We start from the raw sequence: 72089 nt of genomic DNA, 5'->3' as shown, positions 1-72089 counted from the left end.
AAAACGCTCATCCAGATGCAGCGCTCCTAGTGGCCGGGGACTTTAATGCAGGGAAACTTAAATCCGTTCTACCTAATTTCTACCAGCATGTTAAATGTGCAACCAGAGGGAAAAAAACTCTAGACCACCTTTACTCCACACACAGAGACGCATACAAAGCTCTCCCTCGCCCTCCATTTGGCAAATCTGACCATAACTCTATCCTCCTGATTCCTGCTTATAAGCTAAAACTGAAGCAGGAAGCACCAGTGATTCGGTTAATAAAAAAGTGGTCAGATGACGCAGATGCTAAGCTACAGGACTGTTTTGCTAGCACAGACTGGAACATGTTCCGGGATTCTTCAGACAGCATTGAGGAGTACACCACATCAGTCACTGGCTTCATCAATAAGTGCATCGATGATGTCGTCCCCACAGTGACCGTACGTACATACCCCCAACCAGAAGCCATGGATTACAGGAAACATCCGCACTGAGCTAAAGGGTAGAGCTGCCGCTTTCAAGGAACGGGACTCTAACCCGGACGCTTATAAGAAATCCCGCTATGACCTCCGACGAACCATCAAACAGGCAAAGAGTCAATACAGGTCTAAGATTGAATCATACTACACTGGCTCTGACGCTCGTCGGATGTGGCAGGGCTTGAAAACTATTACAGACTACAAAGGGAAGCACAGCCGCGAGCTGCCCAGTGACACAAGCCTACCAGACGAGCTAAACCACTTCTATGCTCGCTTCGAGGCAAGCAACACTGAAGCATGCATGAGAGCACCAGCTGTTCCGGATGACTATGTGATCACGCTCTCCGTAGCCGATGTGAGTAAGACTTTTAAGCAGGTCAACATTCACAAGGCCGCAGGGCCAGACGGATTACCAGGATGTGTACTCCGAGCATGTGCTGACCAACTGGCAAGTGTCTTCACTGACATTTTCAACATGTCCCTGACTGAGTCTGTAATACCAACATGTTTCAAGCAGACCACCATAGTCCCCGTGCCCAAGAACTCTAAGATAACCTGCCTAAATGACTACCGACCCGTAGCACTGACGTCTGTAGCCATGAAGTGCTTTGAAAGACTGGTCATGGCTCACATCAACAGCATAATCCCAGAAACCCTAGACCCACTCCAATTTGCATACCGCCCCAACAGATCCACAGATGATGCAATCTCTATCGCACTCCACACTGCCCTTTCCCACCTGGACAAGAGGAACACCTACGTGAGAATGCTATTCATTGACTACAGCTCAGCATTCAACACCATAGTGCCCTCTAAGCTCATCACTAAGCTAAGGATCCTGGGACTAAACACCTCCCTCTGCAACTGGATCCTGGACTTCCTGACGGGCCGCCCCCAGGTGGTAAGGGTAGGTAACAACACATCTGCCACACTGATCCTCAACACTGGGGCCCCTCAGGGGTGCGTGCTCAGTCCCCTCCTGTACTCTCTGTTCAACCATGACTGCATGGCCAGGCACGACTCCAACACCATCATTAAGTTTGCCGACGACACAACAGTGGTAGGCCTGATCACCGACAACGATGAGACAGCCTATAGGGAGGAGGTCAGAGATCTGGCCGTGTGGTGCCAGGACAACAACCTCTCCCTCAACGTGACCAAGACAAAGGAGATGATTGTGGACTACAGGAAAAAAAAGAGGACTGAGCACGCCCCCATTCTCATCGACGGGGCTGTAGTGGAACAGGTTGAGAGCTTCAAGTTCCTTGGTGTCCACATCACCAACGAACTATCATGGTCCAAACACACAAAGACAGTCGTGAAGAGGGCACGACAAAGCCTATTCCCCCTCAGGAGACTAAAAAGATTTGGCATGGGTCCTCAGATCCTCCAAAAATTCTACAGCTGCACCATCGAGAGCATCCTGACTGGTTGCATCACCGCCTGGTATGGCAACTGCTTGGCCTCTGACCGCAAGGCACTACAGAGGGTAGTGCGTACGGCCCAGTACATCACTGGGGCAAAGCTTCCTGCCATCCAGGATCTCTATACCAGGCGGTGTCAGAGGAAGGCCCTCAAAATTGTCAAAGACTCCAGCCACCCTAGTCATAGACTGTTCTCTCTGCTACCGCACGGCAAGCGGTACCGGAGTGCCAAGTCTAGGTCCAAAAGACTTCTCAACAGCTTCTACCCCCAAGCCATAAGACTCCTGAACAGCTAATCATGGCTACCCAGACTATTTGCACTGCCCCCCACCCCATCTTTTTACGCTGCTGCTACTCTGTTAAGTATTTATGCATAGTCACTTTAACTCTACCCACATGTACATATGACCTCAACTACCTCAACTAGCTGGTGCCCCCGCACATTGACTCTGCAACGGTACCCCCCTGCATATATAGCCTCCCTACTGTCACTTTATTTTACTTCTGCTCTTTTTTTCTCAACACTTTTTTTGTTGTTGTTTTATTCTTACTTTTTTTTTTTTGTTTGTTTAAAATAAATGCACTGTTGGTTAAGGGCTGTAAGTAAGCATTTCACTGTAATGTCTGCACCTGTTGTATTCGGCGCATGTGACCAATACAATTTGATTTGATTTGATTTGATTTGTATGGCATTGAAGCTCGTTTGGAGGTTTGTTAACACAGTGTCCAATGAAGGGCCAGATGTATACAAAATGGTGTCGTCTGCGTAGAGGTGGATCTGAGAGTCACCAGCAGCAAGAGCGACATCATTGATATACACAGAGAAAAGAGTTGGCCCAAGAATTGAACCCTGTGGCACCCCCCATTGAGACTGCCATAGGTCCAGACAACAGGCCCTCCGATTTAACACATTGAACTCTATCTGAGAAGTAGTTGGTGAACCAGGCGAGTCAGTCATTTGAGAAACCAAGGCTATTTAGTCTGCCAATAAGAATGCAGTGGTTGACAGAGTCGAAAGCCTTGGCCAGGTCGATGAAGACGGCTGCACAGTACTGTCTATTATTGATCGTGGTTATAATATCGTTTAGGACCTTGAGCGTGGCTGAGGTGCACCCATGACCAGCTCGGAAACCGGATTGCATAGCGGAGAAGGTACGGTGGGATTCGAAATGGTCGGTGATCTGTTTGTTAACTTTCAAAAACTTTCGAAAGGCAGGGTGTAGACTAAGAAGAACTCTCCAGTGGGTGTACCTGTCACGATCGCCAATGAAGTATGACCAAAGCGCAGCGTTGGGAGTGAACATGATGATTTTAATTTTGAAACACACGACAAAACAAAACACGATCCGTGACGTCCTCAGTTACACCGACTGAATAAAGAACAAAAACCCACCACCACAAGGTGAACACAGACATTTAAATATGGCTCCCAATCAGAGATAACGAGCCGACAGCTGACACTCGTTACCTCCGATTGGGAGTCACTGACCAAACATAGAACGCGAACACCTAGACACTACCCACAGTACACAACACACGGAAATCTACACACCCTGACTAAACACAAAAAGTCCTAGAACCAGAGTGTGACAGTACCCCCCCCCAAAGGCGCGGACTGCGACCGCGCCTAACTACAAGCAAACAGGGGAGGGCTGGGTGGGCATTCCTCCTCGGCGGCGGCTCCGGCTCCGGGCTTCCTCCCCACTTCCTCTCCAACCCCCCAAAGTACCCCTGGTCCTGCCTAGCCCCGCTGGCCGGAACCGGACTGACGACACGCGCCCCTGGCTTGGTGCGTGGATCCCGGCTGGACGGCTCTGGCGGATCCTGGCTGGACGGCTCATGGCTGGCTGACGGATCTGGCTGCTCATGGCTGGCTGACGGATCTGGCTGCTCATGGATGGCTGACGGATCTGGCTGCTCATGGCTGGCTGACGGATCTGGCTGCTCATGGCTGGCGGAAGGATCTGGCTGCTCATGGCTGGCGGAAGGCTCTGGCTGATCCTGTCTGGCGGAAGGCTCTGGCTGATCCTGTCTGGCGGACGGCTCTGGCTGGACAGGGCTGACGACGCACCCCGTAGGCTCGGGGCGTTGAGCAGGGACAGGCAGAACCGCACTGGGGACACACACCCCTGGCCCTACACGGGGATCAGGAACGGGCCGGACCGGACTGGAAACACCCCCCAGTACCTCTCGCCGTGCCTCCACACTTTCCATCCCCTTCGTAACCAGTGGCCCCCTTAAACTGGCGGCCATATCTGCCAACCTCTTGCACTCCTCCGGGCCGTACACCTTCTGCCCCGACGTCGTGAGCCCCCCCCTAAAAATTTTCTGGGGTCTCTCCTCTCGGTGGACCAGGCCTCCATAGTCCTCTCCCAACCTTCGCTCTTCTGGCTCCACCACCCGTTATCCAACTGCTGCTTGGTCTCGTTGTGGTGGGTTTTTCTGTCACGATCGCCAATGAAGTATGACCAAAGCGCAGCGTTGGGAGTGAACATGATGATTTTAATTTTGAAACACACGACAAAACAAAACACGATCCGTGACGTCCTCAGTTACACCGACTGAATAAAGAACAAAAACCCACCACCACAAGGTGAACACAGACATTTAAATATGGCTCCCAATCAGAGATAACGAGCCGACAGCTGACACTCGTTACCTCCGATTGGGAGTCACTGACCAAACATAGAACGCGAACACCTAGACACTACCCACAGTACACAACACACGGAAATCTACACACCCTGACTAAACACAAAAAGTCCTAGAACCAGAGTGTGACAGTACCAAAGCATTCAAATGCCATTTTCTCAAAAGTGAGGTTACAAGTTTATCAACTTTTGAAGCATAATTACTTTCCCATTGTTCCTCAACTGTAGTGTATGATATACCATTTTCTAGCTCTGAGTCTCTACTTTTATCCAATGTAAAAAACACAATTTCAAATCTTGCTACATAAGACCGAATCGAGCCGGTCGGTTACATATTTTGATGATAGCTGAGTAATGTAGCTAGTGTCTATGCTAAATTGTCATAAATTCCTCTTCTCTCCCACACATCCCATAAGGTCTCAGACTCCAGGATGGGAAAATGCTTATCAAGAAAGAAACGGATGAAGACACAGAAGGGGAATTTTAAATAGTTAATCTATTATCAATTTATATTCTGACTTGTAATGTTAAAAATGAGGGAAAAAGATACCCTGTTTCATCTGAATTAGCTAGGCTACTTACTACCAATGATAGGCAATAGATTTGAGTCACTGCAATTGAAATTGTTGAAGCACCTCTGGCAGCGATTACAGCGATTACAGCCTCAAGTCTTCTTGGGTATGACGCTACCAGCTTGGCACACCTGTATTTGGGGAGTTTCTCCCAATCTTCTCTGTCAGATTGGATGTAGAGACCTGAAAATAGCTGTGCAGCGACGCTCGATGTTCAAGTCTGGGCTCTGGTTGGGCCACTCAATGACATTCAGAGACTTGTCCCGGAGCCAATCCTGCATTGTCTTGGCTGTGTGCTTAGGATTGTTGTCCTGTTGGAAGGTGAACCTTTGCCCCAGTCTGAGGTCCTGAGCACTCTGGAGCAGGTTTTCATCAAGGATCTCTCGGTACTTTGCTCCATTCATCTTTCCCTCGATCCTGACTAGTCTACCAGCCCCTGCCGCTGAAAAACATCCCCACAGCATGATGCTGCCACCCCTATGCTTCACTGTGTGGTATTGGCTAGGTGATGAGCGGTGCCTTTCCTCCAGACGTGACCCTTGGCATTCAGGCCAAAGAGTTCAATCTTGTTTTCATCAGAACAGACAATCTTCTTTCTCTGAGAGTCCTTTAGGTGCCTTTTGGCAAACTACAAGCGGGCTGTCATGTGCCTTTTACTGAGGAGTGGCTTCTGTCTGGCCACTCTACCATAAAGGCCTGATTGGTGGAGTGCTGCAGAGATGGTTGTCCTTCTGGAAGGTTCTCCCATCTCCACAGAGGAACTCTGGAGCTCTGTCAGAGTGACCATCCACAGATTGCTCAGTTTGGCTGGGTGGCCAGCTCTCCGAAGATGTCTTGGTGGTTCCAAACTTCTTCCATTTAAGAATGATGGAGGCCACTGTGTTCTTTGGGACCTTCAATGCTGCAGAATTTTTTTTGTACCCTTCCCCAGATCTGTGCCTCAAACAATTCTATCTCAGAGCTCTACGGACAATTCCTTCGACCTCATGGCTTGGTTTTTGCTCTGACATGCATTGTCAATTGTGGGACCTTATATGGACAGGTGTGTGCCTTTCCAAATCATGTCCAATCAATTGAATTTACAACAGGTGGACTCCAATTAAGTTATAGAAACATCTCAAGGAGGATCAATGGAAACAGGATGCATCTGAGCTCAATTTCGAGTCTCATAGCAAAGGGTCTGAATACTCGTAAATAAGGTATTTCAAAAAAGGGCTTCGCTTTGTCATTATGGGGTATTGTGTGTAGATTGATGAGGATAAAATGTATTTAATCGATTTTAGAATAAGGCTGTAACGTAACAAAATGTGGAGAAAGTGAAGGGGTCTGAATACTTTCCGAATGCACTGTAGATGTCCACTTCCCTTATGAAAAAAGATTGCAGAGAGAGTGCAGTATAACTGCAGTATGCTGCAAATACTGTGTCCAAAATAACACTGTTATTTTTTACTGCAGTAATTTTGCAGTGTAACTGCAGTTAGAGTGCAGTTCAACTGCAGTAAACTGCAGTTATTCTGCAATTACTGTGTCCAAAATACCACAGTCACTGCACTTTTACTGCAGTTTAAAAACTGCAATATTTTTTAAAAAGTGTTGGGCCATTCACTAGGGTTCTTGAAGTGAAAACTCTATGGCGACGGAAATTTTGCCATTTTTAACTCTACCTAGGTATTCTCCCTACCTAACAAAGCTAACTATTCACTTTTTGGAAAGTGATTTCTCTCTCCTTTCCTTGCCGTTTTTGACTTCTGACACCATGTCATGAATGCACACATGAGACAGTCATGTCAGATTCGAGTTCTTTACTGAACATTACTTGTTACGTTACATTACGTTGCATTCCAAGTACCGCCCACTGCGAGTTATATCCAATGAATGGCATTCATTACAATGACATTAGTGATTGTCAAAATTTGTGAATGTCTAAATCAATATTTTTGCCATTTAAACAGCGTGTCCACCCTATCGACAAGGGGAGATGCTTTCTGAAAAGGGCGCTTTTTCTTGGTGTCTGTCTTCAATGTAAAAAGCTTTTTGACTTCCACACAAAATAAATTCTCCCTTTACAAAAAAACAGATTGCAGTCAGAGTGCAGCATAACTGCAGTACACAGCAGTGTAACTGCAATTAAAGTGCAGTATAACTGCAGTATGCTGCAATTACTGCACCCAAAATACCACAGTCGACTGCAGTTACTGCACTCTTTACTTATTTTAGGTTTAAGGACGTGTTATGGAAGCATTTAGCTGCCGAAACTCAATTGGAAATGCAAATGGCCATATTAAGAATCAATATCATGTTTGCAATTCCTTTCCCTAAATGGGTATTCATTTTTTGTGACAAAATTCAAATTGTAATGCAAAAACATATATTGCATTATCATTTTCATGCAATTTGAATACGAAATAGCAAAGTGTGTTTGATATTTCATTTCCATGGTACTATCCAGTACAACACTGACACATAAAAAAATCTAATGGAAATGCTTACAGGGGAATTTCACCCTGGCTCTGCCATGGCATACAGTCATTACTATATTAACAACATTAAGTTTTTATCATAAATGTCACAATTATCCAAACCAAAAGCTAGAACATGTTCATTTCACTGGTAGAATAGGGAAATTTCGACTCCCCGTGCATTCGTCTGCACATAGTGAACCAAAAGAATCCTGATACGCCCGCTAGGTACAGGGGGCATACCCCAAACTTGTTTACTTCAAACGACCAACACACAGTCAGAACTTCTCGAGGCAAGATATTCTTGAAAACGTTTGTTTTTCACTGTTTGTCATCATGCCCGTGTGGTGTTCTGTGCTAATTACAAACAAGCGCAAAAATACGTTATCTTTCACCATTCTACCTACAAGAGATTCACGCCAATTCTGCCAGTGGTTGCGGCTATCAAGAATGATGCTGTGACCAAAGATTATCAGATGGATTTTCAGGCTGAACTGATGGGGAATCAATCCATTTCGATGACAGCTGTGAAGTGATGCGATGCCCAATTTTATTTCCCCTTCACAACAAAACAGAAGATTCTCAAATTAGAGGTAACCTAACCTTAACTAGCTTGCTAGCCTAGCTGGGTAAGTTAGCTAGCTAGATAACGTTATGGTCCTGTATTGAACTCTGAAAGCCATCAGCTAAATCATGTAGCGTGGAACCCCGTATTATCGGCATATTCAACAGCGTTTAAGAAATATATTACCTTCAACAGTGTTATCTTGTGATCAAGCCATCAATGTTATGTGATTATTGGTGTCGTAAAAATGTTAGCTAATGGATTAGTAATTAGCATGTTTGACATTTCAGTGGAAATACTACTTTTATCAGCTTTTTGATAAGCGGTTTAGCAAATAAATATGTCCCGTATTATCGGCATACGGTCCCCAGTTATTGGCCACCTTACTATTTTGTTCAATTACAAGATATATCTGTTTAATTTTGTTCAGAAAAGAGACACCAACCATGTATCCGAAATGTTTACTAGATAGTTGAATTGTTGGCTAGCCTTCTGGTAAAAAATAATGACTTGCCTGTCAACTTTTCATTGCGTAGCCCGGTGCACCCTCCTGTGGACTTAAAAATGTGTTCTTCACCAACATATTACATTTACATTTTAGTCATTTAGCAGACGCTCTTATCCAGAGCGACTTACAGTTAGTGAGTGCATACATTTTTCATACTGGCCCCCCGTGGGAATATTCAGTGTTGTAACCAAATAATGTCTCATAATTTGTTTTTCAGATTAATCTTATGTTTTGAGAAAGTAGATAACAGTTGAATACTAAAATATAAATGAGTATGAATAATTTACATCAAATAAAACTTTAATTTCAGTAATGTGCATTGACATAAACAATGAAAACACTGTTGGAGTTTGTGTTGCAGAGATGCACTTGGAAAGTAAAGGAAGAAATACACAAGATGGGTTGAATAAATATATATTATATTTTAGACGTCTTTTTTGTACAAATAAATAATTTCATATGAACACAAACAAAACAAACAATTAAATCTCGACCGCCATCCCTATATTGTCACAAAAATCACAATAAAAATCCAGCTCCACCGCTACCTCTGTATCCCACTGCACACACCTGCAGTGGAACCAGTGCTGGCAGAAGTCACAGCACACCCATGGCACCTCGGATCTACACTCTTGAGGGGAGCTTGCAGGCGGATCATGCTCCCCGCAGCGAGCACAGCAGGTGGTGTCTTCTTTTATAAAATAATAATAATAATAAAAATTGATTAACATGGTTTTGCAAAATGTAGAAGTTCTTCAACAACAATAGTAATTGATACAACTGAGAGAGAGAAAAACAGATTATGAAGTACAGTGGCTTGCGAAAGTATTCACCCACCTTGGCATTTTTCCTATTTTGTTGACTAACAACCTGGAATTAAAATTGATTTTTTGTGGGTTTGTATCATTTGATTAACACAACATGCCTACCACTTTGAAGATGCAACATATTTTTTATTGTGAAACAAACAAGAAATAAGACAAAAAAACTGAAAACCTGAGCGTGCCTAACTATTCACCACCCCCAAAGTCAATACTTTGTATAGCCACCTTTTGCAGCAATTACAGCTGCAGGTCTCTTGGGGTATGTCTCTATAAGCCTGGATTTTTGCCCATTCTTCAAGGCAAAACTGCTCCAGCTCCTTCAAGTTGGATGGGTTCCGCTGGTGTACAGCAATCTTTAAGTCATACCACAGATTCTCAATTGGATTGAGGTCTGGGCTTTGACTAGGCCATTCCAAGACATTTAAATGTTTCCCCTTAAACCACTCGAGTGTTGCTTTAGCAGTATGCTTAGGGTCATTGTCCTGCTGGAAGGGGAACCTCCGTCCCACTCTCAAATCTCTGGAAGACCTGTATTTAGCGTCATCCATCATTCCTTCAATTCTGACCAGTTTCCCAGTCCCTGCCGATGAAAAACATCCCCACAGCATGATGCTGCCACCACCATGCTTCACTGTGGGGATGGTGTTCTCAGATGAGAGGTGTTGGGTTTGCGCCAGACATAGCGTTTTCCTTGATGGCCAAAAAGCTCAATTTTAGTCTAATCTGACCAGAGTACCTTCTTCCATATGTTTGGGGAGTCTCCGACATGCCTTTTGGCGAACACCAAACCTGTTTGCTTATTATTTTCTTTAAGCAAAGGCTTTTTTCTGGCCACTCTTCCGTAAAGCCCAGCTCTGTGGAGTGTACGGCTTAAAGTGGTCCTATGGACAGATACTCCAATCTCTGCTGTGGAGCTTTGCAGCTCCTTCGGGGTTATCTTTGGTCTCTTTGTTGCCTCTCTGATTAATTCCCTCCTTGCCTGGTCCGTGAGTTTTGGTGTGCGGCCCTCTCTTGGCAGGTTTGTTGTGGTGCCATATTCTTTCAATTTTTTAATAATGGATTTAATGGTGTTCCGTGGGATGTTCAAAGTTTCGGATATTTTTTTATAACCTAACCCTGATCTGTACTTCTCCACTTTATCCCTGACCTGTGTGGAGAGCTCCTTGGTTTTCATGGTGCCGCTTGCTTGGTGGTGCACCTTGCTTAGAGGTGTTGCAGACTCTGGGGCCTTTCAGAACAGGTGTATATATACTGAGATCATGTGACACTTAGATTGCACACAGGTGGACTTTATTTAACTAATTATCTGACTTCTGAAGGTAATTGGTTGCACCAGATATTTTTTAGGTGCTTCATAGCAAAAGGGGTGAATACATATGCACGCACCACTTTTCCTTTATTTATTTTTTTGAATTTTTTGAAACAAGTTATTTTTTTCATTTCACTTCACCAATTTTGCTATTTTGTGTATGTATATTTTCCAGTCCATTTAAATGTTGAGCTCGAGGTGATTTAGTCCTCCAACCGCTAGAGAGTGTCTGAAGTTAGGGGTTGTCTGAAAATTAGCTAGCTATCTTTTATGGTATACACACTGTCAATCAATTTCACCTATGCCATGGTAGTCACTGCTAGACTGGTACCTTTGTTTGTTTGATCTTTGACTGATGTTAGCTAACGTAAACTAGCTAATGTTACCAAATAAGAGTCTGAATTTGGTAGCCATCTATTCCAACCTTGTCTGGATAACACTCCGTTACTAAAAATAGAATTGTCGATATAACTAACTCTCTGTTTGTGTATTGGTAGCAATGCTGAATGTGTATAAATCGTCTATGGTTGGTTAGTTGGTTCTCAGCCAGTCTCTGCTAGCTAGCAATCTTGCTGCCAATTTAGTGATGCTAGTTAGCTAACAGCAAGCTGACAATATTGAAATGTCTATGTTAGGTGTGCTTAGCTAGCCAGTCTAATAGAGATCAATACAATTAGTGGGGTGGTTAAAATTAGTGGGGTGGTTAAATTGTGTATTGTTGTGTATTTTATTGTAGCTGGTACATCATCTGATTCCATCAACATGCACTTCCAACCCCTAGCTCTGCACAAGGTGAAGGTAAGTTGGACAAAATATTTACAAGCTGACGGCTACGATAGTTCAATTTACAGTGTAGTGTATGGTTTGTGTTATGGGGTTACAGGTGGTTAGAGGTAGCCTGAGAACCACAGAGAACTTTCCAGACCATGTAATCAATTTAGTCTACTCCTCTTCTCTTTCTGTAAAACTCAGGTTATCTGTAGTCATTCCACAGTGCCCAACTGAAAAATACCCCAAAGCTGGGGCATTTTAGGTACACAAGCCTGAAGGAGCGGACACACCTTGCAGTTATGGAGCACAACAAGATTGTGGGACAGAAACCAGCAAGGGACACTGAAAGGTATAAAATCAAAACTACAACAGTAATGACACAACCACCTCATTCTTTCTGCAGATTCTCAAAACACAATACAAAGACATGTAAACAAAATTCCCCTGCAAAGTGCTACTATTGACAAGAATGATCTGTCAAAGTCAATGGTCTGGGGAGGTTTAAAGACAGTACTTTGAGATGAGGAAGGGGTTTTTGGTTGTGCTTAGACAGTAAATGTATTATTGTGTATGAGAGCGATTGAGATGCCATTTCTCCTCAATCTTCCATACACTACAATTCATACAGTGTAAGAACTGCCTTCCTAATACTTTTCACACCTTCTTTAGCCCTCCAGCCCATTCAACATGATATTTCCTCTCAAAAGCAGCTCCCAATGTCCCCTCATTGTCCCTAAACAATACGCTAGCCGGTTCCATTCGGTTGATACATTTACCAACAAAGCCGTGTTGCCCTACGTCCCTTCCACAAAAAGTGTAAAATGCTAAGACCACAACCATGTCTTTCCAGGAGACGTGCAGTATCAGCAAATCTTCTGCAAAATAACCAAACAGTTGGTGGTTAAGAAGCCCTACACCCCTTTCAGCAGTCTTATCCAGCTGGCCGTTCACCGCAGACAGGGCAAGACCATCACCATAAGCACAAAGAGCCTCAGCTTCCACAGCCCACCATTGCCAGTGTACCAAACCCAGATAAAAGACTATGACTGTGTTTACACAGGCAGCCCAATTCTGATATTTTTTTCACAAATTGGTCTTTTGATCAATCGGATCAGTTATGAAAAAGATCTGATGTGATTAAGACCAATTAGTGGAAAAAAATATCAGAATTGGGCTGCCTGTGTAAACGCAGCAAGTGTGGCTCAACATAATTTCCTCTTGTTTGGTCTTGCCAAGATGAAAGGAAATAGGAATTATCCATAATCACACGGACCCATTTAGGAAAAGGAATTGCAAACATGATATCGATTTATCATTTGCGGTCACCTGCCAGTCTCACCTGCCAGTCACCTGCCAGTCACCTGCCTGTCTATCTATCCCTTTCATTATTTCCTTTCCTTCTTTCCTTTCTTAATTTCTTCATTTTATTTTACTCCATATCTTAATTATTTTCCTATTTATCTTGCTTTTCCTTATTTCTTATCCTAAATCTGTTTCCTCACTAGGGTTGAATATTTTCCCGGTATTTTAAAAATGTTCCATCCCGAGAATAAATCACTTTTCTCCCGGGTAACCCGGTATTTCCGCCAAAACCGGAAGTGTCATTCAAAAGCGTGATACAGCATATAATAGGCCTATGTCTGGATTTGATTAGAGCTTTGATCGAAAATTCAAGCCTAATGCAACCTGAGCCTGATTAAATACATTTTATGAGCCCTACATTAAAGACATTTAATGAGCCCAAGCCCAAAAAAGCTTAAATGATTGTGCTGTTATCCAATACATAGGTTATATGAAATATAGGCAACTGCACATTACGCACCACAGAAAAACATAAAAGCACATACAGTAGATGTCACTATGCTCGCTTGGGTAAATAAATGAAACAAGCTCCAGTAGGCTAATCTGTTTGAGTGTGAACTGTATTACTGTATTGTATTGTATGATACTGTATTATATGGACTGGAATTATGCACCTCGTTCAAACCATGATAAAGCAGGGAGAGAATATGCGATTCTGGTGCAGCACATGCAGCCTACAAAGTTACAAGAATAGGCTAGAGAATTTGATAAAACATTGTTCATAATATTTCCCCTAATGTTATTAGCTTACCTCCTCTTTCTCTCTATAGTGTTGCTTCATTCCTTCCTAGGTTTCAAAAGTTAAATGACATGCTTGAATAACATAGGACTAGAATGAGATGCAGATGGCTTTCACTTCTCTTCAAGAGGATTGAATGGTTATGGGTCTAAATAAATAACTGCTATAGCCTACCACCATCGCGCGTTCGCTCTTCTTTCAAACTACTCATGAGTTCTATTGGCTGCTGTATTCAACATTCAGCAAACAAGAGTTTGCGTCCCTCTTCGAATAGTCTATTGGTATAAGAAATCCCCAAAATAATAATGTCCAGCAAGCTATTCTAGTCTAGCTTTTCCTGCATGGGACTCCAAGAGCTAAGCAGCCTTTTTTTAAAGAGAGAGGCCAGCGGAGCACAGGTGCATGCGTGTTGCGCAAGAGACAGAGCCTATCAGTTAGAAGCTTATTATGCATAACCCATCATTCATTAACCTCTTAAGGATCGAACCCTTTTTTTCAATTTTCTCCTAAAATTACATATCCAAATCTAACTGCCTGTAGCTCAGGACTTGAAGCAAGGATATGCATATTCTTGATACCATTTGAAAGGAAACACTTTGAAGTTTGTGGAAATGTGAAATTAATGTAGGAGAATATAACACATTAGATCTGGTAAAAGAAAATACAAACAAAAAAATTGTTTTGTTCCATCTTTGAAACGCCCGAGTGGCGCAGTGGTCTAAGGCACTGCATCGCAGTGCTAGCTGTGCCACTAGAGATCCTGGTTCGAATCCAGGCTCTGTCATAGCTGGCTGCAACCGGGAGACCCATGGGGTGGTGCACAATTCGTCCAGGGTAGGGGAGGGAATGGCCGGCAGGGATGTAGCTCAGTTGGTAGAGCACGGTGTTTGCAACGCCAGGGTTGTGGGTTCGATTCCCACGAGGGGGTATGATTTTTATTAATTTTTTATAATGTATGCACTAACTGTAAGTCGCTCTGGATAAGAGCGTCTGCTAAATGACTAAAATGTAAAGAACACAATATAATATTGCAGTTTAGGCGTAATTTAGGTCTTTAGCAGTGTGTGTGCAAAGTTTCAGATTGATCCAGTGAAGGATTTCAATACTGGACTATTTTGTATCAAGTCTGCCCAAATGTGCCGGATTGGTCAATTGATACATTTTCAAGTACATAACTATAGAGAACATACAAAAATTATATGGTAATACAAAATGTAAGTTTACACACTCCCAGGAATGTCATACATGATGGATCATTAGCTTATACACTAACTTTCACACATCTAGATGGCCGGGCGGGGTGGGTGTGGAGCCAGAGACAGCAGGGGTTCAAAACCCAGTTCCTACATTTGAATATAAAAATTGATTTTATCAAACAAAACTATGCTACATTTTAGCTTTGGGACCCTTAGGATGACAAATCAGAGCAAGATTACATTATTTACCTTCAGAGGTGGATGTGTCAAACCAGTTGCAGTGATACGTTTTTTGTTGTTGTGCACTCTCCTCAAACAATAGCATTGTATTTTTTCACTGTAATAGCTACTGTAGATTGGACAGTGCAGTTAGATTAACAAGAATTTAAGCTTTCTGCCCATATAAGACATGTCTATGTCCTGGAAAGTTTGCTGTTACTTACAGCAGTCATGCTAATCACATTAGCGCACGTTAGCTCAACCATCCCGTATACGGGACACCGATCCCGTAGAGGTTAACTAAATATAAGGCCAATACTGCATTGAATTTGTTACCTCAAAGAGGTAGGCTAGGACATCTATATATAGACCTATATATCAATCTTGAACAGGATGATCTATTTTGGATGCAATTTGAATGGAATTGATGGAGCGAGAAAGACTGTGAGTGTGTGCTCGCTCTTGCACTGAATTAAAGCAACAATATAGAAGTGTTTTAAAACTCTGCAGCTGCAATTTTAAAAAATATAAAATGTACAATAACAAAATGTGACCCCTGAAAGCCAGATGGAAATGTGTAATTCAGTCTTTATATTAATGCAGCATAGGCTATGCAGCAGCAAATGTAGGTCTACCTGTCACAATACAAAATGATGAGATGATAGGTCTACATACAGAGATGGGCTGTTGGTCCCCACCCTGAGTGTTGATGATTCATCATGCAGTGACCAGAGGGATGGCCGTAGAGAATCCAGATTTAGACATTGCATATAATTTACCAGTTCCATTTCAGGTCATTCTGTTCATATAAATAATTTATTATAATTGACCGGTTTCTCGCAGTTATTTATCCCGGGAAAAGGGAGTGGTTTTGGGCGGTAAATCTCGGTAACCGGATTCCCGCCATTCAACCCTATTCCTCACTTAATTTTCTCCTTTCCTTTCCTCACTTCCTTTTAAAACAATAAAATCCATCTACTCAGTGTTTTGAATTCCTACATGTGAAGTGTCTCTTTCCTTGGTACCTTCAGTCCTTTTCTTTGCCCGACCGTGTGTCTGTTTTTTCTATGGGAGCAATATTTCTATGAATTCACTGCCGGTGACTGTTACCATCTCACAGGCGTTTCATAAACCCCGTTTATACCTGGTTCTAACACGCGTCCGTTGTCCTGATCTTGTCCACATTCAGATTGTGCCTGAATTTGGCGACACATGTAGACAATCAAAAGACGCAATGTGATCTGAATGTTTCTTCACAGACTTACATGCGGTCTGTGAGGAAACGTTCCCCTCCTAACTGGGAATGTGCTTCCAGTTCACAGATCAGCCCAACATGAAATTGCCTCTCAAACATGTACTATTTAGATAACAGCTCCCATAGGGTGGTAGTTGGTCTGACACAGATTGCCTATCCTGTCAGACAGAGGGCAGATTTTCCTTTACAAGACACTCAAGCCTATACAAAAAGCAATATAATTGCATCTCTGTCAGTCACTGTGTCCTGACCAGGTTCAACAACAATGTATGGAAAATAATGAAGTTCCACAATTACAACTTTAATAAGGGAGTGTTAGGCTATGGTTCAACCCAGCACTCAGAGAAACAAACACGACAAAGGGAGTGGAAGAAACAAAAATATTTAATAAAAGTTAAAATTGTCTTAGTCCAAAAACAACTGAAGTAAAGGAACAGAGTGGGCTAGTCGGCTCCGGAGGAAGGAGAGGCTGAGGCAGGCAGGCAGGCAGGCAGGCAGGCAGGCAGGCAGGCAGGCAGGCAGGCAGGCAGGCCGACAGGCAGGAAGGCAGGCAGGTTGGGAGGTATGTCCGAAACGCTCTGGTAAGAACAACGATCTGGCGCCGGTGGAGAGCCATGCCCCGGAATTAGTAGTGCAGGTTGATTAGAGAATAGGATGCAGCTGCGTAGGCAGGAATCACTGGAAACAACCCGCAGCTGCACAGGAGAGGCAGATCCTGAGCACGCCCCCTGATCCACTCCAGACACACCCACATAAAGGGGACAAACACACATACAGATACAACAGACACAGAGGGGACAAAACAAGGAGGAAGGGAAACAGAAAAGGGAGAGACAAGCTGCCCACATAACAGTACCACCCCTCAATGGTCGCCACCTGGCGACCCACCAGGCCTGTCAGGGTTGTCGTGATGGAAGTCCGTGATCAACTGAGGATCCAACACAAAACGCTTAGGGACCCAAGACCTCTCCTCTGGTCCATAACCTTCCCAATCGACTAGGTATTGGAGACCCCTACCCCGCCTCCGAGAGTCCAGTAGCCTACTGACGGTGTAGGCCGGATGGTCGTCAATGAGACGAACAGGTGGAGGTGGAACAGCCGGCGGACACAAAAGGCTGGAGGACACAGGTTTCAGTTGGGAGACGTGGAAAGTAGGGTGTATCTTCATGGCTGAAGGCAACTTCAAACGAACCGCAGCGGGGTTAATGATGGACTCCACCACAAACGGACCCAGGTACCGAGGAGACAGCTTGCGTGATTTGGTACGAAGAGGTACGTTCTTAGACGACAGCCAAACCTCTTGACCAGGATGAAACACAGGTGCGGGAGTCCTGCTCCTATCCGCTGTCATCTTGTTCCTGTCGGTGGTCCGAAGCAACGCTTCCCGAGCGTCGCGCCACACTCTCTGGCAGCGGCGGAGGTTCTCCTGAACCGAAGGAACAGCCAATTCCTTCTCCTGAGCAGGAAACAGAGGGGGTTGATAACCCATGGTAACCTCGAAGGGTGAAAGACCAGTGGCAGAGGTGGTGAGGGAGTTGTGGGCGTACTCTATCCAAGGCAGATGTTTGGCCCAGGATGATGGATGTTGAGCAGCCACACAACGAAGGGTTGCTTCGAGGTCTTGATTGGCTCTTTCTGTTTGACCGTTGGTCTGGGGATGAAACCCTGAGGACAGACTAACGGAAGCACCCAAAGCAGAACAGAAAACCTTCCAAACACGGGAAGTAAACTGTGGGCCTCTATCAGATACGATGTCCACAGGTATTCCATGGGGACGGAATACATGTTGGACTAGGAGGTCCGCTGTCTCACTGGCAGACGGTAATTTTGGTAATGCTATATAGTGAACAGATTTAGAGAATCTGTCCACAATGGTAAGTATAGTATCATTACCTTCAGACTTGGGTAGGCCGGTGACAAAATCCATGGCTATGTGGGACCAGGGACGGCTGGGAACTGGGAGGGGTAGCAGCAGCCCCGAAGGGGGACTGATGGGAGGCTTTGCCCCGAGCACAGGTTGAACAGGCTGCCACAAAAGCCCGAACGTCAGTTTCCATTGAAGGCCACCAAAAATGTCTCCTAAGTAGCGTCAACGTGCGTCTCATCCCAGGGTGACCAGCAAAACGGGAGGTGTGAATCCACTGCAACACCTGAGACCGGACCGTCTCGGGAACAAAGAGTAGGTTGGGAGGTCCATCACCCGGTCCCGGGTCCGTGGCAAGTGCAGTCTTCACAAGAGACTCGATCTCCCACTGAACAGCCGCCACGACGCATGAGGAAGGCAGGACTGCCTCAGGCTCGCTGGTCTCCGAAGGGTCAGCAAACTGGCGGGACAAAGCATCTGGTTTAACATTTCTTGACCCCGGTCTGTATGTAAGAATAAAGTTAAACCTACTAAAAAACAGGGCCCATCTGGCTTGGCGTGAGTTGAGTCTCTTAGTGGCTTGGATGTAAGCCAAGTTCTTGTGGTCTGTCCAGACCACAAACGGCAGTTCAGCTCCATCCAGCCAGTGCCGCCATTCTTCCAGTGCTAGCTTGACCGCCAGCAGTTCTCGGTTTCCAACGTCGTAATTCCGTTCTGTGGGTGACAATTTTTTGGAGAAAAAAGCACAGGGGTGAAGCTTTTGGTCAGTGGGGGAGCGCTGGGAGAGGACGGCTCCCACACCTGAGTCCGACGCGTCCACCTCCACAACAAACTGCAGAGAGGTATTGGGGTGTATCAACACAGGGGAGGTGGAAAACAGTTCCTTCAAAACCCCTACCGCCTGCTCCGCCTCAGGGGACCACAGAAAAGGGACTTTTGGGGATGTGAGTCTAGTAAGGGGTGCCACCACTTTACTAAAACCCTTAATGAACCTACGGTAGAAGTTAGCAAAGCCCAAAATCGTTGAAGTTGCTTACGGGTGGTGGGTATGGGCCATTCCGTCACTGCCCGGATCTTCTCGGGGTCCGCCTTCACCTGCCCGCTCTCAATGATGAAACCAAGGAACGATGTAGACTGTTTGTGGAACTCACACTTCTCTGCTTTGACATACAGCTTGTTTTCCAAGAGCCGTTGAAGGACTTGACGGACGTGTGACTCATGCTCCTCGGGTGACTTGGAAAAAACAAGAATATCATCCAGGTATACAAAGACAAAACGGTTCAAAAATCCCTAAGAACATCGTTCACCATGGCTTGGAAAACAGCAGGGGCGTTTGAGAGCCCAAAGGGCATGACCAAATACTCAAAATGTCCCAGTGGAGTGTTGAAAGCGGTTTTCCACTCATCTCCCTTACGGATCCGGACAAGGTGATAAGCGTTCCTGAGGTCGAGCTTGGAGAAAACTGTGGCGCCATGCAGAGGTTCAAAAGCAGAGTTGATGAGTGGAAGGGGATACTTGTTTTTAACAGTTATGTTGTTTAAACCCCTGAAATCGATACAGGGGCGTAACGACTTGTCCTTCTTTCCACGAAAAAGAAACCTGCACCCAAAGGAGACGACGAGGGACGGATTATGCCCGAGACCAGAGAATCACCAATGTACTGCTCCATTGCCTCTCTTTCCGGTCGGGACAGATTGTATAAGCGACTAGAGGGCAAGGGAGCACCAGGAAGCAGTTCAATAGGGCAATCATAAGGCCTATGTGGTGGTAGAGACAGAGCCTTGTCCTTACTGAAAACCTCCGCTAAGTCATGGTATTCTTTGGGGACAGATGACAGATCAAGAGGAGCTGAGGGATGAGTTGGGTTACACTTAGTGGGGGAACCGCTGACCTAAGGCACTCTGAATGGCAGTTAGTGCTCCAACTGAGAATGGTGTGACGTGTCCAATCAATTTGTGGGTTGTGAAGAGCCAACCAGGGGAAGCCAAGGATTAGGGAGGTAGCTGAGCCAGACATAACTCTTAGCTGAATGCTTTCACAATGATTGCCAGAAATCACTAGGGAAACGGGGGTGGTTTGATGAGTTATCTCCGCGAGGAGGCGCCCATCAAGGGCTGTGACCCGAATGGGGGTAGGTAGTGGCTCCATGGGGATACGAGCTTGTGTAACGAACTGGTGGCTAATAAAGTTGTCTTCTGCACCTGAGTCTATGAGAGCTGAGAGTGGCAGGGAATGACTCTGGAAACGTAAGGTTACAGGTACTTGTAATCGGGGAATGATGGGTTCAGGATCTAACTCTGGGCTCGCAAGTAGACCCACCGTTACGAGCGAGCCTTGTCTTTTGGCCGCTTAGGGCATGTAGCCAGAATGTGTGTGGCGTCTCCACAGTACAGGCACTCACCCGCCTGGAGGCGCCGTTGCCGTTCTGCTGGAGGTAGTCGAGCTCGACCCACTTGCATAGGTTCCTCTGTGCTCGGGATGGAATCAGGAATAAGAAGCTGCCGGCTCCGGGAGGCGAGACTCGAGTGGTTGAAGGCTGGGGAACTCGTCCTCCCTAGATGCGGCCGACCGCCTCTCTCCCGACGCCTCTCCCGCAACCGGTTGTCTAGCTTAATGGACAGGGAAACGAGAGAATGTAAATCATGTGGCTCGTCACGAGCAGCCAGTTCATCCTTAATGGCTTCATTCAAACCGTTTAGAAATGCTCCTTGAAGTGCCACATTGTTCCACTTGGAGTCCGCTGCCAAAGTCCAGAACTCAATAGAGTACTCAGCCACACTGTTAGAACCCTGCCTCAAATTAAAAGTATCTTGGAGGAATTACCCACATGGTCAGGATGGTCAAAAACAGTCTTCAATTTAGCAGAAAAATCAGCGAAAGTCAATCCAGTCAAAGTTTGATTTGAGCACACAGCCTCAGCCCAAACCAGAGCTCTCCCTCTTAACAGCCCCAGAACATAATGTACCTTAGAGGAATCAGTAGAAAATGACAGTGGTCTCTGCCGAAAAATCAAGTCACACTGAAGCAAAAATCCCCGGCACTTGTCCAATTCTCCATTGAACGGTTCAGGCGACGTGACAGGGGGTTCCCGATGGAACGAAGCCTGCATCATGTCCGAGGAACCAACTTGGGGTGCATCAAACTGGGGGTCAGAGAGAGATGGAGAACTGATAACCGACAATTTAGAGACTTGTGTAGTTAACTGAGTCACCTGGTTCAGCAGTTGATGATTATTTTCCAAAAGAGTCCGAATCAGTTGGTCATGCTGTCCTAGCAACGTTTCTTGAGCCTGGATAGCTTGTTGGAAGCTGTCTTCGTTTGCCCCGTGCTGTCTCTCTGTTGGGTCCATGGCCAGATCGTTCTGTTAGGCTATGGTTCAACCCAGCACTCAGAGAAACAAACACGACAAAGGGAGTGGAAGAAACAAAAATATTTAATAAAAGTTAAAATTGTCTTAGTCCAAAAACAACTGAAGTAAAGGAACAGAGTGGGCTAGTCGGCTCCGGAGGAAGGAGAGGCTGAGGCAGGCAGGCAGGCAGGCAGGCAGGCAGGCAGGCAGGCAGGCAGGCCGACAGGCAGGAAGGCAGGCAGGTTGGGAGGTATGTCCGAAACGCTCTGGTAAGAACAACGATCTGGCGCCGGTGGAGAGCCATGCCCCGGAATTAGTAGTGCAGGTTGATTAGAGAATAGGATGCAGCTGCGTAGGCAGGAATCACTGGAAACAACCCGCAGCTGCACAGGAGAGGCAGATCCTGAGCACGCCCCCTGATCCACTCCAGACACACCCACATAAAGGGGACAAACACACATACAGATACAACAGACACAGAGGGGACAAAACAAGGAGGAAGGGAAACAGAAAAGGGAGAGACAAGCTGCCCACATAACAGGGAGATCCCTTGTGATCCCATTTAAGTATTTTATATATCCTCATTGTTATTGTCTTGATAACTCCTAACTCCTCTGGGCAGTTATAGTAAGTCTAGCATGCATTTTCGGCATTTGTAGTCTACATTATAAAAATACCTTGCATTAACTATATATCTTCAAAATAAGATGACGGTAGTAACTCCAACTATTTGGGAAAATAACAAGATTCTCTTTATTTTGTTTTTTTGTTTTGCAAACAATGGCTAACTAAACACCACTTAATTGTAATTTAAATATATCAACATTAAAAAGAGTAGAGTAGAGAGGGGTACATTATTATTCCCTAGGGGCAATTCATTTTGCAGCAAGTAATAAAAACAACATGAACACATGACCAAAAAAATGTATATATAAGAAAGAAAACAGTATATACAGCTGTATACAGTACTACTACAAGTTATTGACAAAGATGATAGCATCTGTAGTGAAGGACCGGATAGACCTGTTAGTTTTAAACTTGGGGCGCCTGTATCTGTGATCTGAGGAAAGTATCATAAATTCAATAAATAAGACTGCTGGGAGTCTCTCAGAATGGATTGCGCCTTGTGTATAAATTGTGTTGATATTATGTTATGCCCAATAGAAATGAATGGTGACATTCTGCACTGTCGCCTCATATAAAACAATTGATTCCAAATCCATAATGCTGGAGTATAGAGCCAAATTAAATGTCTTTGCTGTCCAAATAAACATTAAACAAAAATAATGGGCATACTGTATTAAAAATAAAGAGGCTACGTTACACAAAAATCTGATTCTATCAGTTTATTTACACAGGTGCAAATGTTTGCAATGGCTAGTATTTTGGGACATGTAGTTAAAGTTATGCTCATTTTCAGAATTGTTTATTTTAATATAACGTTTTTTTTTTTTAATCTAGTTTAGCTGATTTCCGACTTACCTTGGGTGCTGTCGTTTTACTCAAACCGTTAGCTGGTTATTTATCAACGTCCAGAATCTCCTGGCAAGCATTTTTTGAGCATGTAGCAACTACACTGTAGTTGAACATGCATATAATTCTGATGTCAGGAAAGGTGTGTATATCAAACAGATAACCAACCACAAACCACGGTTAATATTATAGCAGGGTTTTGTTTATTACATTTTTGAGCTGCACAAAACGTCTGTCATATCATTGAGAGAATAAAAAGCATGTCAGTCAATTGTATAGCCATCCAATGGATACAGTTTTCCCGTTAAACCCCATTCATATATACAACTAAAAGAGGGTAAAAGGCCAAAAACAGCAGCTCGAAATGTGTTACTTAAGCAAGAAAAACAAAAATGTACAACGTATAGGCCTACAAATAATGATACTGGTTATACACTTGGGAATGGGGTATACAGTGCCTTGCAAAAGTATTCAGATCCCTCGGATTTATTCACATTTATTTTTTGTGTAAAAATCTTTTTGTCAACAATCTACTCAAACTACTCTGTAATGTCAAAGTGGAATATTTTATTTTTATTTTTAAGATGAATAAAAATGAGAACTAGTATTCAGCCCCTTTGTTTAGGCAAACCTAAATTAGTTCAGGAGTAAAATTTGGCTTAACAAATAACATAATAAAGTTACATGGACTCCCTCTGTGTGAAATAATAGGGGTTGGCATGATTTTTGGATGACTAACCCTTCCGCTGTCCCCCATACATACAACATCTGTAAGGTCCCTCAGTCAAGTATTGAATTTCAAGCACAGAATCAACTTCAAAGACCAGGGAGCTTTTCAAAAGCTTAATAAAGAAGGGCAGTGATTGCTAGATGGGTAACAATAACAAATCAGACATTGAATATATCTTTAAGCATGGTCAAATTAATAATTATGCTGTGGATTATGTATTAAACCACCTAGACACATCAAAGATACAGTCGTCCTTCTGAACTGAGCTGCAGGACAGGAATGAAACTGCTCAGGGATGTTACCATGAGGCCATTGGTGATTTTAAAACCGTTCCAGAGTTCAATGGCTGTGATGGGAGAAAACTGAGGATGGATCAACAACATTGTAATGACTCCATAATAATGACTTCAATGACAGAGTCAAAATAATACAAATATACAGAATAAAGTAATACTGAAAAAAAAGACTGAAGAAAAAAACCACAGCAAAGGAATACACTTTTTGGCCTAAATGCAAAGCCTTATGTTTGGGTCAAATCCAACACATCACTGAGTAACTGCCTCCTTATTTTCAAGCATGGTGGTGGCTGCATCATGTTATGGGTATGCTTGACATCGGCAAATACTGGGGAGTTTTTCAGGATAAAAAGAAATGGGATGGTGCTAATCACAGGCAAAATCCTAGAGGAAAACCTGCTTCAGTCTGCTTTACACCAGACACTGGGAGAGGAATTCACCATTCAGCAGGACAATAACCTACAACACAAGGACAAATCTACACTGGAGTTACCTACCAAGAAGACAGTGAATGTTCGTTAGTGGCCAAGTTACAGTTTTGACTTACACTACCGTTCAAAAGTTTGGGGTCACTTAGACATTTCCTTGTTTTCGAAAGAAAATCAAATTTTTTGTCCATTAAAATAACATCAAATTGATCAGAAATACAGTGTAGACATTGTTAATGTTGTAAATGGCTATTGTAGCTGGAAATGGCTGATTTTTAATGGAATATCTACATAGGCATACTGAGACCCATTATTAGCAACCATCAGTCCTGTGTTCCAATGGCACGTTGTGTTTGCTAATCCAAGTTTATCATTTTAAAAGGCTAATTGATCATTAGAAAACCCTTTTGCAATTATGTTAGCACAGCTGAAAACTGTTGTGCTGATTAAAGAAGCAATAAAACTGGCCTTCTTGAGACTAGTTGAGTATCTGGAGCATCAGCAATTGTGATTTCGATTACAGGCTCAAAATGGCCAGAAACAAATAACTTTCTTCTGAAACTCGTCAGTCTATTTTGTTCTGAGAAATGAAGACTATTCCATGCGAGAAATTGCCAAGAAACTGAAGATCTCATACAACGCTGTGTACTACTCCCCTCACAGAACAGCACAAACTGTCTCTAACCAGAATAGTAAGAGGAGTGGGAGGCCCCGGTGCACAACTCACAGGTCCTCAACTGGCAGCTTCATTAAATAGTACCCGCAAAACACCAGTCTCAACGTCAACAGTGAAGAGGCGACTCCGGGATGCTGACCTTCTAGCCAGAGTTGCAAAGAAAAAGCCATATCTCAGACTGGCCAATAAAAATAAAAGATTAAAATGGGCAGTCTGAGATATGGCTTTTTCTTTTTTTTCAGATGTGAATAGAGAATACACAGCAGAAGTGGGGAGCGAACCAGGATATGAGAGGTTGTAGGGTCTCTTAGGTTTAATTGTTACTTTGACAATTGTTTAGACCTAGAAACCAGATAATTTAAAGCTATTTCATAATAAATGGATAGACTAATCTGATTCAAAAACAGAGGATCCAATGGCCTGTCACAGCTTAATTTGCCAACGTTGAGTTTGAAGTGAATGAAAGCATAATTTCGAAGCACAGCAGCATTCCCTTCCATCTATATACACACAGTATTGACATATTTGATAACATAAATACATAGAGTAAGTGTTCAGACTGACCAAAGTGCTAAGAGACATTTGAATTGTGGCTCAAATCCAAAAGAGTCCCTACTCCGGGTACACGTACATTCCCAAAAGGCCACCTCTGAAACGACCTGGGAATATTGGTAAACTTGAGAAAAGTTGTTAGACTATTTAGTGGGAATCAGAATCCTTATTACAAAGACATGATTGACAGTCTCAGGTAGAGACAAGTGTATTTTACTGATGATAATATTATTTTGTAGTGATTCTGAGGATCCAGGGCATGGACTCACTGGACTTGGACTTACTAGGCATAAAACATTCAACACACATACACACACACGTACACGTACACACACACACACACACACACACAACAGGGTACATTGAAAAAAAGACAGACTCATAAACAAGGGCATATGACAAGAAGGGGATACATTCAAACTAAAAACTAATGTGTGTACAGTGTTTGTTTACATTTACTTTGTTTACAAACATTGGCATAAAACAAGCTTATATTTTGGGTTCTGATGGGGTACGACAGTTGAACTAAGCTCATGAGGCATTTATAAGTTATATTCTTCAAGAATCAAGAATCAATGGGTACATATAATTCATTTATAAATCTAAAAATGGATGTAGCAACTGCTGATTGCACCTACCAATTTGAAGGGAAATCCCACAATCCTCCTTGTTATCGACAATAAGGATCCTAACAACTATCCAGACATTAACAGGAAGATAAGACTGTGTGCGTAGTTTGCGTACATATTTTACATTAAAAAAGAATCCTATCCTGAAGCCTTGATTTTCATATATTTACATTCCAACACCTTCCAAAAAGCCAGTCCCGCCACTTCCTATGCTTCCCTACCCTAATCCACAGTAATTTTTTGTCTCTCCACCCCACCCCCGTCTCCCCAATAACCAGAGTGACGCCTCCACTCTTGGAGGTCTCATCTGATCTCCAGGGCCTTGCCCTCCAGGACCATCTTGATCTCTTTGGCATCCAGCGTCTCGTATTGCAGCAGGGCGGTGGCCAGGTTCTTGTGCTCCTTGGCGTGGGACTTGAGGAGCGCCCTGGCCCGCTCGTACGAATCCTGAGGACCACACAAACCACCAGAAGAGTCAGGAAATTATTTTTACACAGGCAGGGGCATTGTCTCACGTCAGTGGTCTGCACTGATCTGTCTGATAGCTCCCAAACACTCATGGGATAGCTCAAAATAAGTTTGGCTACAATATGCTGTCCTAACATTCTAAAATGTTACCAAGGTGACATCGTCCACTGAACCCCCTTTCATCCTAAAAAGAGTCAGAGTAAAAAAAAACGATATACTTGTAGCTAATATTTAAGCGATAAGGCACAAGAGGCCGTGCTATGTGATTAATACAGTCACAGATAAATGGTGTTGTTCGGCCCGACACGAAATTATGGGCCAGTCAACCCATTTACCTGTGACTGTATTCATCACATAGCGCACTCTTGCATGCCTTATCACTTTTATAGAACAGTTAACAACATATTAAAATAACAATGAATTACATATTTTAATTTATTTTGATAAGTAAATTCCTACAATTTCATTCTTCCACCAATTTCATTCTACCACCAGTCCGGTTAAAAATCTGTTTGTTCTTTTGGTCATGTTGCCACAGATGCGACCAGTCGTTAATTCTGTTGTTATGCAAAAGGTCTGGTCGTCCGTTGTAACAAAAATGTTTCCTATGCAGGCTGACTAACGTTTGTGTCACTTGCTAGCTAGGAATGTCCACCAGAGCTGTTGCCAGAGAATGTAATGTTCATTTCTCTACCATAAGCCGCCCCCAACGTCATTTTAGAGAATTTGGCAGTACGTCCAACTGGCCTAACAACCGCAGACCACGTGTATGGCGTTGTGTGGGCGAGTGGTTTGCTGTGAAAAGAGTGCCCCATGGTGGCGGTGGGGTTATGGTATTGGCAGGCATAAGCTACGGACAACGAACACAATTGCATTTTATCGATGGCAATTTGAATGCAAAGAAATACCGTGACGAGATCCTGAGGCCCATTGTGAGGCCCGTTTTTTAAAAAGGTATCTGTGACCAACAGATACATATCTGTATTCCCAGTCATGTGAAATCCATAGATTAGGGCCTAATGAATTTATTTCAATTGACTGATTTCCTCATATGAACTGTAACTCAGTAAAATCTTTGAAATTATTGCATGTTGCGTTTATATTTTTTTCAGTATAAATTTACCTAAGGTGTTTTGTGGTTGTAGAATCAGTATTTATGAATTTCTAATTGTGTACAAAAAATTTCTAGCTAGCTAGTTTTCAGGTTAAGCCGGTGTCTGTTCTGCCGTGATTAGCCTCTGCAGAGTCCCCAACAAGCGGATGTTTCGGTTTTCAGGTCAAATGGAAAGAGAGCCTGTGACGTGACTTCCGGTTTTGGACATTAACAAGGCGACACTCAATCCTAACTCCTCCTTCACATTTACTGGATTGATTGAACAGTTTTTTTTTCTTCTCATTTTTTTTCTTCTTATCAAGACCAGTATGTAGGAGATCTAGTTTCAGGCATTTCTTTAACCCCTGCTATGTTAGGTTAGCTGTGATTAGTGCGCAGAGTTCTTCAGCACAGCTGATTGCTCTAGCTGCGACGTTATCGCGTTGGCCAAATGTTACAAAGTACTAGCGAGGCACAGTGCCAGCTGTCAGATTCCAATACATGCTGATTTCTGAGAACAGTCCCATAACATTATCAACAAGCTGGGAAACTAGCTACCGTAATGGCCATTCAAACAAGCTAGCACTAGGCTGCTAGCTGGAGCACGTTTGCTCATCTGATCGAGCATGGTTTGCTGTAGTAGCCAGTGCATCATAGCTACGGAGAGCGGAGTGATTTTCAGAAGTAGGAACTAGTGTTAGGCGGATGAGCAACATCTCAATTGTTAGAGATGAGTTCCACTATCGACGGCTCATGGCAACTGCGTGTCGCGTTAGAATGAAGCCTGTAGCTCAGTTGGTAGAGCATGGCACTTGCAACGCCAGGGTTGTGGGTTCGTTTCCCACGGGGGGCCAGTATGAAAATGTATGCACTCACTAACTGTAATTCGCTCTGGATAAGAGCGTCTGCTAAATGACGTAAATGTAAAATGTAATGGACCCGGGGTTGAGTGAAAGGGCTTCAAATCAAATCAAATGTTATTTGTCACATGCGCCGAATACAACAGGTGTAGACCTTACCGTGAAATGCTTACTTACAAGCCCTTAACCAACAATGCAGTTTTAAGAAAAATAAGAGTTAAGAAAATATTTACTAAATAAACAAAAGTAAAAAAATAAGTAACACAATGAAATAACAATAACGAGGCTATATACAGGGGGTACCGGTACCGAGTCAATGTGCGGGGGTACAGGTTAGTCGAGGTAAGTGAGGTAATATGTACATGTAGGTAGGGGTAAAGTGACTATGCATAGATAATAAACAGCGAGTAGCAGCAGTGTAAAAGAGGGAGGGGGGGACAATGCAAATAGTCCGGGTAGCCATTTGATTAACTGTTCAGCAGTCTTATGGCTTGGGGGTAGAAGCTGTAAAGGAGCCTTTTGGACCTAGACTTGGCGCTCCGGTACCACTTGCTGTGCGGTAGCAGAGAGAACAGTCTATGACTAGGGTGGCTGGATTCTTTGACCATTTTTAGGGCCTTCCTCTGACACTGCCTGGTATAGAGGTCCTGGATGGTAGGAAGCTTGGCCCCAGTGATGTACTGGGCCGTACGCACTACCCTCTGTAGCGCCTTGTGGTCGGATGCCGAGCAGTTGCCGTACCAGGCGGTGGTGGAGCTATAGAAAGTTTTGATATGTTACAGTGCAATTAAGGGCTTAGACACACCTGTAAATTGTGTCTGTTATTTCCGTAAACTGTATAACTCTGAATGAGCTAGGTTGAGAAATGGGGAACATAAAAACCACAAGACAAAGAGCACCATGTCAGGGCCTTGGGAGGACGATGGAGGTGGAAACGTACCTTTAAAAGTATCCTGACTTCATGTTCGATGGCAGCCTGTGTCTCCGGGCTCTGCTTGGTTTGGTCAGCGTAGGTCATGACACCCAGCTACAACACAGGTGAGAGAGTGTGAGTGAGTGAGAGAGATAGAGAAATATATACTGTCACAATATATACAGTGCATTCAGAAAGACACCTAGAATCTTTCCACATTTTGTTACGTTACAGCATTATTCGAAAATTGATTAAATTGTTTTTCCCCTCATCAATCTACACACAATACCCCATAATGACAAAGCAAGAACAGGTTTTTAGAATTCTTTGCAAATGTATAAAAAAATTATAAATAAAAAGATCACATTTACATAAGTACTCAGACCATTTACTCAGTACTTTGTTGAATCACCTTTGGCAGCGATTACAGCCTCGAGTCTTCTTGGGTATGTATGGTATACCTGTATTTGGGGAGCTTCTCCCATTCTTCTCTGCAAATCCTCTCAAGCTCTGTCAGGTTGGATGGGTCACTGCACAGCTATTTTCAGGTCTCTCCAGAGATGTTCGATTGGGTTCAAGTCCAGGCTCTGGCTATGCCACTCAAGGACATTCAGAGACTTGTCCTGAAGCAACTCCTGCGTTGTCTTGTCTGTGTGCTCAGGGTCGTTGTCATGTTGGAAGGTGAGGTCCTCAGCACTCTGGAGCAGGTTTTCATCAAGGATCTCTCTGTACTTTGCTCCGGTCAACTTTCCCTCGATCCTGACTTTTCTCCCAGTCCCTGCCGCTGAAAAACATCCCCACAGCATGATTCTGCCACCACCATGCTTCACCGTAGGGATGGTGCCAGGTTTCCTCCATACGTGATGCTTGGCATTCAGGCCAAAGAGTCCATCTTGGTTTCATCAGACCAGAGAATCTTGTCTCATGGTCTGAGAGTCTTTAGGTGCCTTTTGGCAAACTCCAAGGGGCTGTCATGTGCCTTTTACTGAGGAGTGGCTTCCGTCTGGCCACTCTGCCATAAAGACCTAATTGGTGGAGTGCTGCAGAGATGGTTGTCCTTCTGGAAGGTTCTCCCATCTTCACAGAGGAACTCTAGAGCTCTGTCAGAGTGACCATCAGGTTCTTGGTCACCTCCCTGACCAAGGCCCTTCTCCCCCGATTGCTCCGTTTGGCCGGGAGGCCAGCTCTAGGAAGAGTCTTGGTGGTTCCAAACGTGTGTGTGCCTTTCAAAATCATGTCCAATCAATTTAATTTACCACAGGTGGACTCCAATCAAGTTGTAGAAAATCTCAAGGATGATCAATGGAAACAGGATGCACCTGAGCTCAATTAAGAGTCTCATAGCAAAGGTTCTGAATACTTATGTAAATAAGGTATTTCAGTTTTTTATTTTTAATACATTTGTCATTATGGGGTATTGTGTGTGGATTGATGAGGAAATGTTTTTATTTAATTCATTTTAGAATAAGGCTGTAACGTAACAAAATGTGGAAAAGGGGAAGGGGTCTGAATACTTCCCGAATGCACTGTATGTAGTGCTGCAACATAGGGTGGTTCCCATTCATGCCAATGAAGCTCATTGAATTTAATTGAGAAACAGAACAAGATCTCTGTAAAGGTTCCACACTAGGTCATAGGTCTTGAAGGGCATACAATACAAACAGCAGGAGTTTGCTCATGCAGTATAAGACATTAATTAATTTCCTCTTTCCTGACCAAACATAACTTACCCTCTCACACATTCCAAATCTGGTCACCATCATTTTTGCAATTTTGGTGGCAGCATCAAAGTCACTTGATGCCCCTAAAAAAGAAAAAAGATGAACATGTATTTAATATATCGTTTGTTTAGTCTTGGACTCTTGGAAGATTATTAACGGGCTAAAAGATACCATTGGCTCAGTGAATCAGAGCATGGTGCTGGCAACAGTAAGGAAGTGGGTTCGATTCCTGCATGGGTCACATATACTGAAAATATGTGTCACTGTCAATGTTCGACAATTCTGTAAGTCACTTTGGATAAAAGTGTCAGCTATATGACTATATCATAAATCCCCCAAACTTGAATATGATTTATTTTACATTTGGAAGCCAGGATTACCCCCTCCCCCGAGATGCACAATCCCGTTTTCGGGAATATGCTTTTGCACTACAGTACTGTGCTTGGTGTATACTGTAACTCTGTACTCTAATTGCCCTCCTGCTCCTACACTAACTCTACATCCCCCTACATACCAGTGGTAATGAACTCATTGCCAAATATGATCTCCTCTGCCACGCGGCCTCCCATGCTGACATCCATCTGGGCCAGCAACTGAGCACGCGTCTCGCTCCAGCGGTCATCCTCCGGGAGCATAGACACCTGGGATGGACAGTGGGGGAAGAGGAGTGAGGCCTGGCAGCAAACGGAAACAACCATTTCACACTTGACGATTCTAAAAACATAAAAAACTATGATTTTAATTTGCAAGACAAAAAACTGGAGGAATTAAGGGACTCTTCATAATATTGAAATTATGCATTATTCTATTGGCATGCTCAGCAGAACAGATTCCTGAAAAATACTTGGTTTTATTTCGGCGTCATAGCGTTCATATAAGAAACCAGTATAAAATTCCACTTTTTTCATATTCTAATAGTCTAACCATGTTGTGTTCCCTACCCATCTTGTTTCCTATATGTTAAAATGTCCCTATTTCTAGTCCTACTTACATGACCCAGGGAAGGCCCTCTGGGCATGATGGTGGCCTTATTGATAGGCATGGCGTCCTTGGTGTAGTACGCCACGATAGCGTGGCCAGACTCGTGGTAGGCCGTGATCTCCTTGTTCTTCTGGTCTATCTCCACACTCTTCCTCTCTGGGCCTGTGGGAGGGAAGAGATGGATAGAGATAATCACTTGATTTCCTGCTCGGTCCCTGAATCCCAAATATACCCCTAGGAAGATCTGAGAGGATTGTATAGGTGTTAGTAGTCCCGTCTTGTTCACTCGACTATTGGAAGTCTGGGCGTAATTCAGGTTTGGATTTCTAGTTTGAATGGGAGCGGTCAGAGAGTCGGTGTCATTCAGCGCTCACTTTTGATTGGCTCTGAGTAGAAATGCTTTTTCCCCTTGTGTTCAGTTGTAGTTCTTTTCTTCTTTGTCCGTGTCTCGGTTTAAGTAGCCTATGCGGAATTCGCTTTGTATCTTACAGAGTGTCACGCCCTGGCTCTGGGGACTCTCGTATGTTGAGCCAGGGTGTTAGGTTCTAGTTTTGTGTTTCTATGTTGGCCAGGGTGGCTCCCAATCAGAGACGGCTGTTGCTCGTTGTCTCTGATTGGGAGCCATACTTAGGTAGCTGTAAGGCATTCGTTTCGTGTGGTTTCTTGTTCCTTTTGATTTGTGTTTTGTATCGAAGGACTTCACGTTTCATTTGTTGTTTTGTTCGCTGTGGTGTACAATAAAATAAATATGTACGCATCTCACGCTGCGCCTTGGCCCGCTTCTTTTCAAGACGATCGTGACAGAAGAAACCACCACGACTGGGTCAAGCAGCGTGATGAGGAGTAAGGTTGGAATTACGAGAAATGGAGAGAGAATTGGACGAGAACCATGGAGGCCTGGTCCACGGGGGAGAGACAAGCCCAGAACATTTTTAGGGGGGGGCTCACGCCGTGGACGACGGGGCAGCAGGAGTACGGGATAGAGTGGTTCAGAGGGTTGGCAGAGGAGGCCGCCAGGTTAAGGGAGTTACTGGACACCAGGGGGAAGGAGTATGTAGAGGCACGGCGAGAGGTACTGGGGTGTGTTGCCAGTCCGGTCCGGCCCGTTCCTGATCCCCGCTTAGGGCCAGTGGCGTGTGTTCCCAGTACGGTTCGGCCTGTTCCTGCCTCTCGCACCGAACCTGTGGTGCGCGTCGCCAGCCCAGTCCGGCCTGTTCCTGTCCCTCGCGCCAAGCCTGTGGTGCGCGTCACCAGCCCGGTTCGGCCTGTTCCTGCTCCCCGCACCAAGCCTATGGTGCGCTTCATCAGCCCGGTCCGGCCTGTTCCTGCTCCCCGCACCAAGCAAGTGGTGCGCTTCATCGGCCCGGTTCGGCCCGTCCCTGCTCCCCGCACCAAGTCAATGGTGCGCGTCGTCAGCCCGGTCCGGCCTGTTCCTGCGCCCCGCACCAAGCAAGTGGTGCGCTTCATCAGCCCAGTTCGGCCTGTCCCTGCTCCCCGCACCAAGCCAATGGTGCGCTTCGTCAACCCGGTTCGGCCCGTCCCTGCTCCCCGCACCAAGTCAATGGTGTGCGTCGTCAGCCCGGTCCGGCCTGTTCCTGCTCCCGCACCAAGCAAGTGGTGCGCTTCATCGGCCGGTTCGGCCCGTCCCTGCTCCCCGCACCAAGCCAATGGTGCGCGTCGTCAGCCCGGTCCGGCCCGTCCCTGCTCCCCGCACCAAGCCTGTGGTGCGCGTCGTCAGTCCGGCACAGCCCGTGCCTGTTCCACTGGTGCCTGGTCCGGCACCGGTCAGCTGCTCCACTCCGGAGCTAGAGCATTCCGCTCCACCAGTGTTCAGTCCAGCTCCGGCCAGCAGGGCCAGACCGGATCAGGGGCGCTTTGGGGGGTTAGAGAGGGAGTGGGAGTCATGCCCGGAGCCGGATCCACCACCGAGGCGGAGTGCCCACCCGGTCCCTCCCCCTGTTGTGTTTGGTTGGCGCGGCCGGAGTCCGGGGGGTACTGTCACGCCCTGGCTCTGGGGACTCTCGTATGTTGAGCCAGGGTGTTAGGTTCTAGTTTTGTGTTTCTATGTTGGCCAGGGTGGCTCCCAATCAGAGACGGCTGTTGCTCGTTGTCTCTGATTGGGAGCCATACTTAGGTAGCTGTAAGGCATTCGTTTCGTGTGGTTTCTTGTTCCTTTTGATTTGTGTTTTGTATCGAAGGACTTCACGTTTCGTTTGTTGTTTTGTTCGCTGTGGTGTACAATAAAATAAATATGTACGCATCTCACGCTGCGCCTTGGCCCGCTTCTTTTCAAGACGATCGTGACACAGAGTTTTTTCTACATAGACAAGTCTTGGACGTGCCGCCTAACTGTTTTTTTGGGCGCCTATGTCAAACAGTAAAAAAATATATAATAATAATAATAATAATAATAAATAAAAAATGGGATGAAAAAACGTTTTCAGTGTAAACTTTGGATGACTAAAATGAGATATAAAGTATGTAGAAAAGATATTGGACACACTTACAGTGCATTTGGAAAATATTCAGACCCCCTTGGCTTTTTCCACATTTTGTTACGTTACAGCCTTATTCTAGAATGGATTAAATTGTTTTTTCCCCCTCGTCAATATACCCCATAATGACAAAGCAAAAACAGGTTTTTAGAAAATTGTGCAAATTTATACAAAATACAAAACTGAAATATTACATTTACATAAGTATTCAGACCCTTTACTCAGTACATTGTTGAAGCACCTTTGGCAGCGATTACAGCCAAGAGTCTTAATAATAATAATATGATAATATGCCATTTAGCAGACGCTTTTATCCAAAGCGACTTACAGTCATGTGTGCATACATTTTTGTGTATGGGTGGTCCCGGGGATCGAACCCACTACCTTGGCGTTACAAGCGCCGTGCTCTACCAGCTGAGCTACAGAGGACCACTTCTTATATATGATGCTAGAAGCTGGCACACCTGTATTTGGGGAGTTTTTCCCATTCTTCTCTGCAGATCCTCTCAAGCTCTGTCAAGTTGGATGGGGAGCATCGCTGCACTGCTATTTTCAGATCTCTCCAGAGATGTTCGATCGGGTTCAAGTCCGGGCTCTGGCTGGGCCACTCAAGGACATTCAGAGACTTGTCACGAAGCCAATCGTGCATTGTCTTGGCTGTGTGCTTAGGGTTGTTGTCCTGAACCTTGTTTCTCATGGTCTGAGAGTCCTTTAGGTGCCTTTTGGCAAACTCCAAGTGGGCTGTCATGTGCCTTTAACTGAGGAGTGGCTTCCGTCTGGGGACTCTACCATAAAGGCCTGATTGATGGAGTGCTGCAGAGATGGTTGTCCTTCTGGAAGGTTTTCCCATCTCCACAGAGGAACTCTGGAACTCCTTCAAAGTGACATACATTTACATTTACATTATAGTCATTTAGCAGACGTTCTTATCCAGAGCGACTTACAGTTAGTGAGTGCATACATTTTTTTAAAAATTTTCATACTGGCCCCCCGTGACCATCGGTTTCTTGATCACCTCCCTGACCAAGGCCCTTCTCCCCCGATTACTTAGTTTGGCTGGACGGCCAGGTCTAGGAAGAGTCTTGGTGGTTCCAAACTTCTTCCATTTAAGAATGATTGAGGCCACTGTGTTCTTTGTGACCTTCAATGCTGCAGGAATGTTTTGGAACCCTTCCCCAGATCTGTGCCTTGACACAATCCTGTCTCGGAGCTCTACAGACAATTCCTTTGACCTCATGGCTTGGTTTTTGCTCTGACATGCACTGACAACTGAGGGACCTTATATAGACAGGTGTGTGCCTTTCCAAATCATGTCCAATCAATTGTATTTACCACAGGTTGACACCAATAAAGTTGTAGAAACATCTCAATGATGATCAATGGAAACTGGATTTACCTGAGCTCAATTTCGAGTCTCATAGCAAAGGGTTTGAATACTTATGTAAATAAGGTATTTTTTTATTTTTTTTTATTTATAAAATTTGCAAAAATGTATAAAAACCATTTTTTTCTTTGTCATTATGGGGTATTGTGTGTAGCTTGAGTAGGAATAGTAAAGGGGTCTGAATACTTTCCGAATTCACTGTATATATTTCTAAATAAGATCATCTTTGAGAACTAACAATCACCAAAATAAAAGCTAGACAGTAGCTATGTTTCCATCCAATTGGTGACCGATTTTCATGCGAATATTCTCAAATCTACATAAAGAAAATATGCGAATTTTCCTACCAGTGATGTGTTTCCACCAAACGGACTTGTTGCGGATAAAAATCAGTGCGTGATGACGACGTGCACACAAAATGTACTTTTTAGGTTAAGTTTTAATGCACCGAATAAAAATCTAACATTCAATGTGTTTCCATCGCATTTTCAACTCTAACAATCGTTTTGTCACAGAAACTGTTGTGTTGAATAGCAAAATGTGCCTACTCTGGTCTTGGCATGTGCACTCTAGCCAACAGCTCACAGATACAGTGTGGGTAGTCTGTACAGATAGGCTAGTTTACATGATGAGATTATTATGGATATTTTTATTTGTCAAATGGCAGTCAAGCATCGATCATCATTTCACTAGAATCAGACCCTCTATATTTATTGGAAAGGAGCATCAAGATCACTGTGCACTTTCACCACCCTGTGAAGTTCATCATAAGTTATTTCATCTGTAGCCTAATAAACTGCATGGTTTCCCGAGTTGTAGTGGGAGGACCACACAGCGTATCATCGCGTGACTCCAAGTTTACGTCGATATGATGGTTATTATATCAATATTTGTGCATAAAGGCGTTTCCATCGCCATTTCTTGCATTCATTATTTTACAGACACAAAAAGATCCTACCATGTCGAACAAACAAATGATCTGTCTGCATTTACAAAATTGTACCGAAATGTCTTGTTTCCACCTCGAGATGAATTCACCTTTCAGTAGGACAATAACGTAAAACACAAGGCCAAATATACACTGGAGTTGCTTATCAAGAAGAAAGTGAATGTTCCTGAGAGGCCTATTTACGGTTTTGATATAAATCTACTTGAACATCTATGGCAAGACCTGAAAATGGTTGTCTAGCAATGATCAACAACCAATTTGACAGCGCTTGAAGAATTTTGAAAATAATAAATGGATAAATGTTGCACAATCCAGGTGTGGAAAGCTCTTAAGAGACTTACCCAGAAAGACTCACAGCTGTAATCGCTGCCAAAGGTGCTTCTACAAAGTATTGACTCAGGGGTGTGAATACTTATGTAAATGAGATATTTCTGTATTTCATTTTCAATACATTTGCAAACATTTCTAAAAACATGTTTTCACTTAGTCATTATAGGGTATTGCGTGTAGATGGGTGGAAAAAATCAATTTAATCCATTTTGAATTCAGGCTGTAACACAACAAAATGTGGAATAAGTCAAGGTGTATGAATACTTTCTGAAGGTACTGTATATAGTGCATATATATAGTCTTGTGAGTGTGCATAGAGTCAGTGCAAGATAGGGTCAATGCAAATAGTCTGTGTAACCATTTAATTAACTATTTAGCAGTCTTGTGGCTATTTAGCAGTCTTTTGGCATGGGGTTAGAAGCTGTCTCAGAGCCTGCTGGTCCGAGAACCGATGCTCCGGTACCGTTTGCCGGACGGTAGCAGAGCGAACAGTCTATGGCTTGGGTGGTTGAAGTCTTATGCAATTTATTCGGGCCTTCCTCTGAGAAGCCTGGGTTTCCGAGGCTAAGGTGTAAGCAATATGGTGCCAATTCCACGGCCTATCAAAGAGTAAGATGGGCTACCACCATATTGATGACACTTGTCTAATCCTCTCAGATCTAAACAAGTGCATAGGGGTAGGGGCAGATTTGTGATTAAGGGGTGTTTTCTATTTTCTCCCTATTCCTACACCAGTGCTCACCCATGAGGATCTTGTCCTTGGCAAACTCCAGCTCTTTGAGGGTCACCATTTCTTTGCCGTCCACCGCCGCCTTCAGAGCCGCCTGGTTCACCAGGTTCTCCAGGTCGGCCCCGGAGAAGCCCACTGTGCCCCTGGCGATGATCCCAGCCTTGATGTCTGCATGAGGAAGCCAGGTCGTTAGCAGGAACAGTGACAGCTAAGCTAGGTCAACTACAGTGTCTTACTAGCATGTTACCACTGCAGATTCTCATATAGCCATCTATTAGCATGTAGCCATAGTCTATTTAGCATGTATCCGTTATAATAATAATAATATAATAATATGCCATTTAGCAGACGCTTTTATCCAAAGCGACTTACAGTCATGCGTGCATACATTTTTTTTGTGTATGGGTGGTCCCGGGGATCGAACCCACTACCTTGGCGTTACAAGCGCCGTGCTCTACCAGTTGAGCTACAGAATCTGCATGTTGCCAGTGCAGATTCTTATATAACAATTGTATTTTAGTATGTAGCCTTTAGCATGTAGCCATATTCTATTAGCATGTATTTTTTAGCATGTCACCGTAGTCTATTTTAAAATGTAGCCATTAGCAAGTAGCCATAGTCTGTTAGCATGTTACCACTACAGATTCTCATATAGCCATAGTCTATTTGCATGTACAGTATCCATTAGCATTTAGCAAAGCAGATTCACTTATGTGTGAACCTAGTGTTCATTAGCAATAGACTCAAGCTATGGCCAACACATATCACACATGTATGTTGCTCACGTACCAGGGTCTACTTTGATCTTCCTTAAGTACCAGTTGAGGATTTCTGTGCGCCCTTTCACGTCTGGCTTGGGGACAGTGACCTGCATGTCAAAACGTCCCGGCCTAATCAGAGCGCTAGGGAGGGAAGGGGGCGATAGTTAGGAGGGAGAGCTTCACTCCGTCTAGGTTTGTTTTAACATGGCAAGTCATTCTGTACTCATGTAAACTAATGCAACACAGGCACTGTGAAAAATAGACATTTCATTGTGAAACATTATGAGATGAACAAAGCTTAACATACTTATCCAAAGCCTCAGGGAAGTTGGTCGCTCCGATGATGATGACCCCTTCGTTTGGTTTGAATCTGCGGGTGACAAACGTGAAAAGGTTAAGGAAAGTCAGGTTTCTCCCCACATAAAGTAACAGTGGTGCTACACCACGGTAGTGTTCAGTACGGCACACCAGTGCAAATCATTTTGCAACAAAGAATCTGTGTTCTTATTGGACAAATTCAGGTAGAAGCTCTCTATTTCACTCCGTTTCAAAATAATATATATATATATATATATATAGTGTCATTGAACACAACCCAGAAGAACACATTGAAAACATACCCGTCCATCTCAGCCAGTAGCTGGTTGATGGTCTGTCTGGAGTAAGGGTGCATGGGAGACTCGATTCTCTTCCCTCCGACGCTGTCCAACTCGTCAATGAAAACCACGCATGGGGCGTTGGCTTTAGCTTCCCCTGCAGACAAGTCATGTATAGAGAGATTGGGTTGTCTAGGGCAGGGGTCTCAAACGTATGGTTGATAAATTATGACACAATATCATCTAGCATGTTAACATTGTTGCAACCAGGTTTGGGTAAACAAAAAAACAAAAAAACAGGTTAAAGTACAACATTAGGTTCAGGGTTGGAAGCCAGGAATAGGGCGAGACTTGAAGATGAGATGGGACTCACTGAAGAGGTTCCTGATGCGACTGGCTCCAACCCCCACAAACATCTCATCAAATTCCGAACCGGTGGCGTAATAGAAGGGGACGTCGGCCTCTCCAGCTACGGCTCTGGCCAACAGAGTCTTCCCAGTGCCAGGAGGGCCAACCAGCAAGATCCCTACAGAGAGAGAGAGCGCACAAGCAATAAACAACTGTAAAATATGAATATTGTATTACTGTATATTATCAGACGTTTTTTTTTAATGAATGTTGAAAGAAGAACAACAGATTGAAATCCAATGTGAGATAAAGTAAATTAAAAGTGGTGACAAAGATGGCAACATTTTCGTCTTCCATCAGAGGAAGATCTGGCTGCCTGCCTAAACAACTTCTTGAATTCAGCATTGTTCAGTTAGTCTAAACCCAGGTCGTGTTCATCAGGACACGGAACAATTTTTTTTTTTTTTATGTTTTGTAACGGAAAACAAATGTGAGCGTTTCTTATTGGACAAATCCAGGTAGTGTTTCCTGTTAAATGTGTTCTTGTTTGGTGCCTAATGAACACAACCCTGATCAACTAAAGACCATAAAATGTATGCAAGGATGACTGACTGTAAGTCGCTTTGGATAAAAGAGTCTGCTAAATGGAATATTTGATATATTATTATTATAAAACAGCTTGACGGTCTGCTGCACCTTTCGGCAGTTTCCCTCCGAGGACGGTGAACTTTTCTGGGCTCCGGAGGAACTCCACCACCTCCTGCAGCTCGTTCTTGGCCTCGTCCACCCCCTTGACGTGCTCAAACGTCACGTTCTTCATTTGGACAGGGTCCACCGCCGAGTCCAGGCCTGATGTGGTTCGGAATCGCACTGTCCAGAATGGTTAGAATAAGGATCGAAATCACACTGCTCGGATGCAAACACATTCTTAGCTATGGTTAGATTTTTTTTGTTTGCCAACAAATCACTATTTTTTAGAAGCATTCAGTAAAGTAAATTGATGGAAACGATTAGTAACAATATCACAACATCAAGTTCTCGATTACTCATCATCAAATTTGTTGAGCATTCTTTTTGTGTGTAAATTCTGAATGCATCGGCAAAAGGTTAAAAGGCTCAATCTGGGAGGCTGTTCAATTGTCATTTGAATAAATGATATAGGCTACCCATTCATTTATGAAGAATGTAACTTTAAACAGATAATATACAGCTTCATAAACCATCATGTCACTCTCATGGACTGTCTATGAATTTGACAGTGGTTACATTTACATTACTTTCAAAATACAGAAATCATCCCTGTATGATTCATTTTGCATCATATGATGCAAAATACCTCATATGATGCAAAATGCATCATATGGGGTGATTTCTGTATTTTGAAAGTTACATATCTTGAAAACTTGATTGCTGACAAGGAAAATATTTTGGGACTATGTCAACAATGGACTAATGAAACAAATACCAAAAGTTTTTGAGTGGAGTTTTCCTTTAAAAGGTACACACCAAGCTGCATGCCAGAGTGAGGGTCTTAGAGCTTGATTAGAGAGATGCATATGGACAAAATGAAAAAGGAGCCTTTACCCGATAGGAAGGGGGTCTTGGAGAGGCCATAGAGTCCCACCAACAGCAGGACCAGCAGTATAAACCTCGTCCTCCTCAGAGAGTCTGTAGAGAAGGGGAGAGAATGTGTGTTTCAATCCGCTTTCAAGAAAAATGAAAGTCGGACAACACTCATCTCTTGCTGCAATGAGCATTTAATTACCAATTCAGGCCTTCAGGGCCTGCGGGCTGAAACGTTGGTAATTTAATGCTCACTGCAAGGAGAGTAGACGTTCATTTTCTGAATCCACTAACAGCCAACATCATGGGAGGCAACGTAGACCTAGTTCATATTTAGTAGGCAAGAAACAAGAGACAATGTTGTGAAACGAAGGAGATACTACCTGAGCTTGTCCACTAAGAATGCTGTTTTGGTTTTCCATCTCAAAACGTTTAGCAATGTTGTGTCTGTGTATATACACTTGCCTTGTGTGCGCCGTGTCAGCGCTTGGGATTTCAGGAAGCCCTCTGCAAACCCGGTCTTAAAATACTCTTGCTGCCCATCTGGAATGTTCTTGTTCTTCAGGAGCTTGTCCAGGGTTTCCACCTCCATCCCCTTATCACGCGTCAGGAGGCCCTCCATGCGACAACAGAGTCAGAGATGTTTACAATGCAACCAGGCTGCGAAACTGGGAGGTACCATCATTCTTTGTCTAATGAGGAAATGCTTGTTTTCAGGTTGTAAATCGTTTTAACACATTTTGGTATGGTCTGGCATAATGAACATGACCAAATACTCTATCTAGAGAGTGACAGAGTACAGACAAACCGGGGTCTCACCTTCATAAAGGATGGCGTAAAGCCGTCTGGTTCCATGGGACGCTCAAAGCCTGCCTGCAGTCGCTTGTGTTTCCTTAGAGTTTTAAAGCCTCGGCTTTGGACCCACACTGGAAACAAGGGCACGCATATGTTTAACACATAGAAAATCTAACTACACATTTATAAGATGTTTTGTACATTTTTGATTGATTGAGAGTGATTGTCAAAACAAAATAACAGACAAACACCCTGCCCTCCAACATTTCATTGCATGAACTCTTCCTCTAAAATATTCCAATAGCAAGGGGTAAATTAGGCTCCCATGCAAGTTTCTATCTGTTCTCACAAGCTTGCCACTGTTGACATTGAATTGCATTTACAGGAGTACTAAGCTGGGACTTTTGCTCAGTATTTATTATAGTCACTTAATTGCAATACAATAGAACAGACTATTGAGCTGACAGCCGTTTTCACTGTTTTGCTATGGCTGTGTTCATCAATCTAGCAAGGCAATATTTTGAATAATGTCGTAGTCTTTTTCCCCTGAAAGCTATGACCGTTGGCTTTCACCTGGAATTGTTTATTTATGTCTGAGAAAAAAACACTTTTCAACCCATATGATCTAGTACATAATACAAGTATAATCAATCAAATACAAATATGACAACCTGGTCTCAGAGCGTTTCGTATGGTAGGTATTAATTTGTGGATGTCCATCCTCCATTTCGTATGATATGTTACGAATTACAATTCGTATTACACACTATGTTACGAATTTGCAAAACGTAAAATATGTTATGAATTTGCAAAACGTATGATATCTTACGAATTCTAGCTAGGTGGCTAACATTAGCTAGCTAGGCTAGGGGTTGGGGCGGCAGGTAGCTTAGTGGGTAAGAGCGTTGTGCCAGTAACCGAAAGGTCGCTGGTTCTAATCCCCGAGCCGACTAGGTGAAAAATCTGTCGATGTGCCCCTGAGCAAGGCACTTAACCCTAATTGCTCCTGTAAGTCGCTCTGGATAAGAGCGTCTGCTAAATGACTAAAATGTAAATGTAAATGTTTAAGGTTAAGTTTAGGAGTTAGGTTAAAGGGGTTAGGGTTAGCTAAAAGGTTTAATGTTAGGGGAAGGGTTAGCTAAAAGGGTTAAGGATAGGGTTAGGGTTAGCTAACATGCAAAGTAGTTGCAAAGTAGATAAAAAGTAGTAAGTAGATAAAAAGTTGCTAGTTAGCCTAAATACTAAAGATTCAAACTTTGGGCTGCGTCCACACATCCACCCCACTTTCATTTTTGCCTTAAGTAACCATCTGTCTTATGAAACCATACCAAACATAACATACAGTGGGGGAAAAATGTATTTAGTCAGCCACCAATTGTGCAAGTTCTCCCACTTAAAAAGATGAGAGAGGCCTGTAATTTTCATCATAGGTACACGTCAACTATGACAGACAAATTGAGAAGAAAATATCCAGAAAATCACATTGTAGGATTTTTTATGAATTTATTTGCAAATTATGGTGGAAAATAAGTATTTGGTCACCTACAAACAAGCAAGATTTCTGGCTCTCACAGACCTGTAACTTCTTCTTTAAGAGGCTCCTCTGTCCTCCACTCGTTACCTGTATTAATGGCACCTGTTTGAACTTGTTATCAGTATAAAAGACACGTGTCCACAACCTCAAACAGTCACACTCCAAACTCCACTATGGCCAAGACCAAAGAGCTGTCAAAGGACACCAGAAACAAAATTGTAGACCTGCACCAGGCTGGGAAGACTGAATCTGCAATAGGTAAGCAGCTTGGTTTGAAGAAATCAACTGTGGGAGCAATTATTAGGAAATGGAAGACATACAAGACCACTGATAATCTCCCTCGATCTGGGGCTCCACGCAAGATCTCACCCCGTGGGGTCAAAATGATCACAAGAACGGTGAGCAAAAATCCCAGAACCACACGGGGGGACCTAGTGAATGACCTGCAGAGAGCTGGGACCAAAGTAACTAAGCCTACCATCAGTAACACACTACGCCGCCAGGGACTCAAATCCTGCAGTGCAAGACGTGTCCCCCTGCTTAAGCCAGTACATGTCCAGGCCCGTCTGAAGTTTGCTAGAGTGCATTTGGATGATCCAGAAGAGGATTGGGAGAATGTCATATGGTCAGATGAAACCAAAATATAACTTTTTGGTAAAAACTCAACTCGTCGTGTTTGGAGGACAAAGAATGCTGAGTTGCATCCAAAGAACACCATACCTACTGTGAAGCATGGGGGTGGAAACATCATGCTTTGGGGCTGTTTTTCTGCAAAGGGACCAGGACGACTGATCTGTGTAAAGGAAATAATGAATGGGGCCATGTATCGTGAGATTTTGAGTGAAAACCTCCTTCCATCAGCTAGGGCATTGAAGATGAAACGTGGCTGGGTCTTTCAGCATGACAATGATCCCAAACACACCGCCCGGGCAACGAAGGAGTGGCTTCGTAAGAAGCATTTCAAGGTCCTGGAGTGGCCTAGCCAGTCTCCAGATCTCAACCCCATAGAAAATATTTGGAGGGAGTTGAAAGTCCGTGTTGCCCAGCGACAGCCCCAAAACATCACTGCTCTAGAGGAGATCTGCATGGAGGAATGGGCCAAAATACCAGCAACAGTGTGTGAAAACCTTGTGAAGACTTACAGAAAACGTTTGACCTGTGTCATTGCCAACAAAGGGTATATAACAAAGTATTGAGAAACTTTTGTTATTGACCAAATACTTATTTTCCACCATAATTTGCAAATAAATTCATAAGAAATCCTACAATGTGATTTTCTGGATTTTTTTTCCTCATTTTGTCTGTCATAGTTGACGTGCACCTATGATGAAAATTACAGGCCTCTCTCATCTTTTTAAGTGGGAGAACTTGCACAGTTGGTGGCTGACTAAATACTTTTTTTCCCCACTGTATCATACTAATTTGAGTGTCCCGGATTTACATATTTTTTATTGCTTTAATATATATATTTGGGGGCCAAATAAAATCACTCACGGGCAATTTTATTTGGCACCCAAAGTTTTCTTAGCAAAACATATTGTTGTGATTTCAATTTTGGAATCTGTTCTAAAGTATTCTCACGCATAATAGAGAGATATACAGTATGTGATCATATACAAATGTAAGAAAGGTTTGAAATGATTATGTTTAGTCAAATGTTTTATCTGTTTGGGCTTCTTGCGGTTCATTTGCAGTTTACAAATTATGTGTAATGAACTTTTTGACTTCCACACAAAATTACTTATTTACTTTTCAGTTTAAGGGAGTGTCTAGGTCGCATTCTTTATCGTACAACTATGAATGTTATATATTTAGAACCGCCTGCTGATAAGAATCAGGAGAGTTGACCGGAAGAGCAGCTTTTCTATGAACCGCCCCCTTGACGTGCCGTGACAAAGAGACAAAATGTGATGTAATGACGCAGCTGACCAGTGGATGGAGCCAGAGACCCGTTTATTCAACAGAAGCATAGAATGGCTAGTCTTTTGTGTTCTGACTTACAAAACGTTGGGAAATTAATAAATTAAGTTGTGTAAACATATTATCAATAAGCAAGTAACCGAAATCGGGCACTGTATGCTTAAATAGATTATAGAATGATCTTCTGTTACCTGGCCAGTAGTGGAACTCTGTGAAAACGGTTTGAAGAGGGGAGGGGATCTGTCTGCAGAAAACAGGGGAGTCAGTGCCAATGTTGCCGCCAGAGAACCCTAGAAAGACAATGGACGGAGAGTTGGATGTGCATATTCAACCCAAATGGTCTTCTTCACTTCAGACAATCCTCCTCTTAGGATTTAGTTACATTTATAACCACATATTCATGATTCTCTGTCTTAAAATAAACTTGTTCATATAAACAATACATAATGAATTCCATAAAATACATCAAATCGGTGCTATGCAAAACACGTATTTTTGGTATTTAGTATTTTATTATGTATTAATCTCAATCCATGATAAGGCAGAGGATGTAAATCCATAACCCCTGTTTTTTCTGCAATAGGTTGTGATCAATGATACCAAAGGCTGCATTGAAATCTAACAAAACAGCTCCCACAATCTTCTTATTATCAATTGCTTTCAGCCAATCATCAGTCATTTGTGTCAGTGCTGAGCATGTGGACTGCCCTTCCCTATAAGCATGCTGAAAGTCTGTTAATTAGTTTTCTGTAAAATACCAATGTATTTGGTGAAACACGATTTTTTCCAAAAGTTTGCTAAGCACCGGTAACAGGCTGATTGATCGGCTGTTTGAACCATTAAAAGGGTGCTTTGCTGTTCCTAGGCAGCGGAATTACCTTTGCATCCCTCCAGGCCTGAAGGCACACACTGTCTTCTAGGCTTAAATTGAAGATGTGGCAACCAGGAGTCGCAATGTATTCCGCTACCAACTTCAGCAATTTACCATCCAGATTGTCGGTACCAGGTGGCTTGTTCTTATTTATAGATAGCAACAACTTTTTCACCTCTTCCACACCAACTTTGCCTCATCACAAGAGCATCATATGTATTCTATGCTGCAATCACAAGCAGGCAACGACACACACCCTTTGATATGGGCCCCAACAACACAAAAGGCTATTTAAACTCAGCTAAATCGGGTTACAGTAGATTTACTATTACCGGGTAACTAGGGATGTAGCGATTCACCGATACGCATCGGTCCCCGATTCCAATGTTTAAGATACAAGTCCAACAGTCCGCGGACCCCAAACCGATCCAAATGTAGCATGCATCTGACATAAAATCGATTCAAATTGGAGGTTACTAAAATGTTTTTCTCATATTAGATTATTTCTACATTCCCGTTTGTGGTCCGCCTGTTAGCTTGCACGATTCTTGCTATTCTCCTGCGACCTCTCATCAACAAGCTTTTTCACTCAATTTGCCCATTCTAACGTTCAATCGAACAGTAACTGAATGCCTCTATGCCTGTCTGCCTGCTTTATATAGCAAGCCACAGCCACGTGACTCATTGTCTGTAGGAGCTAACTATTTTCGTGAACAGGGTGGTGTACCTAATAAACTGGCCACTGAGTGTATAGTCATGTCATAGCTAATTTGTCAACGATAAATATTGATACATTACTAGCTCAAACACTTAAATCGCCAAAAATAACAAGTTAATTAGTGGGTGACAGTGATTTCAGAACCAAAGTGGGGGGACAAAAAAACATAGGCTACATTGTCCCCCATAATCTGATTTTGGTAGTGGGGTGGTAGATGCCTAGTCTCTCTTATGGCTCAGCTCAGGTGCCTACATATTACATACACCATAGACATACAGTACATAATTTACACACACACACACACACAGAGGTCCAACTCAAAGGCCCAGCTCATGAGCTCAATCAGCCGCAGATTTGAATTTAGAATGGAAAATGAATGTGTTTATGCAACAAATGTTAGTGCATCGTATCGAAACGCATCGATTCGTTCTCTAAAACGTATCGTTCCTGTATAGTATCGGAGCCCATGCATCTAGATACCTAGCGAATCATCTTGAAAGGGAAAGATGCACATTCCTACGGGTAACATTAAGATCAGCATTTGTCTAAGATTATCTTAGTGCTAAAGATGACCTTTATGTTTTTGGAATAATCACCAACCAGCAGTAGAGTTCCTATAATCGTCATTATAAATAGGCATGTCCTTAGCCTCACCATGCTTGTTGTGAAAGAACGACTGTGAAGACAGGTGGGAGGTCCTCCAGGCCTGTTGGCTGGGGCTGGATGAGGACGGCGCCCCCTGTTGACTCAGACGTGGTAACATACCGCTCACTAGCTCTTCCAGCTGCCGCACGCCCAGATCAGACAGGCCCAGGTCCCTCAGGCTCCACGTGGGCTACACATACACGCACAAACAGAGACGGACACACACACACAGACATTTTAAATGGTTTATTTGAATCCACAAATCATATTCCATATCAAAAGGATTCAAACATTTCAAAGGTTACAGATACATGGACACTTGTGGATACAGAAAGCACCTTCTTCCCCATATAACTAGGCTGCCCATGACCGCTGACACAGAGCAGTATTTGCCAGCTGCTTTGTCTTTGTTCTTGGCAGGCCTGCAATCTGTAGGCCACATATGTGTGTTTACCTCGGTACTATGCAAGTCCTGTTCTGAGGCATGCTGTCTGTGCGGAGGTTTAGCAGTGGCACTGCTGCTGCTTCCTATTGAGCTCTTCAGGGAGTGGAGGGTGTTGATCAGGTGACTCAGGGGGACAGTGACCTGCCAGGAAACACAGAACAGGATGACATCAGTTCAAAGACACTAATTCCTGTTTAGTATAAAACTACAAATTGGGCAAGACCAATTTAAACCTTTGTCCCACACAACACGAACACTGTCATGCACAATGAGGGACTGTTCCCAAAGTACATTTTTGTGTATGGGTGGTCCCGGGGATCGAACCCACTACCTTGGCGTTACAAGCGCCGTGCTCTACCAGCTGAGCTACAATGGCCAGTTTCCTACACTATAGTAAATACTATGAGCAGAACAAATTATGTCAACCACCATGATACCCCACAGAAGAAAAATAAGAACAAAGTAGAATTTTGCAAATGCGGAACCCTTAGTTAAATTAACCTTTGGTTGACCAGAAGCAGTTGCAAATTCAAATACAGCTGCAAAGATTTGATTAATTTACCGGCAGCAGCATTAAGACTTCCGGTTTTGCCTTCAAAATAAAGGTCTGCGGTAAAACGCTATGTGTATGATACGAAATCAATATTTTTTTGCAGCTTTGCATAGTCCTAGTGCATAATGTTCAAATTGTTACAAAATTATAACTACATCACGGAAAATCTAAACTAAAGAGAATTACTGCTTTATAGAAGATAAAGAATATTATAAAAGGTGGAGCACAATAAGAAATGGCTGTTTTTAATATGTCATTGTATGTTATGTATATGACTGGTGCTATGCTTAAAAGTATTTATTGGTTCTTACAGATCCTATCACGGTTTTAATTTAATTTCCAGTTTGCTTGAGATGTATTCCTGGATGATTATATGGCCTAGTCACTAGTGGCTTAAAGCCTCATGCATCTTATCCTTGTTCTGTGAAACCATAACGCTATGTGCTGTGCCCAGCATGTGTCTTACCAGCTTTTGCTAATAAATACAAATATTTCGTCATTCAGTTTGTGAGTTTTTTATACTGTGGTCAAACAGCTTAAAATGGGGTGAAAGGTCACTATACGGTTCAAATATAGCACTGTGTCATAGGACAAATATATTGTCATACCAAAATACTTTATAATTTAAAAGACATATCTTATAATCTTCCATCGGTGGACACTGGAAAAAATACAACATACAATATGTTTATTCAAAAAGTCAAGAGATGCAAGTAAATTTGGTCCAAGAAAGCAAACTTTTTTCATAACAAATATCACAATGAAGTTAATTAATCAAATTGATCATCAACAGTTACACAGAAGTTTCAAATTAGTTTCAAGTTAAGTTTTATTGCCACAGCACAAGTACAGTGGGTGGAGTAAAAGGCCAGCAACACTCTATTATTCAGTGCCCCATGAAATGACACCATATATACATTCTACAGACCCTACTGAGTATTCGCTACAATACTTTTACTGCTGCACCTAGAATTTTTGCTATATAAGCCAATATGTATTTCATACAGTGATTTCCATTGGGGCATTTATTTGACCTTGTTTTAAACCCCACATTTATGCAAATGTCACTTAAATATTAGCACATTAATCATTGTTAATGTTCAGACAAATATTTTTCATATATCATGGATAAATACAGGTTACTGACACTATTCTACTATTACGTGGGGGACCTTTATTTAGAAATTTTTGGAAATTCCGTGACCCGAAAGTAGTTTTTTTTATTGTTGCTGACGAACCGCTGATAAAGATTTGTTAGTTATTATTCTCAGACGGAGTAGCTACAAACAACGACATAGAAACCATCGCTCGACCTTCGTGTGGTGAAAGGAAGGTTTTTTCCCAAGGTAATGCATGAATACCGTGTATTTTTATTAAACCAGACGTCAACTAGCAATAAAGCTAACAATATGTGTCACTAGCTAGTTAGCTAGAATAATTTATTATCCAAGAACCCAGTTTGCGTCATTGCCGTGTATGCTTTTCTTTGTTTAGCCTCAAATTGTCGGCACTATTGTGGCTAGTTAGTAACGTTACGAACTAGCTGGGTAATGTGGGTTAAACTGTGGTTATTAGGCTAACGTCTTGGTAGCTAGCTAATATCAGTACCGCTAGCTAGCTAGCTAGCTAGCTAACTAAAAAGAAGTCTTGTGTTAGAAGAACGGTCTTCTGCCATAATCCTTTTCTCATCATGCTGTTTTGTTGCTTGTGGAAAAAGTGTCAGTGGGGTGGGATTACAAAACGTGGACAAATTTACATTTACGTCATTTAGCAGACGCTCTTATCCAGAGCGACTTACAGTTAGTGCACACATTATTCTTTTTTATTTTCATACTGGCCCCCCGTGGGAATCGAACCCACAACCCTGGCGTTGCAAACGCCATGCTCTACCAACTGAGCTACCTCCCAAATACCAACACTTGTGCCATGCAAAGTCATTTGAAACCATTTAAAAACGGTTATTGTCATTTATAACGAAGATCAAAATGGTTTGTTATATTAGCGTCTCTGCAGTCCTAGCCTATTATATATATATATATATATATATATATATATATATATATATATATATATAAAAAAACTGGTGTCCAGTTTTTTTAAAATATTGATCGACACATTTCTTCTCGTTTGGTGGTTACAATAAGTAGGCTATTCTTTTCGATGACGGTTTTTATTTGTCAATTTGGCCCATGTCTCACCAGGGTAACGTGGTTCTGGGCTGGAAACGTTATAATAAAATTGCCATTACATGCCACTAAATTCAGCATAATTTTAAATGCCTGACTAACCTGCCTTTGATAAAATTGAGTAATTCTGGCCGGCGGTGTTACAGGAATTTCACCGGACACAAAATAGGCCTAAACAAAATAACATATTTAGGGTAACATTTTCCAGCTCACGTTATATCGATTCTAGACCATTTTGTTTCTGTTGATTATCCAACCTGCTGAATTGAGGTTTTCAAAGCAATGGAGGGAGCCATGAAGAATATTTGTTTTAAGTAACCATGTGAATGTCTTTTACAGTGGGCCACTGAAAAGAGGGAGCCAGGTTGAGAGAATAGAACGAAAGGAGGAGATTAAAATGGAGGTGGAAGAAGAGGCAACCAAGTCTGAAGAAGTGCAGGTGGATGCTGCTGGCAGCGAAGAGAAGTCAGATGAAGCTTTGTCTAATGGTAGCCGCACAACCCTTAAGAGGAGCAGGGGTAGGCCGCCCAAGAACCGATCCATCTCTGAATCAGATCGAGCCTTATCCAATGGTAGCTCCACAACACCTAAGAGGGAACAGGGTAGGCCCAAAAGATCAGTCACTAAGAAGGGAGGAGCCTTGTCTAATAGTAGCACCACAACACCTAAAAAGGGTCGGCCAAAAAGATTAGCATCCAAGTTAGGTGCTAGCCCCATAACACCTAAGAGGGGAAAGGCCAAAGGATCAGTGTTCACAAAACCCAAGATGCTGAAAGTTATAGGCAAGCCGTCGCGAGGCCGACCCCGTAAAGTGGTTGGCCCCTCTAAGAAGTGTGGCCGGCCCAGTAAAGTTAAATCAAAAAGGGGTAGGCCAAAGAAGATCCTAACACCCGAGGAGGAAGAGGAGAGAAAGAAACTGGAAAGCCAACCAAGAGTGTTGAAGCCACTCGGAAGGCCGCGCATCTATCCCCGCAATGATCCTCCAGTCATTGAGCCTAGAGGAAGAGGCCGCCCACGCAAGACAAAGGATAAAAGAGGTGCTCACTTGCGGAAAGCCCCCAATCCCAAACCCCCCATCTATGATGGTCCCCCACAGAAAAGGGGCCATCCCCCTAGTGCAGCAAACGAAGATAAGATAGAGGCAGAGCAAGATAAGGCCAACAGTGAACCTCCGGTCAAACGATCCTGCAACTCCAACGAAAAAAGCCAGGAAGGATTCCCTCCAGTGGAAGAATCTGATCAGGAAGATAAAACAAGGAAGGTAATTGAGGATAGTGAAACAGGATTGGTGAACTGAGGAAACCAGGAAGGTGAATGGAGGAAAGTGAAAGAGAATACGGATGAATATACAGAAGACACCAAGCCAGTTTACCCCCAGTGACCGCACTAGCTTTCTCGGGGCCGTAAGCAGGACGTTGTCTAGCAACAGTCCGACCAGCACAAGTACTGTTAGTCTACACCTGTTGTTTACGATGCGTGTGACAAATACATTTGATTTGAACCCAACATCTCAAATTTCTACATTAAAATGTACAGATATTCACTACTTGTGAGGGTTTTGTTCCTTTTAGTTTGCTTATCAACATTACTCCATAGATATTTTTATGCTTTATATTGGCTGTCAGTCCTGATCACTAGGCCTACTTTGACATAACCAGAGGAGTAACATTTCAAACCGGACCGCTTGTGAGATTTTTTTATAGGTTTTAGTCTCCTTGCTCAATTGAGTCTCTCAATTTAGTCAATGTTTTCTATAATTATTTTATCATCTTTAGGTGACATTTTAATGTTGTTTACAAAAATGGTCAATAGTTATCACTTAAGTGGATGGCTTGGTTTCACAGACCCTGGACAAATGTTAGCCTACATAAACGTGTATGCATGTATTGGGCTATATCATGATATCAATAGTCCTGACCATTGAAATTCCAGTATAAATTCAATCTGTACATTCCTTTATGTATGCACCTGCCAATTTAAACTCTGTCACTGACCGACTGCATTATATAGCCTAGAGGATATCTATCGAGATACTGTATCTCTCTCTCCCCCATATTGTACATCAATCCACTGTACATTTTACATTTGTTTATTCATCATTTTTACTATGTTTTTGCTTATAGCTGTATTCATTCACTATAGTTTGCTCCTCAATTCATGCACCTTGGTTGAAGAGCTAGATAGTGTTCCCTTCCTATTGCAATAATACTGTACCAAAAGTGACATTTGGGTAAACATAGTATAGTGCAATCTTCCATGTTCTGAATGAGGCTAATTCCTGTCACTGAGTTTCAAGTAGGCCTAATTTTAGTAGAGCAATGCATTTGTTTTTAATTTGGTATTTTCTCATACTGTTTTATGTCGCTTGGGCCAACCTTTCATAGATGCTTGGTTTTTCAAATCCTAAATGACCCATGTCCGCAGTTCTGGTAGGTCCATGATTGTCTAGGTTGAGGGGAATTTCTGATTAATCCAGAACCACGTCTGTGAAACCACTGACGGTAACATGAATTTGAGTTGTGTTTTCAGAGTGCGTAAATAATGTGTACATTTACTGCAATAAATGTCAAACTTTGTATTACATGTGGTTTTTAAATCTCAATAAAAAGCTTAATGTCCTTATTTTATTGAATTACATGTTTGAAATTCTGAATGTGGTCAGTTAGCTTGTGTATAGACAGGAGTAGGCTAATTAGACAATCTACTTTTTGCAATTTACTTAGGGCAAGCTTAGCTTCCCCTAGCTTTATGGACGCAGCGCCTATGTCAATCTCCTTATCCCCCATAGTAGAAGAGTTCACCTATTCTATTGGTCAGCTTGTCGAGAAAGAAATAGCCCAAACAGACTGGGACAGTTGTGAGATGATAGATCCCAAATTCATACCAGTAGGCCTAGGCTACATCATATATATATATTTTTTAAAGCAATGAATCTGACGCAAGAACGTTTAAGCTTAAAATGTTGATAAACTATTATTTCTTAACATTTAGCGCAGCAATGCGCACAAGGGAGTATGCTACGTGCAAATGTGCATTTGGCTACAGGACAATGAAAGAAAGTTGAAAACCAATAGAACATGAGAGAAATATGCTACTGGTTTCAATGGGATATGGGAATCTTTATAAAATAATTGCCTCCACGGATATGGTCAGATTTTGCCTAGGCTACTTTGAAGCAAAGTACAAACATGCCTCCTAATATGTAGTAAAACGTTCAGGTTTCAAACAATTAAGTAGCTATATGTTTTCAAAATGCATACTGCCTCCAGCTCATTGCAAACTGGTGTGTGACGTGCTGATGAAGCCTGCCTTCCGTTGCCTATGCATTTGAATGGTGAATTGGAAGCGCCCAAAAACTATTTTTAATACACTGAATGAAAATAAACGCAACATGCAACAATTTCAAAGGTTTTATTGAGTTACAGTTCATATAAGGAAATCAGTCAATTGAAATAAATTCATTAGGCCCTAATCTATGGATTTCACATGACTGGGAATACAGATATGCATCTGTTGGTCACAGATACCTTTAAAAAAAAAAAGTAGGGCTGTGGATAAGAAAACCAGTCAGTATCTGGTGTGACCACCATTTGCCTCATGCAGCGCGACACATCTCCTTCGCTTAGAGTTGATTGTGGCCGGTGGAATGTTGTCCCGCTCCTCTTCAATGGCTGTGCGAAGTTGCTGGATATTGGCTAGGAACTGGAACGCGCTGTCGTACACGTCGATCCAGAGCATCCCAAACATGCTCAATGGGTGACATGTCTGAGTATGCAGGCCATGGAAGAACAGGGACATTTTCAGCTTCCAGGAATTGTGTGCAGATCCTTGCGACATGGGACTGTGCATTATCATGCTGAAACATGAGGCGATGGCGGCAGATGAATGGCACAACAATGGGCCTCAGGATCTCGTCACGGTATCTCTGTGCATTCAAATTGCCATTGATAAAATGCAATTGTGTTCATTGGCCTTAGCTTATGCCTGCCCATACCATAACCCCACCGGCATCATGGTGACATCAGCAAACCGCTCGCCCACACGACGCCATACACGCGGTCTGCCATCTTCCCGGTACAGTTGAAACCGGGATTTATCCGTGAAGAGCACACTTCTCCAGCGTGCCAGTGACCATCGGTTGAGCATTTGCCCACTGAAGTTGGTTACGACGCCAAACTGCAGTCAGGTCAAGACTCAGGTGAGGATGACGAGCACGCATTTGAGCTTCCCTGAGACGGTTTCTGACAGTTTGTGCAAACCCTCAGTATCATCAGCTGTCCGGGAAGCTGGTCTAAGACGATCCCGCAGGTGAAGAAGCTGGATGTGGAGGTCCTGGGCTGGCGTGGTTACACATGGTCTGCGTTTGTTAGGCCGGTTGGACGTACTGCCAAATTCTCTAAAACAGCGGAGGCGGCTTCTGGTAGAGAAATTAACATTCAGTTCTCTGGCAACAGCTCTGGTGGACATTCCTGCAGTCAGCACGCCAGATTGCACGCTCCCTCAAAACTTTTGACATCTGTGGCATTGTGTTGTGTGACAACTGCACATTTTAAACTGCCCTTTTATTGTCCCCAGCACAAGGTGCACCTGTCTAATGATCATGCTGTTTAATCAGCTTCTTGATATGCCACACCTGTCAGGTGGCTGGTTTATCTTGGCAAATGAGAAATGCTCACTAACAGGGATGTAAACAAATTTGTGCACCAAATCTGAGAGAAATAAGAATTGTGTGCCTATGGAACATTTCTGGCATCTTTTATTTCAGCTCATGAAACATGGGACCAACACTTTACATGTTGTGTTTATATTTTTGTTCAGTATAGAAATGTTGCGCAATGATTGGGCTTATAAATGCGCTGTCTGGCAGATTTTTGGCTTAAAGGCTCTGTATCTGTGTGCGTGTGATAAATAAGATGCATAATGAATATTCACACGTGCCAATTTAATTCCACAAAATTATTCAAATTAACCCATCGACTGATAAGCACGACCAGTCAAATGTATTTTCATCAACTGGTATTTCCATCAATGAATAGGCTAAAAATAATTATTTTCACAATGGGATTTATTTTCTTCTCCCTTTTATTTAACTGCTTTTCAACAAAAAAAAAAATGGGTCAAAAGCCGGCTATTACAGGCTAACGAAAAACCTGCCAGCTGCATACAATGCCTTTGGACGGTAAGACGAAACGGATCAATATCGCCATCTGCCTGCCTTTGGGCTACCAATACAGTAGGGATCAACGTTTGAGTTTAATTGGATCTTTCTATAAATAATGGGGTGAAATGTGTGACATTGGGATCAACATTTCAAAATAGTTTGAAACAAAAAGAAAAAGGATTTTCATGCAGTTCAAGGTGTACTTAGAGGAATAAAAGTGAATATATGCAAATTGGACCATAACTCCACCTACAGTGGGGGAAAAAAGTATTTAGTCAACCACCAATTGTGCAAGTTCTCCCACTTAAAAAGATGAGAGAGGCCTGTAATTTTCATCATAGGTACACGTCAACTATGACAGACAAAATGAGGGAAAAAAATCAAGAAAATCACATTGTAGGATTTTTAATGAATTTATTTGCAAATGATGGTGGAAAATAAGTATTTGGTCAATAACAAAAGTTTCTCAATACTTTGTTATTTACATTTACATTTTAGTCATTTAGCAGACGCTCTTATCCAGAGCAACTTACAGTTAGTGAATACATATTTTTTTATACTGGCCCCCCGTGGGAATCGAACCCACAACCCTGGCGTTGCAAACACCATGCTCTATCAACTGAGCTACATCCCTGCCGGCCATTCCCTCCCCTACCCTGGACGACGCTGGGCCAATTGTGCGCCGCCCATGAGTCTCCCGGTCGCGGTCGGCTGCGACAGAGCCTGGATTCGAACCAGGATCTCTAGTGGCACAGTTAGCACTGCGATGCAGTGCCTTAGACCACTGCGCCACTCAGGAGTACACGTTATATACCCTTTGTTGGCAATGACACAGGTCAAACGTTTTCTGTAAGTCTTCACAAGGTTTTCACACACTGTTGCTGGTATTTTGGACCATTCCTCCATGCAGATCTCCTCTAGAGCAGTGATGTTTTGGGGCTGTCAATGGGCAACACAGACTTTCAACTCCCTCCAAAGATTTTCTATGGGGTTGAGATCTGGAGACTGGCTAGGCCACTCCAGGACCTTGAAATGCTTCTTACGAAGCCACTCCTTCGTTGCCCGGGCGGTGTGTTTGGGATCATTGTCATGCTGAAAGACCCAGCCACGTTTCATCTTCAATGCCCTTTGCCTTGATGACAGCTTTGCACACTTGGCATTCTCTCAACCAGCTTCACCTGGAATGCTTTTCCAACAGTCTTGAAGGAGTTCCCACATATGCTGAGCACTTGTTGGCTGCTTTTCCTTCACTCTTCAGTCCAACTCATCCCAAACCATCTCAATTGGTTAGAGGTCGGGCGATTGTTGAGGCCAGGTCATCTGATGCAGCACTCCATCACTCTCCTCCTTGGTAAAATAGACCTTACACAGCCTGGAGGTGTGTTGGGTCATTGTCCTGTTGAAAAACAAATGATAGTCCCACTAAGCCCAAACCAGATGGGATGGCGTATCGCTGCAGAATGCTGTGGTAGCCATGCTGGTTAAGTGTGCCTTGAATTCTAAATAAATCACAGACAGTGTCACCAGCAAAGCACCCCCTCACCATCACACCTGCTCCTCTTCCATGCTTCACGGTGGGAACTACACATACGGAGATCATCCATTCACCTACACTGCATCTCACAAAGACCAAAACTTAAAAAAGTAATGATGGACTGTCGTTTCTCTTTGCTTATTTGAGCTGTTCTTGCCATAATATGGACTTGGTTTTTTACCAAATAGGGCTATCTTCTGTATACCACCCCTACCTTGTCACAACACAACTGATTGGCTCAAAACGCATTAAGAAGGAAATAAATTCCACAATTAAGTTAAGAAGGCACACCTGTTAATTGAAATGCATTCCAGGTGACTAACTCATGAAGCTGGTTGAGAGAATGCCAAGAGTGTGCAAAGCTGTCATCAAGGCAAAGGGTGGCGACTTTGAAGAAACTCAAATCTAAAATATATTTTGATTTGTTTAACACTTTTTTGGTTACTACATGATTCCATATGTGTTATTTCATAGTTTTGATGTCTTCACTACTACTCTCCAATGTAGAAAATAGTAAAAAATTAAGAAAAGCCCTTGAATGAGTAGGTGTGTCTAAACTTTTGACTGGTACTGTATGTTCTCAATTTTAAAAAACGATACCAGTAGACAATGTATGAGGCTAATCATTATGTTTAGTGCAAATCCAACCCTTGTAATCTAGGTAGAGAAATGTCTGGAAGCAGTAGATGATGGGATCCTTAGTTTAAAACATACACACAACTACTACACCCACTAAATTCAATGCCAGATACCTTTCTCCCAGAAGGTCTGAGTGGCACTTGGAGCTGCCACTGTGATAATGAAGATGGTTTGCCTAAGACTACCACAACAATTACATTGTCTATGCTAAATGTGTTTAAATTGTAAAAGAATGAATAGTTAGGCTATAAGAAATACATTTTATTCAATTGGGCAAGGCAACGCAGAGATGACACAAAAAATACTTTTGATTTCACCCATACAACAATATAGCCTATTATTGAAGTATACAGTATGTTTACAATATCATAAACCGTCTTTTACATGTTCCAAATTACATGTTATATATTGATCCAGTTTAAGGGGACACTTTTGTCATGACGACAAGGTGAAGGTGCTCTCTACTCAAATGGCACAACAGAATCATTCAGATTGACCAAAGCACAGCATATGACAACCACCTTGCATTCGGAAAGTATTCAGACCCCTTGACTTTTTCCACTGTCACTTTACAGCCTTATTCTAAAATGGCTTAAATAAAATCTCTCATCAATCTACACACAATACCCCACAATGACAAGGCAAAAATAGGTAGTATTCAGACCCTTTACTCAGTACTTTGTTGAAGCACCTTTGGCAGCGATTACAGCCTCAAGCCTTCTTGGGTATGACGCTACAAGCTTGACATATGTGAATTTGTGGAGTTTCTCCCATTCTTCTCTGCAGATCCTCTCAAGCTCTGTCAAGTTGGAAGTGGAGCGTCGCTTCACAGCTATTTTCAGGTCTCTCCAGAGATGTTCGATCAGGTTCAAATCCGAACTCTGGCTGGGCCACTCAAGGACATTCAGAGACTTGTCCCGAAGCCACTCCTCTGTTGTCTTGGCTGTGTGCTTAGGGTTGTTGTCCTGTTGAAAGGTAAGCCTTCGCCCCAGTCTGAGGTCCTGAGCAGGTTTTCATTAAGGATCTCTGTACTTTGCTCTGTTCATCTTTCCCTCGATCCTGACTATTCTTCTAGTCTCTGCGGCTGAAAAACATCCCCACAGCATGCTGCCACCACCATGCTTCACCGTAGAGATGATACCATGTTTCCTCCAGACGTGACGCTTGGCATTCAGGCCAAAGAGTTTAATCTTGATTTATTCAGACCAGAGAATTTTGTTTCTCATTGTCTGAGTCCTTTAGGCGCCTTTTGGCTTCCGTCTGGCCACTCTACCATAAAGGCCAGATTGGTGAGTGCTGCAGAGATGGTTGTCCTTCTGGAAGGTTCTCCCATCTCCACAGAGGAACTCTGGAGCTCTGTCAGACTGACCATCAGGTCAGCCAGCTCTAGGAAGAGTCTTGGTGGTTCCAAACTTCTTCCATTTATGAATGATGGAGGCCACTATGTTCTTGGGGACCTTCAATGCTGCAGACATGTTTTGGTACCCTTCCCCAGAACTGTGCCTCGACACAATCCTGTCTCGGCGCTCTACGGACAATTCCTTCGACCTCATGGCTTGGTTTTTGCTCTGACATGCACTGTCAACTGTGGGACCTTATATAGACAGGTGTGTGCCTTTCCAAATCATGTCCAATCAATTGAATTTACCACAGGTGGACTCCAATCAAGTTGTAGAAACATCTCAAGGATGATCAATGGAAACAGGATGTACCTGAGCTCAATTTCGAGTCTCATAGCAAAGGGTCTGAATAATTATCTAATTTTTTTTTTGAAATTTGCAAAACTTTCTAAAAACCAGTTTTCGCTTTGTCAATATGGGGTATTGTGTGTAGATTGATGAGGATTGTTAAAAAAAAATAAAAAATTAGAATAAGGCTCTAACGTAACAAAATGTGGAAAACGTCAAGGGGTCTGAATACTTTCTGAATGCACTGTAACTGAGGGATGTCTCCTTTCATATCTGGAAAAGGACAAATTAGTAAAGGAGAAACTGATGCTGCTGCAGCATTGCTCATCTTCATAGTGGGAATCCAGTCAACATGGGTGTCTTGATAGAGGTCAGCTGGTGAACCTACAGTTCATAAACAAATAAAAAGCACACCTGATGTTAGAATATCACTTCAGGTCATCCATACCATCAAGGCTCTTGATTGTTTAGTTGTGTTTAATTCAGTCAGGTGTTTTAGTGTCATATAAAGATGAAATATATTGTTGGGCTGGAACAACCAATAGTCAACACAGCAGGTTGCCCTATCCCATTGAGGCCTTTGTCCTATGCTGTAATGTCCATACATTTTCCCTCCTTATGAATAATTTGTTGAACTTTATCATTGGGTCAGTGCCTCCTCCAGGCTATATGGATGTCATATTGTACAATTTGTGTCTCCCCTTTTTCATGGTCATAGCTAGAAGGAATCCAGCTTTTGTAAAATTAATGTCCAATTTTACTTTTCATAGCAGGTTAGGAGAACTTACGCAGCAGGTTAGGATAATTAACGTTGCCGGTTAGGAGAATTAGGTTAAGGTTAGGAAAAGGGTTATGGTTAGCTAAAATGCATTTTTATATATATATATTTTGACGTTCATTTGCTGGATCCCTTCTAGCCATGACCCCTTTTCATAGGCTTAGATTACATGGTTGCTTTCAAGACAAGGTTGTTTTATTTATCCGATGTCAGTGTCAGCAGAGTAGGCCTATTCTACCGTCGTGTTAAAAAAGATTCTGCTAATGTTCAGTCATACGGTGTAGTAGAATTGCATGAAATGTTTATCAAAGGCCACATTTTTTCCTGTGCAAAGGAAAGAAACATCTCTGATATAGCCTATAGGCCTACGCGCTCATTAATAGCCTAAATTCTGACTATCCAATCTACTCATGCAATCCTTTGTTATAAAGGTGAATTGATGGTGAAAAAAATACAGTGAGGGAAAAAAGTATTTGATCCCCTGCTGATTTTGTAAGTTTGCCCACTGACAAAGAAATTATCAGTCTATAATTTTAATGGTATTTGAACAGTGAGAGACAGAATAACAACAAAAAAATCCAGAAAAACGCATGTCAAAAATGTTATAAATTGATTTGCATTTTAATGAGGGAAATAAGTATTTGACCCCTCTGCAAAACATGACTTAGTACTTGGTGGCAAAACCACAGAGGTTTTGCCACCAATCACAGAGGTCAGACGTTTCTTGTAGTTGGCCACCAGGTTTGCACACATCTCAGGAGGGATTTGTCCCACTCCTCTTTGCAGATCTTCTCCAAGTCATTAAGGTTGAGGCTGATGTATGGCAACTCGAACCTTCAGCTCCCTCCACAGATTTTCTATGGGATTAAGGTCTGGAGACTGGCTAGGCCACTCCAGGACCTTAATGTGCTTCTTCTTGAGCCACTCCTTTGTTGCCTTGGCCGTGTGTTTTGGGTGATTGTCATGCTGGAATACCCATCCATGACCCATTTTCAATGCCCTGGCTGAGGGAAGGAGGTTCTCACCCAAGATTTGACGGTACATGGCCCCGTCCATCGTCCCTTTGATGCGGTGAAGTTGTCCTGTCCCCTTAGCAGAAAAACACCCCCAAAGCATAATGTTTCCACCTCAATTGTTGACGGTGGGGATGGTGTTCTTGGGGGTCATAGGCAGCATTCCTCCTCCTCCAAACACGGCGGGTTGAGTTGAAGCCAAAGAGCTCGATTTTGGTCTCATCTGACCACAACACTTTCACCCAGTTCTCCTCTGAATCATTCAGATGTTCATTGGCAAACTTCAGACGGGCATGTATATGTGCTTTCTTGAGCAGGGGGACCTTGCGGGCACTGCAGGATTTCAGTCCTTCACTGCGTAGTGTGTTACCAATTGTTTTCTTGGTGACTATGGTCCCAGCTGCCTTGAGATCATTGACAAGATCCTCCAGTGTAGTTCTCGGCTTATTCCTCACTGTTCTCATGATCATTGCAACTCCACGAGGTGAGACCTTGCATGGAGCCCCAGGCCGAGGGAGATTGACAGTTCTTTTGTTTCTTCCATTTGCGAATAATCGCACCAACTGTTGTCACCTTCTCACCAAGCTGCTTGGCGATGGTCTTGTAGCCCATTCCAGCCTTGTGTAGGTCTACAATCTTGTCTTGTCCTAATCTCAGCTCGTTACCTGTATAAAAGACACCTGGGAGCCAGAAATCTTTCTGATTGAGAGGGGGTCAAATACTTATTTCCCTCATTAAAATGCAAATCAATTTATAACATTTTTGACATGCGTTTTTCTGGATTTTTTTGTTGTTATTCTGTCTCTCACTGTTCAAATAAACCTACCATTAAAATTATAGACTGATAATTTCTTTGTCAGTGGGCAAACGTACAAAATCAGCAGGGGATCAAATACTTTTTCCCCTCAGTGTAGGTTCCCAAAAACTTGACTCACGCGCCGCCTATGTAAGAGACAGACTACAAGCTATCTTGCTAGCTAATGTTGGCTAACTTAGTCTTGTTGTTAACACCTGGTTAGCAGCGAAACTAAACTCGAAATCGATCAGACTTACCAGTAGATTCAGGTCTTGACGGGCAAAAATGTTTCTTCGCTTTTCTGACAGTTCTTGAGTCTTATCTCATTGCTGTTTCATGAGATAAGGGTAATTTGTAAAAATATGTATATTTATTTTCTGCCTTGTTAGGGCAACCAAATACTGCACAGAAATTGACTGTGGTGATGAATCAACTAGTTTTAGGCATCGTTCAAATCACATTTTATTTGTCACATGCGCCGAATACAACAGGTGTAGACCTTACAATGAAATGCTTACTTACAAGCCCTTAACCAACAATGCAGTTAAGAAAATTAAGTGTTAAGAAAGTATTTACTAAAATAAACCGAAGTAAAAAATAGATAAGTATAAAAATAAAAATAAAAATAAATAAATAACTAAGAATTAAAGAGCAGCAGTACAATAACAGTAGCGAGGCTATATACAGGGGGTACCGGTACATAGTCAATGTGCGGGGGCACAGGTTAGTTGAGGTAATTGAGGTAATATGTACATGTGGGTAGAGGTAAAGTGACTATACATAGATAGTAAACAAAGAGTAGCAGCAGCGTAAAAGAGGGTGGGGGGGACAATGCAAATAGTCAGAGTCTTATGGCTTGGGGGTAGAAGCTGTTAAGAAGCCTTTTGGACCTAGACTTGGCGCTCCGGTACCGCTTGCCGTGCGGTAGCAGAGAGAACAGTCCACGAATACGGTGGCTGGAGTCTTTGACAATTTTTAGGGCCTTCCTGTGACAACGCCTGGTATAGAGCTCCTGGATGGCAGGAAGCTTGGCCCCAGTGATGTACTGGGCCGTATGCACTACCCTCTGTAGTGCCTTGCGGTCGGAGGCCGAGCAGTTGCCATACCAGGCGGTGATGCAACCAGTCAAGATGCTCTCGATGGTGCAGCTGTAGAACTTTGAGGTTCTGAGGACCCATGCCAAATCTTTTCAGTCTGCTGAGGGGGAATAGGCTTTGTCGTGCCCTCTTCACGACTGTCTTGGTGTGCTTGGACCATATTAGTTTGTTGGTGATGTGGACACCAAGGAATTTGAAGCTCTCAACCTGTTCCACTACAGCCCCGTCGATGAGAATGGTCCTTAATCATCTCCTTTGTCTTGGTCACGTTGAGGGAGAGGTTGTTATCCTGGCACCCCACGGCCAGGTCTCTGACCTCCTCCCTATAGGTTTTCGGTGATCAGGCCTGCCACTGTTGTGTCATCTGCAAACTTAATGATGGTGTTGGAGTTGTGCTTGGCCATGCAGTCATGGGTGAACAGGGAGTACAGGAGGGGACTGAGCACGCACCCGTGAGGGGCCCCCGTGTTGAGGATCAGTGTGGCAGATGTGTTGTTACCTACCCTTACCACCTGGGGGTGGCCCTTTCAGGAAGTCGAGGATCCAGTTGCAGAAGGAGGTGTTTAGTCCCAGGGTCCTTAGCTTAGTGATGAGCTTTGAGGGCACTAAGGTTTTGAACGCTGAACTGTAGTCAATGAATAGCATTCTCATGTAGGTGTTCCTTTTGTCCAGGTGGGAAAGGGCAGTGTGGAGTGCAATCGAGATTGCATCATATCTAGATCTGTTGGGGCCGTATGCAAATTGGAGTGGGTCTAGGATTTCTGGGATAATGGTATTGATGTGAGCCATGACCAGCCTTTCAAAGCACTTCATGGCTACAGACGTGAGTGCTACGGGTCGGTAGTCATTTAGGCAGGTTACCTTAGTGAAAAATGTTGGTATTACAGACTCAGTCAGAGACAGGTTGAAAATGTTAGTGAAGACACTTGACAGTTGGTCAGTGCATGCTCGGAGTACACATCCTGGTAGTCCGTCTGGTCCTGCTGCCTTGTGAATGTTGACCTGTTTAAAAGGTCTTACTCACATCGGCTACGGAGAGCGTGATCACACAATCGTCCGGAACAGCTGATGCTCTCATGCATGCTTCAGTGTTGCTTGCCTCGAAGCGAGCATAGGTGTAATTTAGCTTGTCTGGTAGGCTCGTGTCACTGGGCAGCTCGCGGCTGTGCTTCCCTTTGTAGTCTGTAATAGTTTGCAAGCCCTGCCACATCCGACGAGTGTCGGAGACGGTGTAGTACGATTCAATCTTAGTCCTGTATTGACGCTTTGCCTGTTTGATGGTTCGTCGGAGGGCATAGCGGGATTTCTTATAAGTGTCCGGTTTAGAATCCCGCTCCTTGAAAGCGGCTGCTCTACCCTTTAGCTCAGTGCGGATGTTGCCTGTAATCCATGGCTTCTGGTTGGGGTATGTACGTACGGTCACAGTGGGGATGACGTCATCGATGCACTTATTGATGAAGCCAGTGACTGATGTGGTATACTCCTCAATGCCATCGGAAGAATCCCGGAACATATTCTAGTCTGTGCTAGCAAAACAGTCTTGTAGCTTAGCATCTGCGTCATCTGACCGCTTCTGTATTGAGCGAGTCACTGGTACTTCCTGCTTTAGTTTTTGCTTGTAAGCAGGAATCAGGAGGATAGAATTATGGTCAGATTTGCCAAATGGAGGGCAAGGGAGAGCTTTGTACATGTCTCTGTGTGTGGAGTAAAGGTGGTCTAGAGTTTTTTTTCCCTCTGGTTGCACATTTAACATGCTGATAGAAATTAGGTAAAACTGATTTAAGTGTTTCTGCACTTTTCTTGTTTGCTTATGGCCTTATACAGCTCGTTGAGTGCGGTCTTAGTGCCAGCATCAGTTTGTGGCGGTAAATAGACAGCCACGATAAATATAGATGAAAACTATTGGTAAATAGTGTGGTCTACAGCTTATCATGAGATACTCTACCTCAGGAGAGCAAAACATTGTGACTTCCTTAATATTAGATTTTGTTATTTACAAATATACACAGACCACCACCCCTTGTCTTACCGGAGGCAGCTGTTCTATCTTGCCGATGCACCGAAAACCCCGCCAGCTGTATGTTATCCATGTCGTCGTTCAGCCACGACTCGTGAAACATAAGATATTACAGTTTTTAATGTCCCGTTGGTAGGATATTCTTGATCGGAGCTCATCCATTTTATTATCCAATGATTGTACGTTGGCTAATAGGACTGATGGTAGAGGCAGTTTACCCACTCGCCGTCGGATCCTTACAAGGCACCCTGACCTACGTCCCAGATATCTCTGTCTCTTCTTCATGAGAATGACGGGGATTTTGGCCTTGTCGGGTGTCTGAAGTAAATCCTTTGTGTCCGACTCGTTAAAGAAAAAATCTTCATCCAGTACAAGGTAAGTAATTGCTGTCCTGATATCCAGAAAGCTCTTTTCGGTCATAAGAGACAGTGGCAGAAACATTATGTACAAAATAAGTTAAAAATAACACGAAAAAACACACACACACAATAGCACAATCGGTTAGGAGCCTGTAAAACGGCAGCCAGCTGTTGTCGAAATAATTGATGATGTGGTGGTCTTACAACATGGCCGCCAGGAGGCGTCATACGTCAACTGCCTGGCAACACTAAAGCCAACTTGGACTTTGTGGCTGTAGAATCTAGTGGAAACAGTTTATCGTCCGCACAAGGCCTTGGAAATCACCACACTAGTTTAAGCACCGCCTTTGCCCAATCCTGATACGTCCAAATAATGGAGGAAAACCCCAAACAAGGAAATACTACCGCTCGTATTCACACAATTCCACGTCGTGAGCCTTGACAGATTCTCGCCGTTTCATCTGTCCACGAGAGATTAATAGCAGCTATGTAGCCTACCCTACAGGTGCACCAAAATAAGGCCCTCGTGATAATATTCTGCAGACCACTGACCTCGTTGCAATGTAACAAGCTATCCACCTGATGTTACGATAATAGCATAAGGTAGCTACAATTGAAGAGTTTCTTCTGTTTCTGGTCTGCAAAAGTATTTAACTCTTGGCTTGTACAGTCAACTTTGACTTCAGCTAGTTAGCTGTGGTAGCTAGATTGTTGCCATTACCCAGGAACAGCACAGTGCCTGACTGGCGCAGTTTTAGCATTTCTGCTGTGTTGCAGCAGCAGACAAACAAACATTAGCCTATGCTAGCTAACGTTCGCTAGTAACTCAGCTACCTAGTTAACTACCTAGCTAACGTTGACCGGTGAAAGTATATTTTAAAACCCTGGTGAAATTGGCAAGATATCCCTTACTAACTGCTCAATAACTATCTCCTGCGAAGAATGGACTGACAGCTTGATAAGGTTAGCTTAGCACAACTATGGCTAGCTAACTGGTAAACATCAACACTCAATGGCTAGCTTACGTTAGTTAGTTTCTTACCTGTGGTTGGACTGTTGTTGACAAGGAAAACATTTCCAATATCGCTTTCAGACAGGCCAACAAACGTGTTTCAACGCTCCTTTCCGAATTGTCCTTGCCCTTGTTTCTCTGTCTGCGTTCGTTTAGCTAACGTTACTGAAACTCATGTTCAGTGTGCGATCCACTCAGTTAGCTCGTGAAGTTCGCAAGAGGAAAGCTGCTAACAAATTTTAAAGGTCAACCGGATATTTTTAAGTTTTGACAACCGGAGTAAGTTAGCTGGCTAAATGCTTAAAGAAACAACCCTTAAGGGATTGCATACATCATTGGTCGCTTTTCATAAAGTATGGGTCTGGTTGGTCACGACCAATGATGTATGCAAACCATAGACAGTAAAAAATATAAAACCTGGATTGCTGATGCTATGTATTTGCCAATGAGAGTCCTCCATAGGAATCAATGGAATTCTACAGTATTTCAATTAAATATGCACTATGCAGAAATCACTCCGCCATTTCCTGGTTGCTAATATTCGAATGGTTTGCCTAATTTCAGTTTATGTGACAAAACATTATACAAGTATAATGTAGAGAATCATTGTACCATCTAAGCCACTGTGAAATATATTTTCCATAACCAAAAATATTGTATTTTCAGCTTGTTGGAAGCTGGTGTACAACACCAAAAGTAAAAGATGCAAAAACTAAACTTAAGAACGGGATGCATATAAATAACGCACATAGAACAGATCTGCTGCTTCTTAGACCTGCTTTCAATGAGAATTACAGACCTTTCTATGTGAATTTGGTTGGGATCGCCCAAAAAGTTACATATAGCAGCTTTAAGGGTGACTCTGGCTATCTACTCCGATTTCAGAGCACTCTTGTCTGAGTGTGCCAGAGTGCAGAATAAGTGATGAATTTACAAATGTGCAACACCCGTTGAATATGACCAGTCAGTAAACGTTGCCAAAAAAACGTTATTAAATTGTTGCCAGCAGCACAGTTACAGTCACGAATGCTTTAGATAACACGAAAACTCTGCTAGGGCGAGTATAACGGTCAGAGTGAGATGTTCTCTCATTTGGGTGTGGAAGTAGCTAGCAAGCTAGCCAACTTTAAGCCAGTTAGCTTGGGTGCTTGACTGCTGTTGTGAGATCAGAACGCTTGGATCAACCCTACTTCTCGGCCAGAGCGTCCAGTGTGCGCTCTGAACATTCCGAGAGCTCAGAATTTATGAACAGACAATCTGACAAAACTCTGAATTTATGAATGACCCAGAGCGCACTCTGACACACTGGAGGCAATTTATGAACACACCCTAAATGGTATGAATAAAATACCATGTATTTAAGTATTTTGTTGTTGTAGTGGGGACAGTAACATTAGTACAAAAAAAAAAAATCTTTAAAGAAAATGTTTTAATATATTTCCTTTTATTTAGCACACATAATATAATTTAAAAGTATTCATTAAGGTGTCTTATACAATAAACGTAAATTTTAGGTCCTGTACTTTTTACAGTCTATACAAAAAATATACATGCATGTAATATATATATATATATATATACAGTGGGGTGAAAAAAAGTATTTAGTCAGCCACCAATTGTGCAAGTTCTCCCACTTAAAAAGATGAGAGAGGCCTTTAATTTTCATCATAGGTACACGTCAACTATGACAGACAAATTGAGAATGTTATCAGTATAAAAGACACCTGTCCACAACCTCAAACAGTCACACTCCAAACTCCACTATGGCCAAGACCAAAGAGCTGGGAAGACTGAATCTGCAATAGGTAAGCAGCTTGGTTTGAAGAAATCAACTGTGGGAGCAATTATTAGGAAATGGAAGACATACAAGACCACTGATAATCTCCCTCGATCTGGGGCTCCACGCAAGATCTCACCCCGTGGGGTCAAAATGATCACAAGAACGGTGAGCAAAAATCCCAGAACCACACGGGGGGACCTAGTGAATGACCTGCAGAGAACTGGGACCAAAGTAACAAAGCCTACCATCAGTAACACACTACGCCGCCAGGGACTCAAATCCTGCAGTGCCAGACGTGTCCCCCCTGCTTAAGCCAGTACATGTCCAGGCCCGTTTGAAGTTTGCTAGAGTGCATTTGGATGATCCAGAAGAGGATTGGGAGAATGTCATATGGTCAGATGAAACCAAAATAGAACTTTTTGGTAAAAACTCAACTCGTCGTGTTTGGAGGACAAAGAATGCTGAGTTGCATCCAAAGAACACCATACCTACTGTGAAGCATGGGGGTGGAAACATCATGCTTTGGGGCTGTTTTTCTGCAAAGGGACCAGGACGACTGATCCGTGTAAAGGAAAGAATGAATGGGGCCATGTATCGTGCGATTTTGAGTGAAAACCTCCTTCCATCAGCAAGGGCATTGAAGATGAAACGTGGCTGGGTCTTTCAGCATGACAATGATCCCAAACACACCGCCCGGGCAACGAAGGAGTGGCTTCGTAAAAAGCATTTCAAGGTCCTGGAGTGGCCTAGCCAGTCTCCAGATCTCAACCCCATAGAAAATCTTTGGAGGGAGTTGAAAGTCCGTGTTGCCCAGCGACAGCCCCAAAACATCACTGCTCTAGAGGAGATCTGCATGGAGGAATGGGCCAAAATACCAGCAACAGTGTGTGAAAACCTTGTGAAGACTTACAGAAAACATTGCCAACAAAGGGTATATAACAAAGTATTGAGAAACTTTTGTTATTGACCAAATACTTATTTTCCACCATAATTTGCTACTACAATGTGATTTTCTGGATTATTTTTTCTCATTTTGTCTGTCATAGTTGACGTGTACCTATGATGAAAATTACAGGCCTCTCATCTTTTTAAGTGGGAGAACTTGCACAATTGGTGGCTGACTAAATACTTTTTTCCCCCACTGTGTATATATATATATATATATATATATATATATATATATATATATATATATATATATATATATATATGCAGATGACACTGGTGTGTATGCTATTGCCACCACTGTTGAGCATGCTCTTTCAGAGCTACAATCTGCCTTAATTGCATTGCAGAAAGCCTTTGTCTCAAGGCTTAATAATATTTTTTTAACCTGTCTCCTCCCCTTCACTACACTGATTGAAGTGGATTTTACAAGTGACATCAATAAGCGATCATAGCTTTCACCTGGTCAGTCTATGTCATGGAAAGAGCAGTTGTTCTTAATGTTTTGTATACTCAGTGTGTGTTATTTTCCAAAACGTGAAAATATGTATCTGATGATGCATACTGTATGTATGAATATGTAAATTAGGAGGTGCCCACATTGATCGTGTCCCTGTTTATAAATATCTGGGCATCTGGATTGATGAAAAGCTATCTTTCAAAACACATATTGATGAGTTAAGAATTCAAATGGGCTTCCTTTATAGGAATAGGCCATGCCTTTCATTAAATAGCAGAAAACAAATCAGTCGACATTCATAGCGGTTATCGATTATGCTGATATTGTTTATATGAATGCAGCAGCCACTGTATTGAAGCCATTGGACGCAGTTTATCATAGAGCACTACGTTTTATTACGTGTGACAGGTTCAGTACACATCAATGCTTTCTGTATCAGAAAGTAGGCTGTTCCTCTTTGTTTATAAAGCCCTCTTGTACAAACTTTCACCTTGCCTTCCTTCATTGTTCACCTACAGATGTACAAGCTACCCGTCGACCACCTGTCAAAATAAATGTAAAATAAAAACTTGTGATGCAGCTAGGGTTTTAGACCGTACTGTGATACAGTCAGGATTTAAAGTTGTATCTATGGTTTTTAGACATTGATCTCACCTGTAATGTGGTCAGGGCCTCCAGAGTGTTCACCCTCTGAAGCATGTTAGTCATGTCCTCCTGCAGCCTTGTCAGCGCCACGGCAATGTGCTCATTAAGGTTACCAGCGGCAACAGCCTCAGTCCTGCTTTGCATAACCCAGCGCTCTGCTGCATTTCCATTGGTACAAAGCTGTGACCCGGAACCTAGCCCTAATGACCTGAAACCTATACAACAAACAATAGGCAGTGAGCCATCATTACTCTATGGACTTTAGGGCCTGTATTCACAAAACGTCATACGTTAGAGTAGAAGTGCAGATCTAGGATCACTTTGGCCTTTCATGTAGATTAGAATGAATGGAAGTTTTATAAATACCAGCCCAGAAGCACAGAAGAAAGATTTCAACTTAATCAAGGGATCAAATGTTACTGATTGTATTTTCTAAATAACTTAAACAAATGAGAAAATGTCTACAGACCCACCTATTCCACTCATTGACCAGCAACTGTCACGTCGTTCGGTATGAAGTACCTCCCTGCGAGGGGAGTTTTCCTCATGTCCTCCTCATCCAGGGCTATCTTAGTGTCTCTCTGAAAACTCCTCCTCTTAGTCTGACTTGCCTTGCCGGAGAAGTGTACCCTGGGTACTCCCTATTCCTGTGGAGACAACTAGGGCTGTGGCGTTCATGAAATAGTGTCAGCCAGTAACCGTCATGCAAATAGCTGTCGTTCTCATGGTAATTGACCGTTAATGAACATAAACACGTTGAGCATCTTCGGGCAAACACGTGTCGCCTACAAGCCACTGATGCGGAACATTTACATTTTAAAAAGTCTAATAAATCCATTTAATATAGCCTACACCATCACAATAAATCCATTATTTATTTTAGGCAGGTCTAAAGAAACATGATATGAAGAAAATGTAGCCTATTTCAGAAGAAAAGAATAGCATACAGTGCCTTACAAAAGTATTCATCCCCCTTGGCGTTTTTCCTATTTTG

The 72089-nt window shown here is 43.0% G+C and overlaps 2 protein-coding genes and 1 long non-coding RNA gene across 4 annotated transcripts; 1 reads left to right on the top strand and 2 right to left on the bottom strand.

The window, feature by feature from the left end:
- Positions 1 to 26242: 26242 nt before the first annotated feature.
- Positions 26243 to 67730, bottom strand: LOC121534932 (ATP-dependent zinc metalloprotease YME1L1). Of its 2 annotated transcripts, none has more exons than XM_041841557.2 (18): positions 67296 to 67730; positions 48442 to 48573; positions 47997 to 48177; positions 45945 to 46043; positions 42324 to 42430; positions 41970 to 42120; positions 41526 to 41609; positions 40638 to 40790; positions 39967 to 40119; positions 39618 to 39750; positions 39305 to 39367; positions 39026 to 39138; positions 38249 to 38404; positions 32359 to 32510; positions 31882 to 32008; positions 31377 to 31450; positions 29674 to 29760; positions 26243 to 26759 (listed from the first exon to the last, which is right to left on the bottom strand). In XM_041841557.2, exons 1-18 carry the CDS (start codon positions 67326 to 67328, stop codon positions 26616 to 26618), a joined length of 2142 nt encoding a protein of 713 aa, XP_041697491.2. In that variant the 5' UTR covers positions 67329 to 67730; the 3' UTR covers positions 26243 to 26615. The 2 variants fall into 2 exon arrangements, with proteins under 2 accessions (XP_041697491.2, XP_041697490.2); XM_041841556.2 differs by having other exon boundaries at positions 40638 to 40811; positions 67296 to 67729.
- Positions 50190 to 53793, top strand: LOC121534933 (origin recognition complex subunit 4). Its single transcript, XM_041841558.2, has 2 exons — positions 50190 to 50331; positions 51511 to 53793. Exon 2 carries the CDS (start codon positions 51569 to 51571, stop codon positions 52466 to 52468), a length of 900 nt encoding a protein of 299 aa, XP_041697492.1. The 5' UTR covers positions 50190 to 50331; positions 51511 to 51568; the 3' UTR covers positions 52469 to 53793.
- Positions 67731 to 70909: 3179 nt separating the features above from the next.
- Positions 70910 to 71651, bottom strand: LOC121534759. Its single transcript, XR_006657201.1, has 3 exons — positions 71569 to 71651; positions 71105 to 71310; positions 70910 to 70992 (listed from the first exon to the last, which is right to left on the bottom strand). It is a non-coding gene; the product is annotated as an uncharacterized LOC121534759 (long non-coding RNA).
- Between the last annotated feature and the right edge of the window lie 438 nt (positions 71652 to 72089).

This window comes from Coregonus clupeaformis, chromosome 21, assembly GCF_020615455.1.
Source record: "Coregonus clupeaformis isolate EN_2021a chromosome 21, ASM2061545v1, whole genome shotgun sequence".
In the NCBI taxonomy this organism is placed as follows: Eukaryota; Metazoa; Chordata; class Actinopteri; order Salmoniformes; family Salmonidae; genus Coregonus; species Coregonus clupeaformis.
This window is presented reverse-complemented; position numbering and strand designations above follow the sequence as displayed.

What these genes read in the sequence shown, in the direction of transcription:
- LOC121534933 (XM_041841558.2), top strand. Translation starts at nt 51,569, where the DNA reads ATGGAGGTGGAAGAAGAGGCAACCAAGTCTGAAGAAGTGCAGGTGGAT.
- LOC121534932 (XM_041841556.2), bottom strand. Translation starts at nt 67,328, where the DNA reads ATGTTTTCCTTGTCAACAACAGTCCAACCACAG. An exon ending in AGGACTTGCATAGTACCGAG is followed by an intron (nt 48,178 to 48,441) that starts GTAAACACACAT and finishes GTGTATGTGTAG; the next exon opens with CCCACGTGGAGCCTGAGGGA. An exon ending in TCGCATCAGGAACCTCTTCA is followed by an intron (nt 39,751 to 39,966) that starts GTGAGTCCCATC and finishes ACTTGTCTGCAG; the next exon opens with GGGAAGCTAAAGCCAACGCC.